General features: G+C 37.3%; 1 protein-coding gene across 5 annotated transcripts; it reads right to left on the bottom strand.

Annotated features, from left to right (window-relative positions):
- Positions 1–36,320: 36,320 nt before the first annotated feature.
- LOC104111483 (acyl-CoA-binding domain-containing protein 4-like) lies at positions 36,321–60,823 on the bottom strand. Of its 5 annotated transcripts, XM_009621187.4 has the most exons (19): positions 60,521–60,662; positions 57,268–57,399; positions 56,894–56,964; positions 55,022–55,085; positions 54,858–54,929; positions 54,555–54,749; positions 54,402–54,479; positions 53,937–54,038; positions 53,663–53,732; positions 51,042–51,103; positions 45,797–45,936; positions 45,316–45,442; positions 45,107–45,221; positions 41,751–41,839; positions 40,781–40,864; positions 40,435–40,629; positions 38,320–38,475; positions 37,605–37,664; positions 36,321–36,849 (listed from the first exon to the last, which is right to left on the bottom strand). In XM_009621187.4, exons 4-19 carry the CDS (start codon positions 55,064–55,066, stop codon positions 36,667–36,669), a joined length of 1,773 nt encoding a protein of 590 aa, XP_009619482.1. In that variant the 5' UTR covers positions 55,067–55,085; positions 56,894–56,964; positions 57,268–57,399; positions 60,521–60,662; the 3' UTR covers positions 36,321–36,666. The 5 variants fall into 5 exon arrangements, with proteins under 5 accessions (XP_009619482.1, XP_009619479.1, XP_009619483.1 ...); XM_009621184.4 differs by lacking the exon at positions 57,268–57,399 and having other exon boundaries at positions 60,521–60,822; XM_009621185.4 differs by lacking the exons at positions 36,321–36,849; positions 57,268–57,399 and adding an exon at positions 36,910–37,097 and having other exon boundaries at positions 60,521–60,822.
- Positions 60,824–72,089: the final 11,266 nt, after the last annotated feature.

Genomic DNA, 72,089 nt, shown 5'->3' with positions numbered 1-72,089 from the left:
CAGTTCTGTCCTAGGGAGTCTACAAGCCGTATCTAGTAGAGTCTTGTTTATGGGCGTTTCGTGCACCACACTTATAAGTAGGAGGCTACAGAGCATTTAGGACTGTCACTCTTTCTTTTTACTCTAGATCGTATGGTAGAGCTCAGTTGTAAGAACTCAATTTCCTAAACTCTATCGTATTCATAATATGACGATGCCTACATCCACAAAGACAGTGGGTAAGAAATTGAATGTAGCTGTGGAAGAATTGAGTCAGAGGAACTCGATTTCGTCATTCTTATGATGGATAAATGTGAGGTCTTCAGCAGAACATGTGTGTACTAAGACGTGTAAGCTTCTTGATAAGGAACCTTAAGGAAAGAATATATATCTACCCCTATGGTGAAAGGCAATGAGAGATTCAGAAGATAAATACAAATTTCAACAAGTAAAAGAAGCAAGATGAAAAAGGGTACGAGGTACCCAGCTAATGAAGATTATCAGTATTTACAATTCAGGCAGAGGAATATAAGCCTTTTGAGTTACCTTCAACAATAACAGAGGTATGTACAATTGACCACACCCATCTCATTTATGCCCCATGGGGGCTAACAAAAGTAGTATAAGAGAAGGCATGATATTAGGATCTAATTGGGGTTAGGGTAACCTAAAATGGTGGATGTATTGTTAGCGTTAGCTGACATTTCTGAAGGATATTGCAAATATGCTAATATATATCCTTGTGATATACACAGATGGTGCACTCTAAAATAGTACAGCTAAATATGAGTACTACAAAGATAGGCCCTGGAAGCCATAAAGAGATAAATATTATCTTAGTGTGGCTCCCGTACCTAGTAGAGAGAGAATATTAGGCAACCCGAAGAGCCAGTATATGGAGCAAGGGGAGCTAAAAGCAAAATAATATCTTGTTCGAGTTTCCAGAATAAAGTGATAGACATAAATGTTAGCGGAAAATAAGAAGAGAGTAAATAAAGCATTATGAGTAAGATGTGATACATGGATGACAACGGTAGATCAAAAAGATGACAGTATTACAGAGTCTATAGTCAAGTGAAGGAAAAGGCGAGAGATGACAGGCCTTGAGACAACAAAAGAGTATAGGCCATAAAGTCATATCCTCATTTTGAGAAATAAGTTCGTGACTCCAATGCGACTACCGAAAAGAAAAGTTAGACCCCAAAATAATAGAAATCAGTATGGATTAGTGAACAAGATAAACTAAACATGAATTAGGGACTGAGTGATTTGATAATGGTCAACATCGTGAGAATTTCAGATTTCATCCCGGGGATAATAGAATGGACAACAGAAGAATATTCATGAGAAATTTAGAGAATGGTAATTTAGGAAGACGCTTCCCTAAAGCAAGCAATGGGAGCAAAGTTAAGCTTAAGGGACTGTATGTGCCAGTTATACTAAGTGTCACCCTCACAAGTAAGCAATTTTGTTATCCTTGGTACATAAGGATTGCTGCAAGGCGAGTAAGGGTCATCGATGATATGAAAAGAAGCCAAAGATGAAGAGATAAAACATCTATAGGTAGATTCTCGTGGCTCCAACTCTTAGTACTCCCCTAAAGGGGGGAATATGGAGTGTTGTGGCATTAAGTCATAATTAAGTGGTTCTAGTGACTGTGGAATGGTAAAGGAAGAATGCGATAAAAAAATGAAAAAAGAATGAGCTTGCACTTATCTAATTCCTATAGATATGCTATGATTCCAGAACATTATGCAAGCACGATGTCAAGGAGAGGAAGTAAGAGTTTCTACCCGAGATGTTATTGATAAATAAGGAGCCAGTGCAAGACATAAGTTAAGACAAAGGAAATAACCCAAGAAAGATTACGCGGAATATTGATATGAGAATGGGCCAACGAGTAGTTAGTAGTTGATTCAAGAAGAGCCTAGTTATGGCTAGACAAGAGGATACAAACAAATCAGCAGATCGTGTAAGATACATGTAGTGAACCCCAACATGGGGAATTCAATCTCGCAGATATGATACTGCATTACTTGAGAAATATTCAGACAGGAGTTGGGGTAGTTAAAAGTACCGTATGAGTGTTACGGAAAAGAAAAAAAAAGAGTGCCACTAGGAAGACAATCAAAATACTAGTTCAGAAGCAACCCTACAAGCATAAGGGCATGGAGGTAAGTAACTACGAATAATTATAAGCAAGGAAGGACATCAAAAGGTCCGTAATAAGCTCACAAGAGTCAGAGAGTCCTCCCTAAGTACTACAATGAAAGACTAGCTGAGGAAGTAAGGGAGAAGGCTTCAACCTAAGCTCAGTGACCCAAAGAGGGAATGGTCTTATAATAACAGTCTTACAACAACATCGTATGCACTCCATAAGAAAGTGGCACCTACCGTGGCTAATGAACGGGAAGTAAAATCAAAAGTAGGATTCGAGATCATATGAGTTGCACGAAAATCCCGACATGCGTAGGAACTAAGATAAGCTAACAACAAGGAAGCAGAAAGACCAGGAAAAGTAATAGCTTACGTTTAAAGAACGCTTAGATGGAACGAAAGGAATTATTCGATCAATGATCCAGAGTTAGTTACATTATGAACGCACTTAAGATTTTGGAGTATTATCCATGCAACATATATGTTGACAATCATACAGCCGTAGAAGACTCCGGTATAAGTTTAAAAAAAAGAGTTTAGTCCAAGTCACAAACAAAGGATTGAATTACTAGAACATTGTATCATGGATATTCCATAGTGTCCATGAAGGGCTAAAGTAATTACTAATACCATGAGCTTCAGAACGGAAGATAGCTTAAGCCTACAAAAAGGTTGATCAGAGGGAAGAGGAAACTAAAGAGTTATGTCAACTAAGTAAATTAGGAGTCTGATTATTGGACCCAGAAAATTATAGACATCATAATTGGGAACATTACAGGATCACTCTTGATATCAGAGGTGCAAGGCAGATAGTACAACAGCCATATTCTATAATGGCTCTATGATAAAGCCAGTTAAAAGAGTACCGGCCTCATAAGAAGTCAGTATGAAGCTCTCACCGGATTGTGTATGCACCAAAGGTGCAAGTACTATAATAGAGCTTCAAGTTGTGGATATGAATTATACCTATGTGGAAGGGAGGTCATGAAAGAGGTAGAAGATATGATGCGAGATTTTAAGGTAAGTAAGGTAAAGGTGAACAACATACGAGATACTCAAACGCAGAAGGTTGTGAACAGTTCATACTTCAGATGGAAGGCTAAAAGCACGGGGATTCAGCATCCAAGAATGATAGCGGTGTCGTTAGTGGCATATCTTCCAGTCTATGGTTTCTAGGTATCGAGAGGCCTAGTCAAGAGAGTAAAGAAGAGTTAGAGATGATGTGATGTCATGCTTGATGTTAAAAAATAATATAAGGAAGTCTATGGTGCAAGCAAGTTGAAGGAAGGTTGCAAGTAGTATAAATGGATATGTATAGGTCGCAAGCTAAAGTATGGTAAACCGACAAGGATTTAGGATGACATGAGTAAGGATAAGGAAAGACAAGTGAGAAGGTGACGAGAATGGGTAAGTCGTCGGGATTAAGCTCATGAAAACAAGAGAACTAATGGTTTCTCTAAGTTATAGAAAGTTCAGTATAGCCTGAATTAACTTAAGGAATCTAAGACTAATAGCATCTAGAGTGGAATGAGGGTGTGATTGTGATAGGTAAAGGATGACGTTTGGGCCTTCCACTGAGTAATGACTTGAAGAGGATTTCATTAATTGTACGGGATTAAAATACCCATGTAAGGTGAGTCATATTGGGATGCTATGAAATACGGTTATAGAAGTATAGTATTGCCCCTAGGTTGATCAGTCTAATTACTCTAGATGTCCCCGATGAGATGTGAGCCCTAGCGGCAGTGTTACAAAAGAGGTCAAGTTATCAGTGATAGATTATGGATCAACGTTAAGGTGAATCAAAAATGGATGGATAAAAGTTACAACAGTATGAGATGAGATCAGGCTGCCATTCTTAAGATGAACAGTAATGAGGAAGCATTAAAGGACTTAGATTTATACATATATGATAAGCAGCGAGAGAGTAACCTGGAGTTTGGTAGTAGACCTCAATAATGATAAATTGAAGTAAGAGTTATGGTATAGTATGACCTACATAGATGCAGTAAAGTAATACGAATGGATAACTGGGTCTATCAAATAAGATATAACAATATTCGTAAGTTCAACAAAGTACCGAACGAAGAATTTCAGTATACCTATAGATGCCCAGAGGGACATCTTGTCTAGCTCTGTATATGTTTACAAAGTGAGGCCAAGAGATTGGCTAAAAATTGGAGTAAAAAGCTGGGGGGAAGAGTCGCATATGCGCCCATACAAGGAAAAAGTGGTACAAGCTGCATGATAGAAGGTAGCAACAGTTACGAGATTGGAAGGATTCCGACCACAAGTCGTGGTGTGAGAAAGAGGCCTAAAGGAGGGAATACCTTGGCCTTTGGATTTATTCATAGAACAGTTGCCTAGATGGCAAGAAGAGTACTAAAGTATTCACAAGAACCATAAGTTATGAAAATAATAAGTGCATCAGTCAACATTCGAGAACGAATGTTCCAAAGGGGGGAATGATGTTACACCCCATGTTTTCGTAGGTGAAAGTACGCCATAAGTAAATTGATGAAAGCTCAGAAATGAGATTATTTTGAAGTTACAAGTATTATACTATTTCAAACAAGTGATAAGTAAATTCGTGAAGGTGAGAGGGTAAGCGAATCGAAAACAATGAGTTTCATTGAAGGTTGTCATTTTGAGATAAAATACGGTCTGAGCTATAATACCCGATATTTATGGACTAGTGACATACAAGGTACCATATGACCATGATAGTAAGATGTATAAAGTGTGTTAAAAGTAAGTAGTATTTTAAGTAAGTTAAGATAATTCTTAATTATGTAGGGTATTGGTTAATGGGAAATTAACAAGTTATTAAGAAATGGGTGGATAACTTATTATAATCTTTTGGATAACCTTGAAAACGTGACAGCAAAATGTGGAAATTAAGATGACTCTTAAAAGTCTTGTAAGATGTCATATTTTGGACAATTAAAGTGGCTTAGTCACCACTTGAAGTGGGCCCACACCCATTCAAACACACTTAAGAGATGTCTGACCAATTTACTTCATTTGGACTCTTAGATTTTCAAGAGATTCAAGTAAATAGTTCTTTCCATTAAGAACTCACGTTAGACCATATTGAAGGAAATCATAACATTTTCCTACTCCAATACTAAATAACACATGATGAAGCACTTAGTAGGCATTGGATTTATTTTACAGTTGTGAGGTTTTGCAATTATAAGGGAATACGGTGCAATCTTTCTCAAAAGAATCGGTTCAGGTATGTTAAGGCTATCCCTTCTTTCTTTTTGGAATGATTTATACGACACAAAAGAAATGAGCAAATGCACAACTTCCATAAATTACTCTATTCGTAGAAATGCTAGAGATGCATATATTCTTGTTTTCCCATAAGTCTTATTATTATATCTTCTGTTCATGGGTCTCAGAAAAATACATATTTGATAAAGTTTATCCGAAAGGTATATTGAATTTATGACAATCCAAGAAATCTTATTAACAAAATTCTTATGAATTTCATGCATTTATACATGTACATTGACCCATGCCCAGATGGAGTTATATATGCGTATAGATGTATATATATGTATGTGGGATATGGGAAAAGGTTATGGCGTTATATACGCACCGCCACCTGATCAGCTGGTATACGTTAATGATTTTGCCCGCCGAGATGATATAATGGGATGCCCTCAGAGGCTTGATGATGTTATGAACACATGTACCTATGCACGACATGACATTCATATGCATATGCATGAAACTATAAGTATTTCATGATTTACAGAGTTATCTAGACTTACGGGTTAAGTCATTTACTCTATGTTTCTTCCATGTCTTTTATACACTTATTTATGTATCTTATATACTCGGTACATAATCGTACTGACGTCCTTTTGTTGGGGATGCTACATTCATGCCTGCATGTATAGACAATCAATTTGGTGAACCTTCATACTAGACGAGGTTAGCATTCAGTGGAGTGTAGCCGAGACTATGAGTCATCGTGTTAGAATTTTGCTACAGACTAATGGGTAGGCCGGTACCCTTTCCCATTTGATGTCTCTTACTGGTACCTTGTCCCATTTGATGTCTCTTAGAGGCTTTCTAGACAGAGGTTCATTTTGTACAGTATGTCAGAGGCCTTGACGACCCATATGTATTCATGTTTTAAGAAAGATGGTTCACTTATACAGTGCTTTCCCACTTATAGTTATACATTACGAGTTATGGTCGTTTGGCCCATTTGCAAATGATAGTACGATAAGAGAGATATGTAACGTTGGTACTCAGTTGAGTAAGGCACCGGGTGCTCGTAGCGGCCCATCGGTTTGGGTCGTGACATCTCTACAAGCCTCTAAGAGTAGATCAATACCATAAAGGTCGGGACAGGGCTCCGGCATACTAATGAATACACATCCAAATCACACTGACCAAATAAGCAACTCCAGAGCAAATGGAGAGCACCAACACCTTCCACTGAGCTGATAGCCTACTTGGAGGACTCTCAACCTGTTTATCAAGACCTTCGGGCATGAAAGGCAGTGTCCCCGGGCAAAAGGGACGTCAGTACAAATAATGTACCGAGTATGTAAGGAATGAAAATCAGTAAATAATAGACATGAGAGAAACATGGAGTTAAAAGACTCAAATGTATGTCTGAATAGCTCTGTGAATCATTTAATATTATAATGTCATGCATATGCGTATAAATGGCATGCCATGCATGGGTATATGCGTTCATAACATCATCAAGCCTCTGAGGGTATCCCATCATATCATCTCGGCCACTGTGGGCAAAGTCATCAGCGTATACCAGCTGATCAGGTGGTGGTGCGTATATAACGCCATAACCTTTTTTCATATATATATATATATATATATATATATATATATATATATATATATATATATATATATAAACGTATATAACGCCATCTGGTCATGGGTCAATGTACATGAATAAATGAATGCAATGCATGAGAAGTACGTCAATAAAATCTCTCGGAATGTCATAAGACCATTATGCCTTTGATTAATATCATGAAATAAACTTTATCAACTTATGTATTTTTTGAGACCCATGAACAGATGATAGAACAATAAGACACATGGGGAATCAAGAACATAGGCATCTCTAGTACTTTTATGAATAGAGTCATTTATGAAAGTTGTGCATTTGCTCGTTTCGTTTGTATTGTATGGATCATGCCAAAAAGAAAGAAGGGATAGCCTTAACATACCTGAGCCAATTCTCTTGACAATCCCTCTAATACACGTCAATTGCGACAACACGTAACGGCGGATCGAAGTAGGAAAAAATCCGTATGATATTCTTGAGAAAGATTGCAACGTACTCCCTTAGAATCGCAAAATCCCGTTGCTATTATGCTAAGAAGTCTCTTATGAATTCTTGTTGAAGTAACTCACGTTACTATCATATATGTTCTTTGATGAAATCTTGCTGAAGATCGTTACTTAGAGATGGGATTTAAGCATCTCTATTCTATATATTAAAGAAGCCTTTTGTGAATTTGAGAGTCTTTTATGGCTTAGCCAAGAGTCCCTCTAAAGGTGCTACCTAACAATGTAAGTAAAGAGTCACTAATTAGCTTTTGAATCTCATTTCCCTTGCTGCCACGTTGGAACCTTAAGCTTATCCAATAATCTTCATTAATTATCCATCAATCTCTTGGTTCACTTGTTAATTTTCCATTAACCAATAATTAATCAATTACCCACATAATTAAGAACTATCTCAAATTACTTAAAATACTACTCACTTTTAACATACCTTATACACCTCACTATCATGGTCATGTGGTACCTTGTATGGCACAAGTCTATAAATACCGGGTATTATAGCTTAGGCCGTATTTTATCCCAAAATGTCAAACTTCGACGAAACTCACCTTCGCGAATTTACTTATCACTTGTTTGAAATAGCGTAATACTTATAATCCCAAAATAATCTCCTTCCCGAACTTACGTTGATTAACTTACGACGAAACTTTACCGTACGAAAATGCGAAATGTAACATCTCATTTCCGAGCTTATATCAATTTACTTATGGCGTACTTCCACGTACAAAAACATGGGGTATAACACAATTGTGGTCGTGTTTAGACCCTGACATGGATTATATAGTCTTGTTACTAATTTAAAATTCATTATGCTTTGTTATTCATATTGTGAAAACAGTTAATGGCTTAATAATTGGATCTTGTGATGTCGATTGAGTGTTGGATTGCCTAGCGAGCCGGTTAGGCTCCATCACGACCTTTGATGGGATTTTGGGTCATGACACCTAAGGGGCTCAGGTGAGTGTCGGGGTGGTTTTGGACTATTTCGGTTTATCTTCCATTGCTTGTTTTTGCTGGTGTCAATTATGTATCACATTCGCGAGATAGGTGTTTCATTTGCTAAGAGGAAAGTGAGCTGGAGGACTTTGCTCATCGTGTTTGCCTTAGTTGGATCACGTTTGTGGTGCGTCTGGGCATGGAAATCATCGCATTCGCGTAGAGGGATGGGCGCTGGGAGCTTTATTCTTCGCGTTCGCGGGGAAGGTCCGCATTTACCTAGTGCTTGGAAACATTATCAATGCGTTCGGAACTGAAGCTTGGCATTCGCGAAGAGGGGCAGTATGGAAAGTCGCATTTGTGCTTCAAGATCGTGGGGGGGGGGGGCTATTGCGATCGTGAAAGGTATCCCTAGGCAGACTTATTTAAGTGCTTATTTCGAGATTTTGACTCATTCTGTCATATTTTGAACCCTAGACTTGGAGAGAGGCGATTTTGCTTAGGGGATTTTCATTCAAGACTTTGGGGTAAGTGATTTGTACTCATTTATGGTATTATTTCAAGAATCTATATAAATTAATAACACCCAAAACATGGAATTTTGTGATGAAATTTGGGGGTTTTGCCTACACTTTAAAAGAGTATATTTTGGGGATTTTTAGGTACCGATTTGGACTCGATTTTGGTATCTAATCACATATTTGGACTCAGTAGGTTATGGGTCATTAAGATTTGGTATTGGTTCCGAATTTCGGGCACGCAAGCCCGGGTTGACTTTTGTTGACTTTTTGGAATATATCAAAGATCGAAGCTTTATTGATTGGTATTGTTTCCTATATCATTGTTTGACTTTCTTGGTTAATGATTGACTTGGATTTGTGTGATTGGAGGGCTAGAGCAAGTATTTTACACAATTTCAGGTTGGAGGCTAGCCCAGATAAGGTAAGTATCTTGTCTAATCTTCGAATAACCTTAGGACATAACCTTATTTGTCGAATTGAAATGTGTGAGAAGTGACGTATATGTGAGGTGATGATCGTATATGTGGGTTCTTTGTATGATTTATGACCAAAGTAGCCTTTAGGATATATAATGCCTTGTTTTGGATACTGAAGTGTAACACCCCATACTTTCATGCTATAATGCATCTTAAGTGAATCAATGTAAGCCGGAGAGCTTAAGGACCTTTACAAAGATAATGATGGGTTGAAACAAGTGTTAAGGAAGTATCCTGAGGGTTGGAAGTTAAACGAATCAAAGATGTTATAACTCGTACTTTCAGGGTAAACTAGGAGTGCTTAATATCTTAAGGAGGTCATTTTTTAAGGTAATTGAATCATATAATATTCGTATTTTTAGTTTTTAAGTCAAACAAGTTGTAAAACAAAACACGGCAAAAGTCGTCACACGTTACATTTATAATTTGACCTAAATTTGAGTCTAATGTCATTGAGCTTTTCTCTAAATATACTTTGAGTTACGGGGTGATACACCCATAAAATTGAAGATCTACTAGTCTACTTTTCAATGTATTAAACCGTTCGTCGATACAACGTCGGAATAGAGATATATTTGCATTTTTGTGAGATTATGCAAGCAGCTTCCTTGGGACCCACAAAGTCGGTGGAAGCTTACCTTGTTATATAAAGTGATAGCTTTCATCTCTAAATCTCATTTTTGACCAAATCAGACCTCCAAGCACCTCTAAACTCTCTCTAAGTATATCCTAAAGATTCATACACAAATCCAAGGCCATACCACCTAAGTTCTTCATTAAAAGTGTTGTAGAAGTGGTGGAGATCACTTATATGATGTTGCTGATGTGTTGTGAGTTTTTTCAAGTTTAAGGAGAGTTGTTCTTGGAGTTTTTCTTGCTGTTTAAAGGTAATCTCTTCTTCTATTACATGAATTCGATCATATCTAAGACCTAGCTAAGTTGTTTGAAGCTAGAAGTTATGAGTTGACGGTCAAAAGATGTATAGAAGTTGTGATACCATATTGGACTGTTTTGAGGTGTTTTTATGATGTTGTTGTGGCTGGAGTTTTGAGAGATCATATATATATATATATATATATATATATATATATATATATATATATATATATATATAGTGTGTGTGTGTGTGTGTGTGTGTGTGTGTGTGTGTGTGTTAATATGTAACTTAAAGAGAAGAAGAAGTGTATATTAGTGTTTTGTTTCTAGTTAAGGACCGAGATTGTCGCTCGATGTATCGTAAGCTAGCTATTCCTAAGCTAGCTATTCTTAAGCTTAACGTTGGCCCTATTGTTGATGTTGTGACCTTGAGGGAGGTGAAAGAAACGGGGGAGATGCTGTCCGATTTGCCGTAAAACAAGCTTGTGGTGTGGTAGTTAGTTGATGTGTTACTATTGTTGATAGTAGTGTTATTTTCATTGGTGTAGAGTATATTGAAGAGGAGACTTTCCCACCATCTTCATCGAAGGATCGACTTAAAGGTATGTAAGTCTTTCCCTTTCTTTTTCCAGCATGATTTCGTAGTGACGTCACCCTTATAAGAGGTTCAAGGGGACGAGTCCTAGCGTAGTTTTATGTTGACGGGTTAAGAACCTCTAATAGTTCATGTAACACCCCGAAATATTTTGAAGTTCTTAAGTGTAGAATCACTCTGCGGACCGCATAATGGCCGCAGAGTGAGGCAGTTAATTGTGCCAATTGGAAGCAATTATGCGGTCGACTATGCGACCGCATAACTGTTATGCGGTGCATTATGCGACCGCATAACAGTTATGCGAACCGCATAGTGACCGCATACACAGACAATTCTTTTGGCTATTTTGTAACCCACTATGCAACCGATATGCGGTCCGCATATCGGTTATGCAATTGCATACCTTGTTCCGGAGCTCCATTTTTGGGTTTTTAAAACCAGACCCTATTTCGTTAAATACACTATTTGGGTCATTTTTGAGCTATTATCTGACATTTTAGATGAGAGAGGGTGCCCTAGAGTGAGAAGGTGTTCTCCAATATTTGTCCTTCAATTCTTGCCCAAGTTTTGGAAGATTAAGAAGGGAAAACTCACTAGGTCTTCATCCTAGAGGTAAGAATCTACACTCTAACCCTCACTTTCGAATTTTGTGTAGAATTGTATAATTAGCAAGATAATATTTGGACAGTAGGGTTGTTTATTTACATGCATGTGATATCAAGGGGTGTAGGAAGATTGTTGAACTAGGCATGGTAAATATTGGGTTGTGGGATGATGGAATTCTCCATAAAAGGGGCCTTGAAACCTTAATGCACACCTAGTGTTTGATAAAATGCTCAAATGAACTAGAACCATAATCTTCTTCCTAATTTTGGTTCAATTTATTATATTTCTAAAATAGATTGAAGTTGCAAAGAATTCCGGAACATTTAGAGTGTAAGGAAGCTCAAGTGAGGTATGTTGGCTAAACTCTTCTTTAAGAATTGGAATTCCCAATATCCTTGTAAGTTCTGAGATGTTGATTATAAATGGAATATTCCGATATGTTTTGTGGTGAAGATATATGTTCGATTCGTGTTTCAAATGCACTTATCATATTGCATTATAAATTAAGGATGTGTCCCAAACTATGGATTATGTATCCATATGTTATAATTTCTAGTCGTGATTTATGTGAAAGTTATTATGCCAAGTTGTGTAGAGATTATGATTGTGATACACCTCCACCTGCATACATTAGGGTGAGGTGGCATGACCACTTTGTGTGGGAATTATGGTATAGAGATTGTAATTGTGATACACCTCCACCCGCATACATTGGGGTGAGGCGGCATGACCGCTTTGTATGGGGATTATGGTATAGAGATTGTGATTGTGATACACCTCCACCTGCATATATATATATATATATATTAGGGTGAGGCGGCATGACCGCTTTGTGTAGGGATTATGATATTGTGGGACTGCACCTCCACCCGCTTACATTGGGGTGAGGCGATACGACCACTTTGTGTATGGTTTTGGTATTGTTGTGGCACCACCACCCGCATACATTGGGGTGAGGCGGCATAGCCGCTTTGTGTTGGTATTGGTATCGTTGATGCATTTCCACCTGCATACATTAGGGTGAGGCGGCATAGTCGCTTTGCGTAGGTTCTTGGTACTATGGTTATACATCCACCCGCGTACATTGAGGTGAGGCGGCAGGGTCGCTTGATTTGAGTTGTGGTATTGTACGTACACCTCCACCTGCATACATCGGGTGAGGCGGCGGGGCCGCTTTGTGTGAAAATGATTATAGAGGATCTTATCTTAAATCCTATAAATGTTGTTGATAGCTTTTAATAAGCTTGTTGTGGTTGAGACGGTTATCTATATTATTCTATTGCCGCACTGGTTCATCATAATTATCTTGTATTTCTAAATTCTTAAATTGGTGTTTAGTTTTCATACTAGTACTATTCGACGGTACTAACGTCCCTTTTACAGGTGGCGCTGAATCTTTAAATGGATGCATACGGTTCCACAGCAGGAGACATTGATCAGTGATAGCAGTACACCTTCTTCCCAGCTGACTTGGTGAGTCCCACATCATCCCGGGGTCATGTATCTTTTGTTCTTTATGTATTATGGTTGAGGTATAGCCGGGGCCTTATTGCCGGCATTATCATTGTACTCATCTTTATCTATAGAGGCTCCGTAGACATAGTGTGGGTTGTGTATTGGTATTGGGAAAGACAAACTATGCTATGTTATGGTTGTATTACTTGTCCATTTGAGACTTTAAAAATGGTGAAACTTATGGTAAGAAATTGGTAATTGCAGATACGGCCACTTTATTGTTTAATTAAGGAAAACATATATTCTCTTTATTCATGAATGAGTTTGGGTAGAAGAAATCTAACAGGCTTGCTCGGTCGAGTTCACTCGGTTGAGCGCTGGTCGCGCTCCACGGTTTTGGGGCGTGACAGTTCAAAAGTGAATATAGATAAGAAATGAGTTACTCGCAGTTGTAATCCCAAATAATTCCTAGAAATAAGTAGAGACCTCAGGGAACCTATGTTGAGTCTACGGCGAGAAGTATAGCCTTCGTTTAATGGTAAATTATAAATGGCTCACGAGTAGAAATCACGTATAGAACCTATGATCTTATGAAATGGCCAAAGTCATTTTCATTGGTTAGTGAAGGTAGCTACGGAAGATCCCTAATGCTAATAAGAGAGAGATGTAAATTAAGAGATGTGATAAATTTCTTAATAAGAACCTCCGCGTAAATTTAAAGGCTATGAATAAGAAAACTAACGAACGAAGAATAGATCGTATGTAGAAGAACATAAAGTCACATAAGTTTGAAACGCATTGTACTACCTAACTAGAATAATCGTGCGCATGCGGAAATAGTAATGCTACTCCATACATTAAAGGAAGTAGAGATTGAGTTAACGAATGCGATGAGTCGCTTGAAACAATATGAAATATGAGCCCTACGATGTACCAAATGAATTTGTAAAGGTAAGATTATACGAATCTCGAAATCCTTTTACTAGTATGTCACGACGGACGTGTAAATCTGAAAGTAGTTATGAGTTTACTTAAAGCCAATGAGTAGGGATTACGAGTTGTCGAATATGAACTGAGAGTTACCGAAAGTACTAAAAGAAGTTATACGTTATAGACACGAGTACCTAGCTTGTAAGATATTGACTGTTGCATGCCATTGTAATATTATTTATGCATAAGTATGTTCCCTATGGATGGTCTATGAATGAGTAGGGGGATAATGAAGGTTAACCTATGGATGGTCTATGAAACGCATAGGTAAGATAAAGGTTACATATGGACGGTCCCATGTCTACGCATAGTCCGACCCGAATATTTTGATTTGTACGGATGGTCTGCTATGCTATGCGTACGTGCCACCAGATAGTAATGTTGTAGTGTTCCTTACGGACGGTCTACCTTGCTACGCATAAAAGCCACTTTGTGTTCTTATAATAAGTAACAACGACGATGCAACAAAAGATCACTGAGCAACGGTTGATAGAAATAGTTCAGAATCTTATGATAGGTTGAGTTGTTCAATTAGATTGAAGGACCAAGTGGTCCAAGTGATAGCGATCTAGTAAGTCGATCTAGAGTACATGGTAAGCTCACTCTTATTCTTATCATTCAGCAGACTATTTTTGTATTCATTCGTGCTTTTCAGTTTTCAAAATTTATTTATATGTATTGCTTTCTGCCTTACATACTTGGTACATCACATTGTACTAATGTCCCATTATTGGGGCACTGCACTTCATGCTTGCATGTGCAAGTAATCAGTTTGATGAGCCCTCAAAGTAGACAGGATTGATATTCAACCGAAAATCGGTAAGACTCCACCTCTTCCGGAGTATAGCCGTGTCTAGAGGTCATGATATCAGATTTTGTTATAGACTTACAGGTAGGCCGGGGCCCTATCCCCGACGATATTTTGATGTCAGATACTCTTAGAGGCTTTATAGACACAGGTTCAGTATGTACAGTATGTTAGTGGCCTTGTCGGCCCTCATTTATGTTTTCTTTCTGGGTTGTCCGGTATTGATACCCATAGTGGCCTCCTCGGCCCAAACATGTATTGTTGTTTTGAGTATGATGGCTAGGTAATATGACGCTTGGCCGCCTACGATATATTATGAGTTGTGGCCATTTTGGCCATGATAGCTTATAGATGATAGATTTCGGCCATGTTGGCCTATGTATGTTCTGGGTTACGTCCAGCATTCAAGAGTTGCAGAGTGGTTCGCTTGGGTCAGTACGTCACTGGGTGCCAGCCATGTCTCACCTAGGTTGGGGTGTGACATGAAGCTTCCTGCTATCATGCTTTACATGTTAGATGACTCCATAAACTTCTCAAATCACGCTACAGATCATGTGTAGGACTTGATTTCATGTTTGAACATGTTATTTGTTGTTATATGGTATATTCGCCTAACTTGAGCTGTAGTTGTACACTTCGCATATGCCTACACCTTAGTATGCTTTTTCATTAGTCCATGGGTATGTGATTTGATATCCGGTGATTGTATGCATGTATTCTTGTATATGCTTTCTTTGTGAGAGACCGGATTGATGGCACGTGACTTGTCCTTTCGGTCGTTATAATTATGGCACGTGAGTTAGTGTGCGATGATTATGATTATGGTACGTGAGTTGTCCGTGCAATGTGTGGATAAGGATCCATCCCCCTAGGGTCATCCTCTCATGTTTCTCCTTGATGACGTACACGCGGATTATGGAAAATTAATCAATGGTTAGATTTGGTGTATCTTCTCAACATGCAACTCCTTGGATGTATACATGACTTTTACTATCTATCCTCTCTATATGTAAGTTCCAGAATGTATACATGCCTTTTATGCGCATCTTCTCTATATGCCACATGATTTAAGAATTGATTCAAAGTTTATATCTTCTCTATATGTCAATCTGTGCTACTTGACTTGCTTATTCACGCATATCTTCCCTGTATGTAACTGTTGATGGCAATTGATTTTTCATTCATATCTTATCTATATGCAATTATTGACGTGTTATGTGATATCAAATGTGTATTCTCTTTATATGTTGAACTATTAGTTGTTTACAATGCTTGTGCATATCTTCTCTATGTGCACCGATGGCCTTATTTGGACTTCAGATTTAAATTTTGATACTGTTGCTGGGTACATGTATATGTCATTGAGCCGTGCAAGTTATGTAAAGTGAGTATCCTTGACCTGAAACCTCGACACTACTTCTATGAGGTTAGTCAGGATACTTACTGAGTACATGGGGTTGATTGTACTCATACTACACTTCTACACCTTGCGTGCAAGTCTTAGAGCTGAGTTGTTGTGGATGATGAAGGCTAGTATTGAAGATGTACCTGCATTCTAGATATAAGCTACCACTTGTTCTTGGTAGTTTACGATTTGTACTTTTGTTTATGTATATTCAAATAGATGTTGTATTTGTTTTTTGTACCATCTTTGTAAATCTAAATCTTAACAACTCATAACTTGTATTACAGTCCTTGGGGTAATTGTATAGATTTTCACCTTCTTATTTATCGTTATTAATGATCTTTCATTTGAGTGGTATTATTCAATGTTTGGCTTACCCAGCATGTTGGGGTTAGGTGCTATCACGACTAGACGAGATTTTGGGTTGTGAAAAGTTGGTACCAGCGATCTACTTTCATAGGTTTTACGAGTCATGAACAATGTCTAATAGAATCTTGCGGATCAGTATGATGACGTCCATACTTATCTTCGAGAGACTACAGGGCATCTACAAAAATTCATCTTCTTTCTTTCATTATTCTGCGGCATTGATTCAGCTTGAAGCTTAAATCTTAAAATTTTTTATTCACTCGTATGTAATGTTGAGAACTCAATACCAGTTGTGCATCGACAACGTGTGATGTCATGGATGAGGTGCGAGATGTGTTTTTATGTTGTGAAGGTAGGCTAGTCTAGAGGACTTGGGGGCATGTTTTCACGGCCCAAAATCCCACCAAGTTGTGATGGCACATAAATCGCCCCTCTAGCTAACCCAAACCGTATAAGTTACATTTATAATGAGAAATCATCAATAGTATTAATAAAGCAGCAAAAGAAACCAATACAACTACCCCAAGGACCGGTAGTACAAGCCACGAGCTACTATGATTTAGATTTGCAAAAACTGATGTAAGGAATAAACGTAATATATGTTTGAAGTTTACGTAAACATAAATGAAATCCTAAACTACCATGAACAATATGTAGCTTGTATCTAGAACATTGGTACGTCTCCAATGCAAGGCTTCATCTTCCACAACTACTCAGTTCCAAAATCTGCACGCAAGGTGTAGAAGTGTAGCAAGAGTACAACAGATCCCATGTACTCAGTAAGTATCTTGACTAACCTCAGAGAAGTAGTGACGAGATTTTTAAGTCAAAAGATACTCACTTTGCAGAACTTGTGCAGCTCAATAACATATATAATAAAGAAAAAATATTCTAGAAAGAAGATTACAGAATAAAGAATATCAACAGTAAAGGTGCACAACTAGGATAAGGTAATAAATAAACTCTACCACATAGACATGTTCAATAAATACAACATGTACGAACCCCGCTCACAAAGAGCTATGCACCATATAATATGTGTGCCCAATACCCATACATAACTGTAAATTTGTGCCCAACACGATCTGATTTTCGTATCAAATGCCAAATAACACGTTCAAGAGAACCTTTCAAGAATCAAATATATCAATGCATGATGACAACTTCCTTATCACATCAATCCGATATGCTACCAATAACTCAACAAAATATGAGATAATAACTCCATGTAGGTAAATCCATCTTGACAACCAAATTATCAAATAATAATGGAGGCATAAATTAGCATGTTAGATGCAACGCAGCAAAATATATAAAAATGCATGACACACATAAATAAGTCACATGCACATTCAAGAATGTCACTCTCGTACCACCACATAAACATAAACAATAAATCGCCCCCAGCCCATCACATAACATCCCCACAATGCCTCCTTTATTTCGCCTCATGTGCACCAAAACAATAGAATGCCCTTCTTATTTTTCCACATGCACATATAATCACCCTTATTTCGCCATGTGGGAAACCCATGAAAACGCCACCCTTATTTCGCCCTACATGCACAACAATAGACACAATCGCACGGCAAAGACCTTGTGCTGACACCCACTAATAAATCCGCTCAACATGTCCACATGTGCAATAATATCATCAAAATTGCACGGCAAAGACCTCATGTCACAATCACAACAATGCAAAATAACAAATTATCATCGAGAGGCATATCCTCATAACTCATCAATAAAGTGCACAAGGACATGATAACAACAAAAATGCGGATGGGGTTCAACATATAAAACATGACTACGGCTAAATCAATTATAGCAACCAAGTTCAATTAGTCATACAAAGGATCGCATATGTGTCACAGAGTGCACACGTCCCAATCAAGGCACAACACAAGAACAAGTATGGTTGTGTGTGTTCATAACATACGTGTATCTACCTCCGAGGCTAGTTTAGCATAAATCTCAAGATTTGCTCATCATGCTCAAAATAAAGTACCAATAGTCTTAACATTTCTCTAGCATGGTATATTATGCTCACATAGTCAATTAATTGAATAATACATAGAATCAAGTAGAACACATAACCAAACAAGGCATAGAGAAATCTAGAATCTACCCCGAGCATGAATACTTATGGCACATGTATATATGTTCGTCACCTCATATATACATCATCCCCGCATGTAGCAATTAATATCAATTATTAGGAAAATTAACTCAACCAAAGTTAGGGAAGACACTTACCTCAAACAAGCCAAATCAATACTCTAAAAATGCCTTCCCGCACGAATCGACCTCTGAACGGCTTAAATCTAGAAAAACATTACTCAATAACATCAAATAATGCCATAGAAATCAAACCCAAACGATATAGGTCGAGCCTTTAATCAAATACTCAAAGTCAACCAAGGGCCTTCACCCCGGAACCCGAAAAAACTCACAAATCCCGAACACACATTCGAATACGAGTCCAAACATACAAATTTCATCCAAAACCACTCCAAATCGGGGCTCAAATCTCTATTTTTCACTTTAGAAAAGTTTTGCAAAAAAGCTCCCAATTTTTCCTTTTAGATTCACTAATAAAATGTCAAAATCAAAGATATAATCATGCATAATAATCAAATCTGAATCAAGAAACTTACCCGATCCAAGTGGGTGAAAATTGTCTCAATCCGAGTTCTCAATCTCAAAATATAATAAAATAAGCTCAAAGTCCCGAAAATGACAACTTATAGCTCTGCCCAGCTGTACACTACACGAACGAGACATCAGTCCCACTTTCGTGAAGAACAAGTGACCCACCACTAAAAACCCTCATCATAACGCTACAAGCACCGCGAGAACGCAAAGATAAACTGACCTCCAAACTCCGCGAACGCGAGAGGCCAAGCGCAAACACGAAAGGCAACTGAAGCCTTCTCCAATACTTCACGAATGTGAAGCAACCTATGCGAACGCGATAGCCAACATCCACAATGCTCTGCGAATGCAAGATCTTAACTGCAAATGCGAAGAACAAATTACCAGCAACCTAGAACACTCTAAGAGAACGCGATGCAGTGACCGCGAACGTGAATCACATCAGTACAATACCAGAAATCAGCAATGCAACACAACCAAAAATGGTCCAAAACCACAAGTCCCGAAATGCGACACGAACCTACTCGAGGCCTCTAATCACAAAAAAATAATATCAAACCCATGAATTGCCGATCGAGATCAATCTCTTAAGTTCATAAACTTCAAACTTCAACCCAAGCGTCCCAATCCTACCAAATCTACTTTGAATGAAACCAAAATTTACAAATAATATGTAAATGACAAAATGGACGTATTCCAAGTCCCGGAATAACAATCTGAACCTGATAGCAACAAAGTCAACTCACGGTCAAACTTATGAAATTTCTAAACCTTCAAATTTTCAACTTTGGCTAAAGAGAGCCAAATCAACCTAGGAACCTTTAAATCCAAATCGGTATATATGCCTAAGTCCAAAATCACTATACAAACCAATTGGAACTATCAAAACATGAATTCGAGGTTGTTTACTCACAAGTCAAACCTTGGTCAACTCTTCCAACTTCAAGCTTCTAAATTGAGAATTACTTTTCCTAATCAATCCTGAACTTCCCGAAAATCAAAACCAACCATGCACACAAGTTGTAATACATTATATGAAGCTACTCAAGACATCAAACTGCCAAAGCGAATGCCGATTCTCAAAACAACCGGGCTCGATAGTTTCAATTGTGTCAGTACGTGACTTTGGGCTCTTATGTAACACCCCAGAAAATTTCGAAGTACTTAAGTGTAAAGCCCGGTAAAGTTTGCAAAGGAAATAATGTTTCATGGACACAGAGTGAGGCAGTTAATTGGGCCAACTGGAAGCAATTATGCGGTCGACTATGCGACAGCATAACTGTAATGCGGTACATTATGCGACCGCATAACGGTTATGCGGACCGCATAGTGACCGCATACACATACAGTTCTTTTAGCCATTTTGTAACCAATTATGCGACCGATATGCGGTCCACATATCGGTTATGCGATCGCATACCTTGTTCCGGAGCTCCATTTTTGGGTTTTTAAAACCCGGCCCTATTTCATTAAATACACTCTTTGGGTTATTTTTGAGCTATTATCTGACATTTTAGAGTGAGAGAGGGTGCCCTAGAGTGAGAAGGTGTTCTCCAATATTTGTCCTTCAATTCTTGCCCAAGTTTTGGAAGATTAAGAAGGTAAGCTCACTAGGTCTTCATCCTAGAGGTAAGATTCTACACCTTGACCCTCAATTTCGAATTTTGTGTAGAAATGGATAATAAGCAAGATAATTTCTGGGCAAGAGGATTGGTTACCTTATATGCATGTGTTATCAAAGTATGTAGGAAGATTGTTGAGCTAAAAATGGTAAAGATTGGGTTGTGGGATGATGGAATCCTCCATAAAAAGGGCCTTGAAATCTTAATGCACACCTAGTATTTGATAAAATGTTTAAATGAGCTAGAACCATAATCATCTTCCAAATTTTGATTCAATTTGTTATATTTCTACAATAGATTGAAGTTGCAAAGAATTCTGGAACATTTAGAGTGTAAGGAAGCTCAAGTGAGGTATGTTGGCTAAACTCTTCTCTTAGAATTGAATCCCACGATATTCATGTAAATTATGTAAGTCCCGAGTGATTCATTATGAGACTGGCCATTCCGAATAAGATTGGGTTAAAAGATATATATTCAACAAGCATTCTAAATGCTTTATTCATGTTATGTTACCAATTAAGGATGTGTTAAAATACGGGTTGTGCATTAATAATGTTTCGACTTTAAGTCAAGTTCAAATGAAGGCTATTATGCCAAATTTTATAAAATATTTCTATGTGCCTTAGACTCTAAATTGCTCACATGTGTACTACACACCTTGATTTGAGTTGTATTTGTTGTTGATGATGATGATGATATTTGAAATTAATAAGGTGAGCATGAAATACTGAATATGGCCAACGTGCCAAGAATGACGTTATAATTATGGCCATTAGTGCCAATGAAATGAAAAGATATGAAAGTAATATGAAATGCGATGATTGATATAAAAAGGTTGATGTCTCAAATAAGACAGCCTAGTCGGTCGGGTCGTGATCGGACACCATGCCGCACACATGATGGTGATTGTGCTGGAAATTGTAATTGAAATTGTGATTATGGTTGATGTCCCTAATGGATAGCCTAGCCGATCAGGTCGTGATCGGACTCCATGTTAAAGATGGTGGTATTGATATTGAGAGAAATTGTGGTTGATGTCTCTACTGAGATAGCCTAGCCGATCGGGTCGTGATCGGACTCAGTGCTAAGAGTACGATGGTACTGGTTTTGTGAATAATGGTATTGTGAATAGTGGTACCCGATTTCGAGACGTGGGCCCAGGGAGGCTTTTTGGGGCGATTTTCTAATTTCTTGATTTAGCTTTGATTTCATTGATTAGATTAGTTTCTTATAGTTGTATTTATGGTATGTAATTGATTCTTGCTAGATTTGGGCCATTCGGAGTCGGATATTTATGGAAAAGGCATTGTTACCGATTGATTGAGCTTGGTTCGAGTTAAGTGGCTTGCCTAACCTATGTGGGAAAAATCCCCTTAGGATTTGGTACTGTTGTGATATGTGAGCACCGTGTACGTGAGGTGACGAGTACGTACACGGGCTATTTGTTGTAAAACCCGATTTATTTTACTGAGTAGCAACCTGTTTTTCCTTTAATTTGAGTTATACCGTTTAAATGAGCATTAATCTGTTTTCCTTCCTAATTGAGCTATTTCAATATCGCATGTCTACGTGTTTTAACTGCTTATTTAAACTCTGTGAAGCATGCCTAGTTGATTTCCTGCTTTTTCTTGTGTTTTTATCAGTATAACTGTAGAAATCTTGATGTTAACTGTTGTATTTATCGGTTGGAGCTGTGTTTTTACTTTTGAGACTACGAGGCAGTTCCTCGAGAGTTCTCCCTACACATTTACTTTTGAGACTACGAGGCGGTTCCTCGGGAGTTCTCCCTACATGTTTACTTTTTGGACTACGAGGCGGTACCTCGGTAGATCCCCCTGCACATTTACTTTTGAGACTACAAGGCGGTACCTCGGGAGATCTCCTCATATATTTACTTTTGGGACTACGAGACAGTATCTTGGGAGATCCTCTGTTGAGTATTTATTTCCTTTTGACTACGAGACGGTATCTCAGGAGCACCCCTGTTGTTATCACATTGTGCTGTGTTATTATTTCTCTGTGAATTCTTTCTATTAAATTTCCCGTTTTACTTTATTTTATTATATCATCTGTATAATTATCATATCCCCAGTAGGGCCCGGACCTGACCTCGTCACTACTCTACCGAGGTTAGGCTTGGCACTTACTGGGTACCGTTATGGTGTACCTATGCTACTCTTCTGCACATATTTTGTGTGCAGATCCAGGTATTTCTTATCAGCCCCACTATTAGCTGAGAGTGCTTGCTGCTGTACGGAGACTTCAAAGTACATCTGCCACATCCGCAGACCTCGGAGTCCCCCTCTATTTTCTCCTATGTCATTTACCTTCCGCATTTCTTTTATTAGACTCTGGTGTATAGAGATTCTAGTTTCCTTCTGTAGCTTGTGACTTATGATGTTTCGGGTTTTAGGAATACTGTATATTATTAGAGTGTTGGTTATTGTATATGCCAAGCGACATTGTTACCAGTTATTAGTTATCTGTTGCAGTTAGTTGTTAAGTTTTACTTCCATTTTGTTATTTTTGCATTTTGTTAGGCTTACCTAGTCGTAGAGACTAGGTGCCGTCACGACATCTTACGGAGGGAGAATTGGGTCGTGACAAGTTGGTATCAGAGCTCTAGGTTCATAGGTGTCGTGAGTCACAAGCCGATTTATTAGAGTCTCGCGGATCGGTACGGAGACGTTTGTACTTATCTTCGGGAGGCTATGTAACTGTTAGGAAAAATTTTACTTCTTTGATTCCTTGTCGTGCGAAATTTGTTGACATCAAAAATTCTAAACTTTTGTATTCTATTCTCTCACAGATGGTGAGGACACATACAGGCAGATCTGATGACCAGGCACCCGCGCACCCTGCTAGAGTCGCGAGAGGCCGGGGCCTGGGGTAAAGGCCGAGGACGTCCACACGGTGCAGCCAGAGCACCTGTACGAGCTGCTACAGAGGAGCCCCCAGTAACTCCAGCTGGAGGGCAGGCACCTGAGGTACCTGTTGCTGCACCAGCCCTCCAAGAGACTCTAGCCCAGTTTCTGAGCATGTTCAGCACCTTAGCTCAGGCTGGATTGATTCCACTTGCTCCTGCCACATCTCAGGCCGGGGGAGGAGCACAGACTCCCGTCATCGGTACCCCCAGAGCAGCGAGTTCAGGTAGACCAGGATCCAGAGATCATACCAGAGCAGCCGGTAGCTCCAGTTCAACCCGAGGTTAGGGCAGCAGTTTCTGAGGTGGAGCAGCTCAGACTTGAGAGGTACAAGAAGTACCACCCTCCTACCATCAGTGGATTGGCGTCAGAGGATGCCTAGGGTTTTCTGAATGAGTGTCACCGTATTCTCCGTACTATGGGCGTAGCAGAGTCGAGTGGGGTTTCTTTTACTCCATTCCAGCTTAGAGGAGCAGCCTATCAGTGGTGGCGTGCTTATGAGTTGAGTAGTCTGGCTGAGGCAACTTCACTTACATGGACTCAGTTCTCGGACATGTTCTTAAGGGAGTATGTTCCCAGAGTCTCAGAGACGCATGATGCGTGCAGTTTGAGCAGTTGTGCCAGAGTGTTATGACTGTGTCAGAGTATGCAGTTCGCTTCAGTGATTTAGCACGACATGCACCGGCCTTGGTTGCCACAGTTCGAGAGAGGGTTCGTCAGTTTATTGAGGGACTCCACCCTAGTATCAGGATTAGTATGGTCAGGGAGCTGGAGGTGATAAAAATTTTCCACTTAATTGTGATGAGATGATTTATAGAAAAGGACGATGTCGATCCATATGACATTGTGGTGAGATGGCCTAGCCGATCGGATCGTGATCGGACACCATGCCGCACAAATGGTGGTGATTGTGCTGGAAATTGTAATTGAAATTGTGATTATGGTTGATGGCTCTAATAAGATGGCCTAGCCGATTGGGTTGTGATTGGAATCCGTGCTAAAAGTATGGTGGTATTGGTATTGAGACTGATTGTGGTTGATGTCTCCATGCTAAAAGTATGGTGGTATTGGTATTGTTAATATTGATATTGTGACCATTGGTATTGTGAACATTGGTATTGTGAACATTGGACAACAGGTTGTGAGTATTGCTAGGATATTGGAGGGCATGCTCGCTCGGGATAGAGAGGAGAGGGAGGCCAAGTAGTCTCGAGAGTCTGGCACTTATAGTGGTACTCGTGCCCCAGCTGTAGTTCGCCATGGTAGGGGCTATGGGAGTCGCCCCGTTCATTCAGCTCTTCAAGCCGCCAGTGGTATTTCGGCCCCTTTTAGGCCGCAGGAGCCTTATTATGCACCGCCAGTATCTAGTGTGCCTCTTGCACGGGGTGCTTTTAGCGGTCAGTCTAGCAGACCTGGCCCGATCCAATCACAGCGGCCACGCTCTCCGAGAGCTTGTTTTGAGTGTGGCGACACCCGCCATATGGTGAGGGATTGCCCCAGACTTAGGAGGGGTGTACCTCCACAGACTTCTCAGGCACAACGTGCACCACCGGGTCCTCAGGCTATGATTCCAGCACTAGCTACCACCCCACCTGCTCTGTCAGCTCAAGGTGGAGATCGGGGAGGTCGAGGCTGCCCTAGGGGGGAGGCCAGGCCAGATATTATGCTCTTCTGGCTTGTACATAGGTAGTGGCCTCTGAATCTGTCATTACAAGTATTGTTTTGGTCTGTCATAGAGATGCGTCTATTTGATCCAGGCTCTACATATTCCTATGTGTCCTCTTATTTTGCCCCGTACTTGGGCGTATCTCGGGATTCCTTGAGTTCCCCTATTTATGTGTCTACTCCTGTGGGAGATTCTCTTGTTGTAGACCGCATGCATCGATCGTGTTTGATTGCTCTTAGTGGTTTTGAGACCAGAGCCAATTTATTATTGCTCAGTATGGTAGACTTTGATGTTATCTTGGGCATGGACTAGTTATCGCCCCATTATTTTATTCTTGATTGTCACGCTAAGACCGTAATGCTGGCTATGCTAGGATTACCGCAATTAGAGTTGAGAGGTACCTTAGAGTATACTCCCAGTAGAGTTATTTCATTTCTTGAAGCTCAACGAATGGTTGAGAGAGGGTGTGACGTGTATCTAGCTTATGTGAGAGATGTCAGTATTGATGCCCTTACAGTTGAGTATGTACATTGACCCATGACCAGATGGCATTATATACACGTATATTATATGTATATGGGATATGAGGAAAGGTTATTGCATTATATATGCACCACCACCCGATCAGCTGATATACGTTGATGATTTCGCCCACAGAGGCCGAGGTGATATAATGGGATGCCCTTAAAGGCTTGATGATGTTAGGTACGCATGTACCTATGCATGATGTGACATTTATACGCATATACATGACATTATAAATGTTTCATGATTCACAGATCTATTCAGACTTACAGGTTGAGTTTTTTACTTCATGTTTCTTTCATGTCTTTTATATACTGTTTTCATGCCTTACATACTCGGTACTTTATTTGTACTGACATCCCTTTTGACTGGGGACACTGCGTTTCATACCCGCAGGTCCCGATAGATAGGTTGAGAGTCCTCCTAGTAGGCTATCAACACATCGAAAGGTGTTGGTGCACTCCACTTGCTCCAGAGTTACCTATTTGGTCAGTATGATTTGGACATGTATTGATTGGTATGGTGGGGCCTTGTCCCGACCTTTATGACGCTTATGTACTCTTAGAGGCTTGTATACATATGTCATGTATATGGATACTTGTATGGCCTTGTCGACCTATGTTTTGAGTGTACAAATGATCATGTCGGCCTTATAGACCCGTATGTCACATGTATAAGTTTGTATTCCATGTTGGGTCGTCCTATGTCGAGTATCTCATTATGTTTTATTCTGGTTATATCATGACGGCCCTTTTGTCCCATTTACCCATGATGGTATGATAATAAAGATACGTTACGTTGGTGCTCGGTTGGGTAAGGCACCGGGTGCCCGTCGTGGCCCATCGGTTTTGGTCGTGACAAAAGTGGTATCAGAGCAGTTTTGTCCTAGAGAGTCTACCAGTCATGTCTAGTAGAGTCTTGTTTATGGGTGTGTTGTGCACCAAAATGAATGTAATGCATAATAAAGTAAGTTAATAAGATCTCTCGGATAAACTTTATCAACTTACGTATTTTTCTAAGACCCATGAACAGATAATATAATAATAGAACACATGTGGAATCAAGAGCATAGGCACTCCTAGTACTTCTATGAATAGAGTCATTTATGAAAGTTGTGTATTTACTTATTTCGTTTGTATTATATGGATCATGCCAAAAGGGAAGAAGGGCCAAGTCATCAATGCAACTCAACAACAAGCTTATGACAACTAGCGCGCCATCCCTATAATAAAGAAATAAATGTACAACTTAGATGGTGCTAGTATATCACGTATCTCAAATGATAACTCGATTCTAAATATAACAGGCAGCATTTCCCCTGATTTTATTGCTCCCTCAAGCCTACTATAGGCGAAATACAAACACCATACAATCATCAACTCAAAAACAACCCAACTACAATTCGGGACCTTCAATATAACAAAATCCCCAAATATACCATAACACACCTAATCAACAAGTTATCAATTAATCTGAAATTGTAACGACGAGCGACCAGCCCACTACCCTACCACATGTGGCATATCTCCACACCCTTTATCCTTCCAAACTCCATAAATCATCAGCACAAGAGGTCAACATGAGTGGACTACAAAACAGTCCACTAAAAGTGGAATAAATCGAACTCATAGCTTCTGATCACCGTCCCGTGAGTTCTAACTATTAGGAAAATTTATCAACCTTCCTTCATTTTATTGGAGAGCTTGATAGTGTTTTGGGGTAAGTTTTCTCTGAATATTTAAGAGATATATACGGTAAAAGATCACTTATAAGCCCACCGCCTCAATTCTCCAAGCAGGTGGGTAAGCTGCCTGCTTGGCAGCTTGAGCGGGCAACTTCGGACGGTTGTATCTCTCTACTCCTTTATCGTATTGACAAACGGTTTGCAGAGTTGGAAAATATACACATGGGGATTTAATTAAATATAAATATCTCCCTGTAAATCTCAATATATTGGGAGAAAACGGCCTCGCAATCTAGCCTATAAACCTGCCAGTTTCTCCGAAGTGCGGCGATGTGACTTGGCGACCCTACTTTAAAAATTCATATTTCTCTATCCCTGATGTAGTATGAATAAATGGTTTAGACCATTGGAAAGTAGGTTCCAAGACCTTCATTTTGGTATGACATATATCCCAAAATGACATCATAAAGCTTACGAATTTAATTTCTCAAAACAGCTCGTTACAAGGCAAATCTTTACTCGATTCTTTCGTAAGTTAAATCCGATTTCTCCCAAACTTTATATTTTATATCAAAACATCATATATAGTCATATTATGACTTTAAACTCATTTAAATCATGATTAACAAGTCTCGTATTCATTATACGTCACTTTGGGATGCACAGAATGTAATAATTATCTCATTTGTTTTTGTTTCCAAGTCTCATTCATCTTAACTTACTTAAGACTTCGATAAACCTTCCTTATCCTTGTAGGAGAATTTCATATTGTTTTGAGCTTACATTAGATAATCTTATAATAATAGTGACGTTTGAAGTTCGGGGTGTAACAACGTTCCCTCCTTAGAAAGATTCGTCCCCGAATGTTAACTCTTAAAGGCTTGCGAAAACGGGGCGTAACAATTATTATCGTTACTGTAGATTGAAGTGTGACGAGACCATTTCAATATGGTTATTGGACAGATTGTGATAAGGTATGTTAAGGCTAAACCTTTACTTCATTTTATTGGACGAGACCATTTCAACATGGTTATTGGACAGATTGTGATAAGGTATGTTAAGGCTAAACCTTTTCTTCATTTTGGCATGATCTCGTAACTACATGCGTTTGATAACGAGACATAAAGAGAAGTTCGTACTCCTGAATTTATGTACTTATCCTAATCTCATAAGTTACAGTATTCTCCCTTATTGGGAATTTATATTTAGTTAAGTATTGTCTTCTTCCGGTCAAGAGAGCAGAGGGTCTATATATATATATATTAAAGTAATTTCACCACCATCGAGCTATAATCGGTGTGCAGGCCCATATTGGGCAACCTATGATCAGATGGTAAGTTATATACCGAGCCTATTGTGGCTGAGCGCCTATGAGCGAGCCCAGAATGATCAAGATACAGAGCCTAGTATGGTCGAGCGCCTATTAACGAGCCTACTACCATAGAGAAGTTACACGTACCGAGCCTTATAGGGTCGGACAACTATTTTACTTACTATATTGAGAGAGTTGAGTCAGTATCGGCAGGTAAGCATATCTTTAAATTATCTTTGATTCTCAGTTACTTTCAGTTATTATATTATCAGTTCAGTTTTAGCTTTTAGTTATTTTGTTACCTTGCATACTCGATACATTATTTTGTACTATGTCCCTTTTGCTGGGGACACTGTATTTCATGCTTGCAGATCCTGATAGAAAGCTAGATCGACCTTCCCAGTAGACAAAGTCAAACACCAACTTGGTTGGTAAACTCCACTTCCTCGGAATTACCAGGTCTAGACCTTGGAGTCCATTTTATATATACAGGTTTGATGGGTAGGTCAAAGCCCTGTCCCGACCATGATACAATTCAGTTATCTCTAGAGGATTGTAGACGAGTCTTGTATATTTTGTATAACAGTAGATGTTCATGGCAGCCTCGTCGGCCTGCACGGTTATATATATGAGCTTTTTGGTATGTTTACCTCTGAGATTAAAGAGACGTTATTTTCAAATAATCAGAATATGGCTCTGTCGGTCTTGATTGGTATAGTCAGCTTGCAGGTAGGCCTCGTCGGCCTAAGTTGAGGGTTACCCCTCCAGAGTTCATAGTTACAGAGTGGTACGCTCGGCCCGAGTATGGCACCGGCTGCCGGTCATGCCTCTCCAGGTTTGGGACATGACAAACTTGGTATCAGAGCAGTTCTATCCTAGGGAGTCTACAAGACGTGTCTAGTAGAGCCTAATTTATAGATGTGTTATGCACCACATTATATAAAAAGGAAGCTACAAAGCATTTAGGAGTCTATTACCCTTCTTTCAAATCCAAATCATGCTATAGAGTGGAGTCATAAGAGTTTGAGTCAGGACTTATGTTTGCTAATAATACACAGATGTTTGCAATTAGCAAGATTACAGCTAGCCAGAGGGCTAATACAGCAACAAATAAGGTCTCAAATAGAAATAGAGCTCTTGACGATGTGGCCCTGTTTGAGGCCCTATCAGATCGTGCATACCAGATGTGCAATTTCAAACTTAAGACCCTAAGATGGGAATATCAAACACACCCCGTGAATAGAAGGTGATGAGCGTATCAGAAGGTAAAAGAATAAGTTTCAACAGGTAACAAAAGCAAAGCGAAGGAGGGTACGAGGTTCCAAGTTAGTGAAGATTATCAGTATTTATAATGCAGGTAGAGAAATATAGGCATTATGAGTTACCTTCAACAGTAATAGAGGTATTTACAATTGGCCACACTCATCTCAATTATGCCCTATGGGAGCTAACATATATAGTTTACGAGAAGGATGGGATATCAGGATCCAGCTGGGGTTAGAGTAACCCAAAATGGTGGATGGGTTGTGAGCGTTAGATGATATTTTCAAAAGATATTGCAAATGTGGTAATAGTTCTCCTTGTGACATACCCAGATGGTGCACTCTAGAATAGTACAGTCGAATATGAATACTAGAATGTTCAAAAATTTCAGAAGATAGGCACTGGAAGCCTAGAAGGGATAACTATTTACCTTAGTATGACTCCTACCCCTGGTAAAAAGATAATGTTAGGCGACCTGAAGAGCCATGAGATGGATCAAGGGGAGCTAAAAGCAAAAGAATATTTTGTTGAAGTTTTCACAATAAGGTAATAGACAAAAATATTAGTAGGAGAATAAGAAGAGAGTAATTGAAGCATTGTGAGTAACATGTGATAAATGGGTGATAACGATAAATCAAAATATGACAGGATGACGGAGTCTATAGTCAAGTGAAGGAAAAGACAAGAGGAGACATGCCTTGAGATAATAAAAGAGTATAAGCCATAAAGTCATATCCTCATTTTGAAAAAGGAGTTAGTGACTCCAACGTGATTACCAGACGGAAAAGTTAGATACCCAAAGTAATAGAAATCAGTATGGGCTAGTGAACAAGATAAACTGAACATGAATTAGGGACCAGAAGATGTGATAATAGTTGACATCAAGAGAATTTTAGAGATCTCATTCCGGCAATAATAGAATGGACAACAGAAGAAAAACCTTTAAAGGTCATTCAGGAAGACGCTTCCCTAAAGCAAGCACTACGAGCAGAGTTAAGCTTAAGGGACTAAGTGAGCCAGTTACACTAGGTGTCACCTTCGTGTGTAAGAAATTCAGTTATCCTTGGTACATAAGGTTTATCGCAAGGCGAGTAAGAGTCATTGAAGATGTGAAAAGACGTCGAAGATGAAGAGGTAAAACATCTATAGGTAAATCTTCATATCATTAAATATTAGTACTCCACAAAAGAGGGGAAGATGGTGTGATATGGTATTAAGTCGGAGTTATGTGGTTCAGGTAACTATGGAATTGTAAAGGAAGAATGCGGTAAAAAGGCGAAAGGAATGAGATTGGATTTATTCAGATCCTACAGATATGTTACGACTCCAAAACATTATGCAGGCACGACACGGGGGAGAGGCAGTAAGGGTTCCCGGCCAGGATGTTATTGATAAATAAGAGTGAATGGACACTTGATACATAATGAGTCAGTGCGAGTGGTAAGTTAAGACAAAGGACATAACCCAATAGAGATTACGCGGAATATAGATATGAGAATGGACCAACGAGTAGTTAATAGTTGATTCAGGAAGAGCCTAGTTATGGTAGCCAAGAGGATATAGATAAACCAGCAGATCGTGCAAGGTAAAAGTAGTGAACCCCAACCTAGGGAATTCAGTTCGCAGTTATGACATCGTAATCCTTGGAAAATATTTAGATAGGATTTGGGGTAGTTAAAGGTACCATATAAGTGTTACACAAATAAAAGAGAGTGCCACTAGGGAGACAATCAAAATTTCAGTTCGGAAGCTACCCTAAGGATAATTATAGGCGAGTAAGAACATCAAAACTTCCGTTGGATATATAATGTAATAAGCTCGCAGTTTTACAAGAGTTAGAGGGTCTTCCCTAAGTACTACAACAAAAGACTAGGTGAGGAAATAAGGAAGAAGGCTTCAACCTAAGCATAGTAATAAGAAGAAGAAATGATCTTGTAACAATGTTCTCACAACAACATTTTATGCACTCCAAAGGAAAGTGGCACCTATTACGAGAAGTAAAAATCAAAAGTAATATTCGAGATCATAGGAGTTGCACAAAATTCCAATATATGTGGGCACTAAGATAAGCCAAGTATTCATGCAGCAAGTGGCAGAACGACCAGGAAAAGTAACTGCTTATGTTTAAAGACAACTGAGAAGGCACGAAAGGAAATCTATGAACTCAGAGGAGTTTGAGACTAGGAGAATTTAGAAGAGATGAAATGTTGCCCTGGTAGATGAAATGAATCCGAGGGTAATTTTGGTATTTTGATATTGTTTTGAGTGATTCGAAGGTTCGATTAAGTTCGCATGGGGTTATATGACTTGTTAGTATATTTGGTTATAGTCCTGAGGGCCTCAGGGTGGTTTTGGGTGGTTAACGGAAGGTTTGGAACTTGGAAAATGCAGTTGAACTGCTGCTGCTGGTGTTTTCTGCACCTGCGGAGAGAGAGACGCAGGCGCACGACCGCAGAAGTACATGGGAGTTCGCAGATGCGGGAAGTATTGAGTTGGACTGGAACAGCAAGTACGAGAAGGGGGTCGCATCTGTGAGCCTGCAGATGCGGAAGTGAGGAGTTGGTCGATTTTCGCAGAAGCGGAGGGAGAGGCGCAGGTGCGGTATTTGGCCGCAGATGCAGAACCTGGGATTTTAAGTGAGTTCCGCACCTGCGATGGAAATTTCGCAGGTGCGGCATCGCAGAAGCGGAAAAAGGGACCGCAGGTGCAGTTTCACTAGGCAAAAAGTATAAATAGAGGACTTCGAGATTTTTTCCTCATTTCCACCATATTTAACTCGGACTTTGGAGCTTTTGAGGTGATTTTTGAAGGGGATTCAAGGAAATTCACTGAGGTAAGTCCCTTGAGCCTAAGTACCCTTAGCTATGGTGTTTTCCCGTTGATTTCGCATCTAATTAGTGGGGTTTTGAAGTGAAAATTGGGGGTTAGGGCTTGGAATTTTGGAGAGTATAATTTGGGGATTTGAGAGACCAAACGATGTCAAATTTTGATAAATTTTGTATGGTTAGACTCGTAAGTGAATGGGCTTTCGGGTTTTGTAATTTTTGTCGGGTTAGAGGAGATGGATCCGGGGGCCGGTTTGAGCCGATTTCAGATTTTGGGCTATATTTTAGTAGTTTTCTTGTGGAATTAATCCATTTAGCCTTTATTGATTGTGTTGTATTACTTGTGGCTAGATTCGGGATGTTTGGAGGCCGATTTAAGAGGCAAAGGCATCGCAGAGTAGGATTTTGCTCGAATTAAGGTAAGTAACAGTCTTAAATCTGATTTTGAGGGTATGAAACCCCGAGAATTGGTATAATGTGATAATTGGAGGTGACGCACATGCTAGATGACAGGCGTGCGAGCATGCACCATGAGGGATTATGACTTGGTCCGTCCCGTGAGACTATAAAGTCGAATATCCATTGTTATTGCTTGTTTTTCCTTGTCTTTGAGCAATTGACTGCCTTTCATGTTAGAAACCATGCTTCAGCCATATGATATCACTATTGGGAGCCGCAGCGGTCGTATACTTGTTGAATTGACTGCTAATTGATGTCTTGTACTCAGTCACAGTTTTATTGTGTGGAATATCTTTGTTTCCTCTCATTTCTTGTTGATACTTGTTGTATTCCCTGTTTGGGCTGGTTATTATGATATTCTGTGAGGCCGAGGGGCTGGAGAGGTTAGTGACTGAGATAGGGCCTGAGTGCCGGGTTGAGAGCTATATGAGATATATTGAATCGGGCTGCACGCCGCAGCAATATTGGATCGGGTTGCACGCTGCAACAAGCCTTCGGGCCATATATCGGATCGGGTTGCACGCCGCAACAATATATGGATAGGGCTGCACGCCACAACAGTATTGGGTCGGGCTGCACGCCGCAGCAATATATAGCGCTTGGGCTGTCGGAGCCCCTCCGGAGTCTGTACACCCCCAGTGAGCGCAGGTACCTTTGATTGTGAGTATTGAGGGTGAGAGCCGAGTGATTGAGCTGTTGAGATAGATGAGTGGCAGTAGCCCTGTGAGGTTGTACTTACTCTTATTTTGTTGTTGCACTTCGTTGCTAATTATTGTTGTTGTGAACTTTTCTGGAGGGCTTATATTGTTATTTCTGAACTCGAAATGTTTTGATTTAAAACACCGAATAGAAAGCATGCCTACTTTTCTTGCCGAAATTACTGAAATGAACTGCATTTGTGTAGCTCGTCACTGCTTCTCAGTTCCTTGTTTAATTTTGTTACTTACTGAGTTGGAAGTACTCATGTTACTCACTGCACCTTGTGTGCAGATTCAGGTGTGACTGGACGTGGAGGTCATTGAGTTCGTGCGCAGTTGATCTTCCGGAGATTTACGAGGTAACTGCCGGCGTTCCCAGACCTAGTGTTCCCTCCTTATTATCTTTCTTTCTCTGTATTGATATCTAGACGCAGACTATTGTAGATATTGTCTTTCAGATTGAGAGTCTAGTTGCTCATGACTTTAGTGACACCCCGATGTCGGGCTATTTTTCCGCACTTATATTTTATTTGGATTTTACCCCGTATTTATGAGAAACTCCAGTTATTTTAAATGTCTTAAATCATTTCTGTTAATTTCTGAAAGTGTTTTGGAAAGGTCGGCTTGCCTAGTACCACGATAGGCGCCATCACGACGGGTTAGGTTTTTGGGTCGTGACATTACCCCTCCAGAGTTCACAGTTACAAAGTGGTACGCTCGGGCCGAGTATGGCATCGGGTGCCGATCACGCCTCCCCAGGTTTGGGACGTGACATCCTTATATGGATTAGAGCAATCATGGCGTATATGATTTATTTTTGTGTGTTAGTGCAATTGGTGCACTAATGTATTTTGCTAGAATTATGAGTATTACAATATGCTAGCGAGATATAATTTTACTACAATGTGGAGATATTGGAATACGATTAGTATTATATTGCAAAAGGAACCCTTGATATAGATTTGTTTATTCTAACAAATATTGTCAAGATTTTGTTGGTTATGCAAATGCCTTTTATGCAAATGGTGGCATTTCTTGAAGTTCGTTCTTCAAACAATTTATTTGCACGCGAGGGTACTGCTCTATTATGATACTCTATAAAGGCTATCAATTATTGATTCAAGTCATGCCAAGGTATTAGCAACTTATAAAGCAAGCGACTCAACAAACAACAAATATGTGATTTTTTTAAAGAGAAGATTTCAATAATATTGAAGACGATGTTGCTTGCACAGCTCAACTGAAAGAAAGATATATTGAAGGAGACAGAATAAAGTACATTTCATCAAAGTTTCTTTACAGAGATGATCTTCAACAGAATGATGAAATAGATGTTTAATAAATTCAATCAAGTGATAATTTGGCGGAATAATTCACTTAGGATTGTCGATCTCAACATTAGAGAAGTTGTTATACAAGCTTGGAATTCATCGTCTCCGAGAAATAAAGTGACGTTTTCATCGCGGGGGGGGGGGGGGGGGCGCAAATACACATTATACTCTTTTTTCCTTAGCTAAGGTTTTATGCCACTGGGTTTTGCTGGCAATGTTTTTAATGAGGCAGCAAAAAATGTGTATTACAAGATATGTATACTATTTTTCCTTCACTGAGATTTTTTTTCCCACTGAATTTGTTTTTAGTAATGTTTTAACGAGGAACATTATTTGTGGACATTCAATGGGGAGTGTTATGAAATACATATTTATATGGATGTCAACTAATCAAATATAACTCCCACTACTCTTCTCCATTATGTAGATAACCCCTATTACTTCTCACCATTGTAGTTGTAACTCTCACACCTCCATAACCTTCCTATGATCTTCCATGATCTGAAATGTTTAATACCATGTTTAAAGTAGCCTTATTGTAAGCCTCTACGTAACCCTATAAATAGAGGTATTGGGAATCATGTACTATACACTTGAAAACACTTAATGAAATAAGAACGTTATCTCTTTCCTTTGTACATCCTTTATCTATTTTCTTATTTTATAGTATTACTTTGAGCTAAGTTTCTTAACATAATTCTCTTACTTCGTAAATTGTAATATTTAATTATTAACGCTTGAGCGCTCATAATATAATAACATTAAAATAAGAAAATATCCAAAGAGAAAGTTTACGTGTATCCTATTCTGCCTTGACTCGGCTTGTATAATGTATAAATATGGTCACAACACAATGTCAATTACATTAAAGAGGTTAGGCATTACAGTCAAACGGTATTCGAACCAGCAGTAAAAAAACTTCCTATACTTTCGCATCCAAAACTTCTATCTTCTGGAAGTGGAGGTTCTGTCGAAACTCTCAGTAGAAAATTAACCGGCACTAACTGTTCTTGGTAATTATACAACAAAAATCCCACCAGCCATCACACACAACTATATCCCTCTCCACCTAAAAGTATTCTGACTCTGTATCTTATTCTATCTGTGAAAGAACAGCTTATAATAACAATTTGATTAAAAGAATAACCGATAAACATCAGTGTGAGTTGTGCATCGAAGTTTTCTATCATGCATCATCTCGTTGACTAGGAGGAGGAGGAGCAAGCCATCCCCACACTCCACCAGACCTCTGCCTTTGTTTTGCGCTCAAGGCTTGCTCAGAAGCAGCCTTCTGTCGTCTCAGGAGCTCAACTTCTTTTTGTAATGTTTCCATTCTTTGTAGCTTTTGTCTTAGCTCCGCAACATCAACCTGTCAAATGAGGTTATAATTAACGTACTACCTTCTTCCACTTCAGCAAATTAAGATAAATCAGGCCTTTGTCTTGAAAACTTTGCTCTTCTCAGTGCATTGTAGCTATAGTTCGATAATAGCGAGTAGTCTCTGAGTTCAACTTTTAAAAGATCTTTGTATGTGTATGTTTGCAAGTGCATGTGGGCAGAGATAAGTAAGAAGGGTATATTGGAACCCGCAACTTCTGCCGTGTCTCAGCTCCTGATCTGTCCAATATATTGTAGAGAGTCTCTCATCGTCACTCATTGTTGCCAACATGTCATGCAAATAATGAACCACAAACAGAAACTAAATGTGCAAATAAGCTGACGGACATAATGACAACATAAACCAAAATACTTGGTCATTCTGATAAAATCTGCTGCTATTTGATGGGCTGGGAACCAGTCCAAAAAAATAACTAACACATACATGATTAATCCTTTTTTTTATGTTGTGAAAACACATACATGTTTAATCAAAAAAAGAAGCTGGGTTTAAATAGAAATGAGGGACGGGGTGAAGTCTAGAACTGAAATTAAACCAACAAGATGTTACCAATAAAAGCATGTGAATCATTAAAGTCAAAATGATAACCACAAGTGGCAGGAACCATCCTAAATCCTAATTGGTTGCAGGTTCAAAGCATTTCCCCTTTCCACCAACTCCTCCAACCAGAAAATGGTTTTCAAAGGAAAGAAAAGGGAAAAAAGAAACAAAAAATAGTCTCATACCTCAAGTTTGAAACACCTCGACTGTTCAGCAGCAAGTTGACCTCGTACAGATTGGAGTTCCTGCATATGCAATAGAGAAATACAAAGTTAGATGTGAAGCACAGCTGTCAGAGACCTGGATCTTGCCTGGTGACAGCCTTATCTTTTGGAAATTACTTAAAGATCTCAAATACATATGTGCAAAATTCCAAAAGATATTTCTTTTTCTCTTACTACATATTTTCACGTTATCTAAACTTGCACTTAGGTGAGCATGAGCACCAAGACCAAAAATGCTGGAAAATTAGCTCAGATCTTGTTTCAGAATAAAATTGAAAATTAGTTTATGTAGATAAATGAATGCAGTAAAGAATAGGAAAGACCCCATATGGAATATGATAGTATGCCCTGCAGAGAGCATTTGAACATCAAAGTATCCAAACAATAAAATCTGTTTGAAGAGAATAATAACATTAACAGTATCCAAAGGGAGCAACAAATGACAAAGTGGCCACTTAACGACAAAGCATTATCAAATCCGAAAGATACCAAAAGCATTTTAGCTATTTACCGGAGATGGAAGATAAAACAGACCAGTAGTTTAAACAAAACAATGAAACACAGAACATAGGCTACAGTTCAACTCAATTTTAAAAAGAAGCAAAAATGGGGGGAAAATAAAAAATAGCATGCACTTTGCTTTCACTTTTGGTATACCTATCAATTTGAGAGTTACCTTGTAAAGGTCACTGTTGTGAGTCTCGGCATATATCAAGTCTTGCTTCAGCTGGAGAGTCTGCAACTTCTCTTTGCTGAGAGATGACTCTACTTCTTCCTTCACAGCTTTGAGAGCTGCTAAAAGACATTCACTAGTTTCTTCAACTTTATTCACCTGCATGATGAAACCATGAGGCCCAAGGGAACAACAAGGAAAAAGACAAACAGAAGGATAACAGAAGTACGGTGAAAGAGAACACGTCATGACTCATGATACTGCATAGAAATATGACAATGTAGTGGTTTGTCAGTTTAATCATGTTCAAGTAACGGCAAATTATTGAACCCTTCAACAGCATAAAGCAATACGAAAGCAGGCTAAGCTTGCGGAGACAACAGCGATAAAAGTTTTGCACTGGCATTTTGGCTTACCTGGCTTTTACATTTAATGAACAGCAAATCTTGCATTCTTACAAATATCCCAGTTAACACCACACATCTACATTTTATGTTACTCAAGTAGTATATACATTTAGTGACAGTGACCTGCTATTTGAGATATCAGAAACCAATTGCTCCACTCAACTAAAATTTTATACATTTAGGTCTATAAGCAGACATTTAGCCAAATTTGAATTTTAGAACTGCTTCTGATGGTATAAGACCTAGTGTGATTGAAGCGCTAGAGAGAAAAGAAGAGGGAAGTACCGTTAATCATTTCTGGAAAGCTAGGACAAGTTGGAAGATTGAAGGAAGGCCAACAAGAAAATGGCATATTCTTAAATCATAAATCCTCTGTTTCACTTCAAATCTATAACTGGGGGGGGGGGGGGGGTGGGAGTTTATACACATAAGGATTATTTTTTTTTTGATACCCGTGGTGTATGGGCCGCTACCGCGCACCTCGACTAATTACACAGGACACCTGCTATCTCCCACCTCCAACAGGTACCAGTTAACTATGTCCACCAAGGCTTGGATAGTGAGTTACACACGTCTGGAAAGAGACATATTTCAAACTACTGGATCCTAACATTTGTTTTCCTTTTTGGGATGCAAGAGAAGATATTTGAAATTTTTAACATCAACAAAAAGTGAGAAAATAGGAAAAACTACAATAGGAGGACCAGACATACTTTACAAAAGCACTAATATGGCCCGCAAATGTAATTGCTAATTGAATATAGTATATGGCATGCAAAACCTTCAAGCATGTTTGTTATTTGGTTTTAATTTGCTTAGGCGATATTAACACATATACCTACACAGGTATAATTACATTCACTAACTTTGATGCTTGTTTCGTGTGGCAGTCTCAGGAACTCATCTTTGTTTCTATGCCATGTATGTGCCATGTGAAATGTGTGCGCTAAAGTTATACTCGTAGCATTCTAATCAGTTTAAAGTGGTTAAAATTGACTATGTGTAATCTTTCAAGGACAATAAATTAGAGTTGATTATATAAAAAAGACTAAATTCTTTTCATTGGATGACATCTGCACTTAAATGACTCTGCCAGTATGAACATCCATGAATACTCTTGTTAGATATAAAGATATATGAACAAGGAATTAAGAAATCAAACTCACCCATGTGCAATTAATGCTGTGGATTCAATCCACCCAATAAATGCACCTCACAATAGTTAAGGAGGAGCCATAATAATACATATGTAGCACACAATCATTTATTGCTTTCACCAGTTTTAGTTTTTATACAAGATATGCTGAACCTATACATAGGTGGTGTTTCGTAACAAGCAATCATCAATTTCAATGAATTCAAAGAGCCTTTGTTGTCTTGTTTGAACTACATTTTTATTCTCACGAGCTTTTTTATCTCTTTCTTAGTCTATTATCAACTACTCGAAATATACAAGGAATTGTAGAAACAAGACATACCTAGTTGGTTGAGGCATATTCTTACAGAGAAGAGAACAAAATGTGAACTTCAAATGCAGCTTTATAGATGAACCTATTTTTTTCCAGTGTAGATAGATTAACATTCTAGTTATCTTAAAGGAAGTTGATAGCACAATTAAACTGAGATCTCAGTGCACAAGAAAAGCAAGCAAAATTCACATCATATAACCAGTCATAAATACAAGATAATGAATTTTAAAGCATCAGAATACCGTTGGCTCGGACTCAATGTTGTCCATCACAATTTCCCTTATTTTGCCTTCTTGGCCCATTCCATACTCTGATTCCATATCTCTTGTGGCATTAGTGGCATTAGTCGCATTGTGCACTGCTGAAACACTATCTGCAGGAGTCTCAATCACTTTTGATTGCAAGGTTGACTTGTGGCTTGGTTTTAGTACGCTGACCTTAAAACAATGATGAAAGACACCATAGAGAAATTTAATTAGGAGAAGCATAGCAAGGATCAAGAAACCAACCAACAATTCACTAGCCCCAGTGGAAGGGCTGACCAAACTCGCAAAGAGAATAAATATGATTTAGCTGTGCTGGAATTACCTCATTATTGTATCGCCCATTGTATCCTCCAAATGAAACTACGATATCTTCACCATTATATGAACATAAGACCAAGCACAAGCCCTGTAGGACAAGAAATTTTCTTAAGTTACAAGCTAAAACACTTGGATATTTAGAGAAAAAGACAAAATATCAATCTCTTAAGCATAATTTGACATTCGGAGAAAGAAAAACGCAAAATATCAATCTCTAAGAATAGTTAAGAACCCAACGTACTATTATCTATTTGAAAAATAATTTCATGCAAACGCAAGTTCATCAAACACATTTAGGTCCCAGAGTGGCCCGGGCAATAAGGAACAATACAATAGTCTTGGCATAGTAGAGAAGGAAGAGTTCCCAAATTCTTCAACATCATTTCATTGTTGTTTACTTGTTAAATGAGGAACAATAAGTTAAAACTTTTGACAACCAAAACAATTGCAGTATCAAAATTCAAATCATTTCTAACTTAGGCGTAACCTGAGATGGTAACATATTCATATCTGTCTGCATCGCAATTTAGTGGTAACTAAAGATATTGCGACAGCACGGACAATCTAGATTTTGTCAAGCTTATTTCCGTAGAAGTTTAATCAGGGATGAGCGTGATCAGAACTTGAATAGCTCAAGGATACTGATGGATGCTCTTCTTCATTTTCGTCTGCTGTATTATGTCACATTGATGACATATCACAGATTCTGTAGAGTGTCGAGCACACCTCAAGAATTCAATCGTAGGACCACATTGGACGGCCAGAATAATGGTAATATGGAAACAACAGAAGCAACATGTGGCATTAGTTCAGACAACTCAAATTTGAGCCATCCAACTAAAAATTATCTTCTAGTTGGAAAACAGAACAAGCAAAAGCTTTGTATCCAATCCAGATACTTAAAAGGGAAAAAAAAGGAAAAGAAAACAGGTAGGTTGCTTGAAAAAAGAAGACACCGCCAGGAACAGGAATACCTCAGTGGCAAGAGCAACATGTCCTTGAACAGTTGTTACAACTGACCAAGCCAAAGTAGACATGTTGAGCACAACAGTTTCAGAGACCCCTGCAACAATTGTAAGATAATAAGAACAGCATAAAGTTGTAAGGGAGAACTGAAACAATAAAAAATAAATAAAAAAAGCATTAACACAAGAATGATGGCAATGGTCCACAACTAAAATCATATTGAAGCAAATATAAGTGATCCACAAATATCATAATTTTTTGTCCAACTCCGGATCATAGTTCTGATTGATGAGTCGCGAACCAGTGTTAACGAGAGGTTGGAGGTGTGGAGACAGGCCCTTCAGTCTAAGGGTTTCAAGCTGAGCAGGACGAAGACGGAATGCATGGAATGTAAGTTCAGCATTGAGCCGAGGGAAGTGGGCGTGGAAGTGAGGCTTGAATCACAGGTCATACCAAGTAGTGGCAATTTCAAATACCTTGGGTCGGTTATTCATGAGGGAGGGGAGATCGACGAGGATGTCACACACCGTATTGGGGTAGGGTGGATGAAGTGGAGGTTAGCATCTGGAGTCTTGTGTGATAAGAGAGTGCCACCGATACTCAAAGGTAAGTTTTACAAAGCGGTGGTTAGACCGGCCATGATGTATGGAGTTGAGTGTTGGCCTGTTAAGAACTCACATATCCAAATGATGAAAGTAACAGAAATGAGGATGTTGAGGTGGATGTGCGGACACACTAGGATGGATAAGATCAGGAATGAAGATATTCGGGAGAAGGTGGGTGTGGCTCCCATTGATGACAAGATGCGGGAAGCGAGGCTCAGATGGTTCGGACACGTATAAAGGAGAAGCCCAGATGCTCCTGTAAGGAGGTGTGAGCGGCTGTCCTTGGAAGGCACGAGAAGAGGTAGAGGACGACCTAAGAAGTATTGGGGAGAGGTGATCAGGCAGTACATGGCGAGGCTTCAGATTTCCGAGGAAATGACTCTTGATAGGAAGGTGTGGAGGTCGAGTATTAGGATTGTAGGTTAGGAGGTAGTTGAGTCTACCTTACTTCGTACCTTTGTGAGGCTAGTATGGTAGGGTTTTTGCCGATGTCAGCTAGTGGCAATGTTGCGTCTTACTACTCTTTTGTTTTCCATAGTGTCGCGTCTATGTACTCTCTATCACGTTTGCTTTGCATCTACTTTCTCATTTACATGAAGTTATTTTTCCTATGGTTTCTATTGGTGATACTGATATTGTCTCTTTTCGTCTTCTTGAGCCGAGAGTCTTTCGGAAACAGTCTCTGTACTCCCTCGGGGTAGGGGTAAGGTATGCGTACACACTACCCTCCCCAGACCCCACTAGTGGGATTTCACTGGGTCGTTGTTGTTGTCCGGATTACTGCTTTCACTTTCTAGAAAATTTAGAATCTGCAGTGCGCTCCCCCCCTCCCCCCACATTAGAAACAGAGTGACCTCAGATTTCTATTGTACTTTTTTGCACCGGCTATTCAGATAATTCTTCACAGAAAACCAATCATGCCAAGCACAACCTGCTTATGCATAAACCAAGAGAAACCCACAAGTCCCCTGAACTTGTTAACTCTCAGGGGTAATTTGGTAGGGCGTATATGAATAGTACTGAATAAGGTGTATTAGTAATATTATGATTATTAATGCTAGAATTAGTTATGCTATTAGTTATGCTGGGATTATTTCTTATCGACTGTTTGGTTTGGTGTATTAACATACATTGCATAATTTTTTAAAAGAAATTGTTTGTATACAAAAATACCCTCCACATCTTAGCTTTGTATGTGAAATTTGAAAAGGCAGTTATGTCTTTATACATGCTTATTCATGTACTGAAAACCATGGTATTGCTAATGCAATGGATTGCTATGTATAAGAATAGTACTATATAGGGTGTATAACTAATACAAGTATTAGTTATACATAGGTTAGAATCACTACCAAATAAGGGATTAATAATACCAAAGCTAATACATGTATTATATTCCCTAATACATCCTACCAAACGACCCCTCATAGTATTACAATGCTCTAGTTGTGTACTAGATTAGAAACAGTTGACCTGATATTTCTTCTGTACTTTCACTCATTCATCTGGACCGGCTATTCAGATGATTCATCACAGAAAAGAATCATGCTAAGCACAACCTGCTTTTTTTGGTGAAGTGGTTCACACCATTGAATACCTTATCGGAGCTCCTGGGTCAAGTCTCATTAAACCCATCAACAATTGAGGCAATTCACACAATTCAAAATGTGAAAGAACACGAGCTTACAACACAGCAATGTATCATCATAAACCCTTTAGAAAGACCCTTGCACAACCAATATGTAAAATGTTGTAGATCTCTAACACATCTTCTACAAGATATTTTCTAACTTGAGAACTACCTTATCAAAAGAGGTTGTACATTAACATAACCACTTTCAACCTTTCAATTTTTGGGGAAAGATGTGGATAACAAGTTGAGAGATAAATAAACACTATTTTACAATGAAAAGTTAACCAACCATTCGAACTACCGAAAGGCCTTTCCCAACAATTCAGGGGCACATAGGGACACTTCTCATGCACCAAAAACATTGACTCCAAGATTCTAGGAAGTAACAAGATGATTAAAAATAATCCATCTAGCCAAAAGAATTTTAACTAATCCCTCTGCTTCATTTTATATGACAGTATTGCACGAAGTTTAAGTAAGAAATAAATACTTTTGACAACAACTTGTGGTCTTAAACATGTCATGACATTGCTAATGACTTTAAGAGCATGTCATTAAGGGTAAAAATAGAAGTTAAAAGTTAAAAGAGTTTCCACGTACAAAAATGTAGCATTCTTTTCGGAACCAATCAATAGGAAAGAGTATCAGATCAAATGGAATAGAGGGAATAATTGAAAGCTACTTCCTCTGTCCTAATTTAAGTGCCATACTTTTTATTTTAGTCTGTCCCAGAAAGAATGTCATACTTATTTAAAAGTAATTTAACTTTAAATTTATCATTTTACCCTTAATGAAATGATTTATAGCCACACAAATGTCTATAACTTGTTTTAAGACCACAAGTTTTAAAAGTCTTCTTTTTTCTTAAACTCCGTCCCAGTCAAACACCGCTACATAAATTGGGACAGAAGGAGTACCATTTTACTCACATGATCTGTTATGAACTAGAAATTCTTCCAGCTCAGACAACAAGATCGTCATCATATCTTATTCAAATTTTATATATTTAAAATTGTAGATTCTGCCAAGAACCCTCGACGAAGGAAAAAGGCACTAAAAATCCTAGCATAAACAACGGTTGGAACTATTATGAACGCCGTGGCTATTCTTAAAGAACAAAGCATACCGCTCTTGTTGTTGCCTCCCCCAACAATAAACCAATTCTCTCCAACAGTTACACCAGCATGGCCGGCACGTGGACTTGGTATTTCACCCTGTTGAGTAGGCCTTGACCACTCCATCTGTAAAAGTTAAATTAAATAAGAGTTACCAATAACAAATAATATTCTAATTTGAGCAGCTCTCTATCTTTTGGAACCGAAAATATTATCTCACAGTTTGCAGATCAAGAACATGCAGATCATTGAAGCAAGCAGTGTGCGAGCCCCCACCAAAAACTAGAAGGTAGCGCTCTGCATGTATCGTGGCAGCATGATCTGACCTTGGAGAAGGAGGAATTCCCCTAAGAAAATAATAAGGTCAAGGAAAGTGGATACTACCAACTTATAAGAGTAAGACTGCTTAAGCATAAGCACCAGTACAGGTATATTGCAAATGATCACGGTTTTTTAACGAAAGATAAAAGATACATGGGCAAAATCTTTGTAAACTTTCACACTATTAGCATCAGTAAATTTTTGAAAATGTATACAGGCAATAAGACATGCAAGCTAACTAGATGAGGATTTCTTTTGCCAAAACTGAAAACTACTATAGTAGACAGAGATGGTAACTGACTTCTATGTCCTTCAAAAAGACAAGCAAGAAAATCTGAAGGGAAAATAACGTGCTTAAAGACTTCCTGGAAGCATCTTACAGCGTGTCCACTTCATCCCAGGCCATGGTTTCTAAGTTTAGAATGTGTAGATCATTCAAGAGAGATCGACCTGCATCTTGTCCACCAAATATTACTAAGCTTGTTCCTACAAGCGTTACTGAATGACCTCCACGGGAAACCTGTAAAAGCAAACGCAGAAGCTAATCAACTCATCAAACAAGAATAATTAGTTTGTTTCGTTCGTCTAGACTAATAGCCTATTTGGCCAAGCTTCTAAAATCAGCTTATTTTGAAAAGTATTTTTTTCCTAAAAGTGCTTTTCAGAAAAGAACTTTTGGTGAAAAGCAGTTTATGTTTGGCTAATCAATTTGAAAAGTACTTTTGAACAGCAATTAGTGTTTGGCCAAGCTTTTGAAAATTGCTTCTAAGAGGGTGTTTGGCTAAGCTTATAAGCTGGTCAAACCAACTTATAAGCACTTTTCAGCTTATCTATGCGTTTGGCAAAGTTAAAAGTGCTTATAAGCCAAGTGCTTATAAGCCAAAAATAAGCCAAAAGCCATAAATTGGTCACCCCCAACTTATGATTTTTTAGCTTATAAGCACTTTAAGTTTCACCAAGATTTTTACTATTTTATCCCTAAAATATTCCTTTTTAAAACAAAACTCATGTATCCCTACATCAAATCTTATTTTACTATATTTTGAATTACAAATCTTATTGCAAGATTATAGGAACCCTAGCCTACATATTTAAACATCTTTTCAGTTCAAACTATGTTCTATACTTCTAATATATCTCTTGTTCATAGTTTTATTTATACGGGTTAATTGGAATTGAAAGTAAAGAGACTTGATGCTCCAATGACGTTTCCTTGGTGATTATGTATTCAAGTAGGTCAGTGTCCTATTACAGATAAATCAAAAGTTGGAAAACTGTGCCATTCTATAGTTTATTTAGTTATATAAAGTTGCAAAAAGTAGCCACGCTTAGCTGGCAACTCATATGGAAAAGGAAGTGAAGAAATCTTTGAAATTACAAGTGAATGAACATGACTAGTGGGAATATATAGAAATTGGACTCTCTGATTCACTTTCTGAATTAGATCGTTTTATGAGAACAGTGGTCAAAGCAAAATCTAGCTAGCTAGATCGTATAGATATTGCTAAGCTTAATTGAGGCTTTAACGGTCTCCTGAGGAATCACTCCAGAAATATAACAAATTTTCTATCAATAATCTTAATCTTCTGAGATATGACTATGAGGAGGAACTTGTCATATAAACAGAATTTACATCAGACATGTCATATAGAGAGCTCCTTGTCATGCAAAAAATTCAAGATAAGGTTCCGAAAAAGAAAAGTCCAAAAAAAAAAAGACTGTTACTTTCTAGTAAGGTTATCTTTTTGCTAATTCTCATACCTCTCATGCATATCTGTATTTCGTTCCTTTTTGCTGTCATATTTGCATCTTTTTGAATTTGTGTTGTAGTGATCTTTCTATTGGTATTTGTCATCTAATTTTCAATTCGGATAAACTAAATGTTGTATTCTCTTCAGATTGTTTACATTCAATTATGGTAGATAATACTTTGGGACGAAATAATGCTAAGTGGGATGAATATGCACACATTAAATTCATTGAATTATGTGAGCAAGAAGTTAGAAAAGGAAATAGGCCAAATACTTACTTGTCGAAAGATGGATGGAAGAATATGGTAAATGAGTTTAATAAGAAGGCGGGTTTACAATATACTAGAAAACAAATGAAAAACCATTGGGATCACATGAAATCCGAGTGGACTCATTTTAAAGAGTTGATGAGAGGTGAGACAGGTTTAGGATGGGATCCCACAAGAAAAACAATTATTGCAGATGATGATTGGTGGGAGCAAACAATAAAGGTACATTGCTTGTGTTTTTCTATAATTATTTCATAACTCTTTTAATTCTTAATATCCTTTGTTTACTTAAAGCAATTTTAAATTTTTTTATAGGAGAATTCTAAATACAAAAAATTTAGAAACAAAGACCTCTCTCTGATATGGTTTCGTTATGATGCTCTATTTACTGATATTATTGCCACTGGAGAGAGAGCACGTGCAGCGAATCAAGAACAAGAGTCTGAAGTTAGGTTAGAACAAGATGATGATGGAACAAATGATGTTTATGATAATGACGTAGAACAATATAATCATGAAAGAAGTGATGAAAGTTACGACTTGCGGAATATAGATTCAATTACATTTCCTGATCCATCACTTAGAAAGCGAAAGTCAATAGATGGCAGTGGCAGTAGTAGTCAAATGAAAAAGCGCAAGACAAAAAATAATTCATATATCGCTAAAAGAGGAGATACACTCCTTAATTGAGTTTATATCTAACAAAAGCACATCTCGTGCAGCATCAGAACCAACCATTGAGAAGTGCATGGATATTTTAGAAAATATTCCTGGTATTCTTGCAGGGAGTGATATTTTTAACTGTGCTGTGAACTTGTTGACACAGAAAGAGATGCGACATGCATTTATCAAATTGTCTACTGATGAAGCTAGGAAATCTTGGTTGGAGTATAACCACAGACGATCATTCGTGCCGAACAATCCATATAATACAGTATGAGAAGTTATTGTGATGACTTAGCCATATTACACTAGCATTAGATATTATTTAACCTGCTCTTTAAACTATATGCATGGAAGTTTATAATTTTTTTATTTTTTGTGTCATGTTCAGACATAATGGTGGTATGATTGTTTTTTGTTTAGACATTATATGTCTTTATTTTAATTGATGACTATCTACTTTAGAGTTAGCATTTGTCATTTTTAATTCATAACAGTACATTTTTTTATTATAATTGATGACTCTCTACTTTAAAGTTAGCATTTGTTATTTTTAATTCATAACAGTATGTGTATCTATTTTATTTTCAGTTTAATGGCCTGCTGGAATATTGACAAGTTGATATTTAGTCATCCAAGTGACTTGTTAAATGACGAAAATGAAAGAAGAGGAAAGTCAAGAAGGTAAGGAATGGATGGCACTATGTCAAATCGCATGTAAGAGTATATTGATATATTATGAGAAATATATTTGCAAGGAACCATGCCGTAGTCGTACATCTAAACGCACTAGGAATATATTTATCCACGAGATATTACATGGAAATGAGACTCGTTGTTATGAAAATTTTCGACTGAGTAAGTCAGTGTTTCTTGATTTAAGCAAAGATCTAACTGATAAATATGGTCTTAAACCCACACGTGGGATGTCTGTGTATGAGGAGTTAGGGATGTTCTTGATGATTTGTGCACATGGTGCCGGGAATCGGTTGGTACAAGAGATTTTTCAGCACTCAGGAGAAACAATTCATAGGCATTTTCATAGTGTTTTAAAGGCCATTGGTAAGCTTGCAAGAGATATAATTCAACCACATCCAAATTATAATAATGGTGCAGGAGATCACAAGCCATGTAACCAACGATATCTCCCTTTCTTTAAAGTAAGTTACCATTTTTTAATAATTATATTATTGTGTTTTTACATTATAACTCAAAAACTTTTTGCTGTAAATTACATTTAATTTATCCATGTATATATTTTTAGGATTGTATCGGAGCACTTGATGGCACGCATGTAAAAGCAAGATTACCTCAAGGTCAAGAGATACCATATATCGGGCGCAAAGGTTACCCTACTCAAAATATTCTTATTGTTGTCGACTTTAATATGTGTTTTACATTTGCATGGGCTGGGTGGGAAGGAGCGGCTCATGATAATCGTATATTTGGTGAGGCTCTTCGTAGACCCGAACTAAACTTTTCATATCCATCTGGGGACAAATATTATCTTGTTAACGCAGGATATTCACATATGAAGGGATATATGGCACCAAACAAAAGAGATAATGTGAGATACCACCTCGCAGAATTTCGTCGAGGTGCGACACGGCAATTGCGATCCCCAAATGGACATAAAGAAATGTTCAATTATTTGCATTCTTCTTGTAGAAATATTGTAGAGCGAACATTTGGGGTATGGAAAGCAAGGTGGTCTATTTTGAGAGATATGCCTTTCTATCATATTGACACTCAAAGAGATATTGTACTGGCTACAATGGCAATTCACAATTACATTAGAAAGAAATGTAAAGTGGACAATGCATTCCAAGAAGCTGAGAATGAGAGATATGTGCCACTTGTTGATCCTGATGTTGAAAGATCTGCACGCATCAATGTTGCAAATATAGAAAATGTGGAAAATGAAGGAGATAATAATTTTTTGGACGGCAATTCGTGATCTAATTGCCCAAGATATTTACGATAGTTGAATGTTTTAGTTTAATTTGGCACAAATAGTACGCATTAAGTGTTTGTTTTTTCTCTTCAAATATTTTGTCCTATTTAGGTTTATTTGTTTACTGAAATTTTTTTGTCAATTTATTAATTATTCTTATAAAACTTATGATTATATGCTTATCATAAAAATTATCTTATCTAATCACAGTTATATTTAAAATAAAATGACAAATAGAATATTTTGTATTTGAATCGATCTCGAATCTAAAATTTTGAAGAAATTACACCCTTATAAGTGTAAACAGTTCTAAGGTTATTTAAGTCATTTTAACAGAAAAAGAGCTTATCAGCACTTTTTTATCAAACACTACAGCAGCTTATTATCAATTTCAGCACTTGTATCCAAACACGTAACTGCTTATTTATTAAATCAGTTTCAGCACTTAAAAGTGCTTTTCAGCACCTAATGTTTATCGGCTACTTCAAATCAGCTAATCCAAACGGGCTCAAGTGTAAGTGTATTTATCTCAAAAGTGCTTTTCAAAAAAGTGCTTTTGGGGAGAAGCTATTTTTTTCTGCTTCTCAAAAACTACTTCTGCTTCTACTCAAAAGCACTTTTTTTCTTCCTAGAAGCTTGGACAAACACCTCAACTTTGGAAAAAAAGCACCTTTTGGCCTTGGAGAAGCTTGCCAAACAGGCTATAAGACACGAAACAGATAGATAGAAAGGAACCACTCACATGTTAATTTTAAGTTTCGCCCAATAGGAAAAAAAAGAAGGAAACAAAGAACAAAAGACTGATATTACAGGGTGTTCAGTAATGCTGAAAACTTTTTGATCCTTAAAAATGAAAGAAAAAGGAAGAAAACAACATTTAAGTCAGGAAACATCCAACCCCAGAAATCATCAAATCAGAAGCAGGGACGCCAAGAATATTTGAAGCCACTAAAAAGGTAAAACAGCACTATGGGATAAACAAATATACCGGTGTCTTTCCATATGTCTTCAAGGTCGACCAAGTACGCATTTGCAGATCAAACACCATCACTGGCAAACGAATGGCACATAGCATTAAGCAGCAAAAAAAATCAAGTAAATAAGGTTCTATGTAATGACTCGAATCCATTTTGTTATGAAGATACTTTTTAAGTTAGCTGACCAAAAACATCATAGTAAAATCATTCTAAGCATCTATATATCAGAAAAATCTGGCACACCAAAGTATTCAAGATGTTAATAGAAAAGACTGCTAGAATAATTCACATCAGAAAATTTAAACTCTATTTATTACGAAATGCATTTCTTATTTCTACATAACTGATTTACCGCCACCTCCAGAGAGAGAGAGAGTATCTCAGATATCCAACAAAACTTCGGAGGTACTTTAGGTGGATGAGAAAAGGTTTAAACAGGTCCTCAAAAGAAATTTTATCTCATGGGCCTAGTGCCTAGAGACCTATATTAAAAAAAGAAAAGCTCAATAAATTACTTCATTACAGTAATTCAAGTTGTCCCTAATATCACTCCGGAAGAACGTCATCCACACAAGCCACGATGAATCGTTGTCAACTGACACAGTATGTGTAAACCGAAATATAAGACTCAATTTAATGACAATGATATTGCCCCATAAAAGATCAGAATAAGATAAAATATGAATATAACGCTGCATTATGGGTCATTGAGCTACTTGAGCAAGCACACTGGCTGATGTACAGGTTCCGCTCAACAAGGTAAGATGACATCTAAGACATGGAATGGTTCTTCAACGGTCTTCATGGAATGTACATGATACCAGAATATCTTGTCATATTTCATATGTGCGCGTGTGATCAGTTACTACAATAATCGTACGACCCTCTAAAAGATCAGAATAAGATGAAGTACGACAATAACCATGCACAACCAGAAATTGAACTACTTGAACATGAAAAATGGGCATAGCACTAGTTCTAGTTCAAGGCTTGCTTGGGTCACCTTAAGTAAGCTATGTGAGACAAAGTATCCACCATGACGTTGAAGGCTCGCCTGCGCCTTTAAGCCCTGAAGTTAGGTGCAAAACAGGTTGGTAATTTGTCTCACTTAGGCAAAGCTTTAAGTGTAGATACAAATGTGCTAAGGCATATGCCTCATTACCCATGAGCTATGTCTGGAAGAGGATGACACTAAACAATAATGTCTCACTTTATTGTAGTGTCTGATTCCTTCTTCCTTTTTATGATAATTTGTAGTTTTTTCCATTCCTTTGTTCATACAAGTATTATTTTCTTAAGTGTATATTTAACTTTATCAGTGTAAATTTGTAGTTATCATTCTTGAATTCTTTCAATATATATGGGTTTTGCTAACCTACTACATGAAGGTAGCAGGTTAGCATTGTACCCATTTTTATTTCACGAAAATGCCCCTTACCACCTAATTAAAACTAGAGACCTTAAAGGACTTTTCAATCTTTTACCTGAATTCCCAAATTTCCCATCTTCCATTGGCTCTCGTTTTCTGCAGAAAATTTGTGCTTGAAGCACTCTGCATTCTCTCTTGGAATCTTCTCTCCATTTTCAATCTCAGCCTTCCATCTCCAGGCATACTTCTCAATTTCTAAAATTCAAAGTTCTTTTTAGGATCTTTTCTCAATGACACCTTGACCAATACAAACTTAGTGTTCATCTTCTGGTTACATTCAATTTTTCGTTTTTGATATAATAAATTATTCCATAAACTGTTTCAAACAGAAAAGAATATAAAATCTTGATGTCGCACCACGTAGATTCAAAAAGATTAGAATATGGCATCGAAAATGCCTTTGGTTTCCTCTGCTATTTTGATTATTGTATTGAAAAACTTTTACTTTTGATGGTTTTCAAAAGATGGAAATACAGGTTCTTAACAGTATCTTCATGGATTCCGTAACAGGGTTTTAAGAAACTTTTCTCGACATCAGAATTTGGGGGAGAGCCTCTAGAGCAAAACAGTGGAGGAAATGGATTTAAGTAAAAGACTGAAAAGCACTTAAAAGTCTCTATTAGTGGCAAGGGGCATTTTGGTGAAAACGTTGGTATAATGCTAACCTACTACCTTCATGTAGTAGGTTAGCAAAACCCTACATATATATAGAGAGAGAGAAAGAAAGAATTTTTTTGTTCGTTGTTTGTGTCTTTATTCGTTAAAGCTCGTGCTTTATTTTCTCTTTGTGCCTAAAGCCCAATAAAACAAGGTCAGAAGTTCTCTAGGTCATGGAATAGTGCTTTGCAGATATTCATGGAACATAAATGAGACCAGAGCATCTTGTGGATCTTCATACGTGCATGTATGTTACCCCGTCCCTTGCAATATGCACGACTGGATAATATTGTAGTCATAGGCCCAAAGCTAGTCAACGCATTCTATTGAGCCAAAAGGACATCTTCAAATGGCTCAAAAGTAAACCCCAAATCTCCTAATGATTATCATGAAGCCAAGAAGAGTAATTTCATCTCTTCTTTTCTTCTGGGAAAAGAAACTTCCATTTTCAGGTGTACTGGCTTGGAGAAACTACACTTGTATCATCTCTAGGCTGCTCTTATACAAAGAAAAAATTGGAATCAAATTTCAGTGACAAGAACAAACCTTGCACATTTTCAGAAGGATTTCTCATATGTCCACCAATTGATATGAGCTTAGTTCCTTCCCATGGTACCTACACACACACACACACACACAGAGAGAGAGAGAGAGAGAGAGAGAGAGAGAGAGAGAGAGAGAGAGAGCAGTAGATAACTAATATGAGCAAAGAGAAACCTCAATGCTTATGTGAGTTGAATCCCCATGTAAATACCAGGCAGAAGTTGGTGTAAATACCACAATAATTTAATAACTACAAAAACCATATATCAATACTAACCAGGGAGTGACCAGCCAAAGGAGCTACTGGTGCAGGGGAAGCCTCACCACCAGCTGTGTTAACTTCAACTCTAGACCATGTCCAACTCTTCAAGTCCAAAGCCTGCATTGACCCCCAATCCATAAAAGTTGAATGTCCAGCAACCAAAGGAAGAGAAAAACTACAATGGAAGAATACCTACTCTTTAGGATTGGGAAAAAGAAAATCTAATGAGACAAAAACATGAAAAAGTTGAAAAGAATGAGACTAAGAATGAAAAAATCTGTAGTAATTAGTGTTAACCAGCTTCCAAGGACAAGCATGGTAAAGAATCATCAGAGTTAAAAATCTTATGATTTGTAAAAGACAGCAACAATTTTATATATATATATATATATATATATATATATATATATATATATATATATATATATTTGCTGATCTTCTATAGATATCAATCACAGCTTGCTTAGATAGTTTCCATACCTGGAGATCGCTAAGGTAACGCCCATTGTAGTTGCCCCCAAATATATACATCTTATCATCAATAACAGCAGCTCCATGCTGTGAAAGAAGATGGAGATTGGTTGAGACTATGAGTAAAAGCAACAACAAAAAAAAGAGATGCAAAACAAATACCTCATATCGAGCTTTCGGTCGTGGACTAGATACTGTAGGTGAAACCCATTGATCATATACACTAACTGCACCAAAACTTTCTGATACAACATCTTTATCCCGAGCATCTGACAAGTTCCCATTTTCAGTAGGAATAGTTTTTGTCTCAGGAAAAGCATTTCCATTTTCAATAATTGGCTCAGCTTTTGGATTATGCTGAACGAAAGGAGATAATGGGGAGTTAAAGGAAAAGATAAAAGCTCAGATTAGGGAAAAAGAAAAAGAAAAGAATTTAAGAAGCATACAAAGGAAAGGGAAACTCACATTCATATCTCCGTCAATTACAGGCTCTGATACAAAATTTGAGGCCCTGGAATACCAACCTGGATCTTCTTCCTATTCATGTTCCATAATAAATAAAAGCTGTTTAACTTTTTCATTCATACCGCCAAAATTATCAAGATAAGTAGGGTTAGCTCTGCACAGACCTCTAATATTTTGACGAAGAGACGCATTGCCTCAGTGGAAGCCATGTTACCAAGTCCATTCCAGCTACAAAAATAGGACCACCTTTTAGAATACAAATTCAGCCCGCAATAATGCATATGGAATATTTACAGCTGTGAGTAGGAATTGTTTTTGGCTGTGGCACTGGGATGTCCTGTTTTCTTTTCTTCTCTTCTTTTTCTTCTTCTTATCTTTTTATTGGTGGCTCTGGGATACCTGTTTAATAATGAATTCCCTTTTGGGATAGGACTGACTATCATGATGAATCTTGATTATTTAATATTCCAATTTCATAATCCCATTAATCAATCTTTCCCCTGCTTGTTATCTCGTCTCTAAATTTGACATATAGGCAACCAGTGTTATCAAAGGCGAGAAGCGCAAAAAATCTCTAAGGTTTGTTGGGAATTTAAGCGCAAAGTGCAAATAAAGCGTGGGCTTTAATGAAGAAAGGTGCAAATAGAGAAAAACAACAAATATGTATGTGTAGTCCAAGACTAATATATATATAAGCATGAATGCCGAATACATTGACAAAGAAATTGAAGAGAATTTACGATAAAGTGAAATATCAATTGTGTAGTGTCGCCTCTTCAGGATTACACTTATTGACAAGGAAAAGTATGCCTTAGAGCCTTGATGACAACACTGAAGTGCCCGTCAAGCGAGACGAAGCACTCAATATGTTTTGAGCCTCACTTTAGGGCTTAAGCACGCCTTTGATAACACTGTAGGCAACCTGTTCAACACCAAACAGCTCAATAAATTAATTTCAATTATATTACTTATCATCAGTTCTTTTCTGTTTGAGAAGCCAATTGACACAATATGCCATTAGTTATGACTCCACAATTGTTCAATGCGAATGAGACTGCAAACATTTTCCTATTACAATGACCAAGGTTCTTCTCGCCTATGGCACCACTACTTGCCTTAAACAGCTGACTTGTAGTGATCTTCCCATCCCTGGCTGATGTTAACTGTTATAACACTCCTTCGATTATAAACTAATGAAATTGTTAGCCTGTAGCAGTGACTCTACTTAAAGCTCTGCTGCTGGAGAGCTTCTGATGTCGCAGCACAAATGAGAGAAGGGAAAAGAAAGGGGGGAAATGAGAATGGGAAGAAACAAAGTAAGAAAGAAAGAAGATTTGAGAGAGAACAAAGAGAAAGAGCCAATGAGATAAAGAAAAGCAAGGAAGAGAGGGAGAGAAAGAAAGAGGAGAAATAGAGAATGGAAGAGAGGAGAGGCCGAGAGGGGGAAAGAAGAAGAATGGAGGAGGACGAAGGGGCCTGTAATACCAAATGAATTAATTAACTACTTATGGAAAAACGTCTAAAACTACGTATTTATGAATAGGACTCTTGTGTGTTCTTTTGAGAAACTTATAAGAGGAAAAAAACTAGTATCTAGTTTCTCAACATAATACACAACACTCCTATTCATAAATAAGTAGCTCTAAACGGTTTCCTTTTAAATTTTTAATAAGTATCTCTACGCAGTTAGTATTCTTAGAACAATTAAGAGACTATTCTAACTTAAAGATAAAGACTACTGCAAACTACTAGATAGACATTATCAGTTACTAATAGACAATTTTATTTTCAACTAACCAGAGTAGAAATAAATAAAATTCAATGTTATTTTAGGTGATATCTTGTTTTTAAGCAACATCAACTTCAGTTAGGCAATGAAATGTACGTTTAAACTAATTATATACAGACATAAGAAATTTAGCACAAATATGTTTATCATGTAATGAAAAAGGTAAAAGAATAACCTCCTCAAATAAAGTAGATGATGCAAATCAAGATTAGATAATATCCAAATGACAGAGCTCATTAAAAGAAACCTGGTCCATTTGCTTTGTTCTACTGGACTCCAACTTCTAGGCTTAGGAATCTTACAAGGTCCTACAATTGCCTGCACCAATTAGACACAACAAGAATATCAATCCTGCCAGATCCTTTGGAATTCAGCAAACAATTATAGACTGCATAAACAAGAGAAAAAAATCATTTTTCTTTTGATAAGGTAAATAATTTTATTAACGTTGGGAGAGAAAAACTCCCGTATACGAGAGGTATACCAAAAAGTAGAGAAATTACAAAAAACAATCAAAGACAAAAGGCTACTCCTTAAATGTACAAAATCATATTCAATCTCCTCAAACACTCTCCTATTTCTCTCATTCCATATGACCCACATAAGAGCTAGTAAAGTAACCTCTCAAGCCCTTTGTCTTCTTCTCCTTCGTCAACCCGTCCAGCTATGCAACACATCTTTTGACAGTGCTTGCATCAGCCACTTATAGCAAACCACCAATTCAAGATCACCCTCCACCGACCTGACGCCACCCTACAAATTACAATGACCAAAAGATGATCAACTTCTTCACCCGAACATTTGCACATATAGCACCAACTAAAATAAGTAATATTTCTCTTGCTCGGATTGTCATCCGTCAGAATCGCTCACCTCGCTGCCAACCATGCAAAAAAATATACTTTCTTGGGCACCCTTAGCAATTAAATCGATAAATGTGGAAAATTTGTCTCCTCCCTCACCATGAAACTCTGTAAAAAGATTTGACTATAAGAAAAATCATAGTCTATTCTCTATCCTCCATTTTCTAAGACTTAGTAGTCTTAAGCCTTACACTCAATAGCACAACTGAAGAGATTGAACCACGCTAAAACTTACCTTTTTTTGGCTAATGAAAGAAACTTAAATTATAAACAGGAACTAAAAACTTCTGTTTCTTAAAAATGATAAACAAATTACAACATATGCCATCAACCCTCTAACACCACCTCCCCCACACCCCCTCTCCAAAAAAAAGGAAAACAAATCATAGTGCATTTGGTTCGACAAATGATGGAATTTCAAGTTGTTTCTTATCAATTCAACTTGCATGTGTTAAGCATATAGCTCATCAAGATACTACCTTGGGCCTAATTCAACCTCAAAAGTTAGTTCATGAGGTGAGTACTGCCCAACACCGTACAAGGAGACAACAACTCATTCTCTATATTAATGTGGGGCACTTAACATCCCCTCTACCCTCCCCCAGCATATCAGGCCGGGACATCTGGAGTGTGGACAACATATCATGGGGGTCCAATATTGAGTAGACCAAGAATACACGAGTCTAGCTTTGATACCATGTTGAATTGAGTAACCATCTCCTCTAAAAGCTTAAATTGTTAGAAGAAGCACATTTTTATTCACTTAATTACGTCCTAAACAACTTGTCTTAAACTACTCTATGGATCCGTTTGCACGAAATTTGATCTTATAGACCCATGGACAACCTATTGCCTTCTTAACTTTTGGTAATGGCAATAGCTCCATGTGCGATTTGTCTCTAAATTTTTTGTTTGTATAGCTTGCATCTACCTTTCATCTTTCATAGCTTCAAAGTAATTCCTAGGCACAACTGAAAATGGTACACAAGAATGCCTTGTGTGCTGAAGAGAAACGTTCATAACTGAAGTTGTGGGTTTGAGAATGGGCTTTACCTAAAGAAGCTATACACTAGTGTTTCGAAGATGATTTTTTTTTTTGGATAAGTAATCAAAGATTTTATAAATACTTTGATAGGATCTATGATGAAGAAGAGATAAAGGAAAGAAATTTTACTGGTTAAGTAACGTGCAAGAATCTTGAACACTGCATTAACCAATAATTATGTCAGTATGGAGTGGACAAACCTCCAGATACAAAGATAATGATAATTTATCCTACTAGAATTCTTATAGAGAGAAACAGATATTTAAACTAATAGATAAAGACAAACTCCTAAGACATAGATAAACAATTACTCTTGTAATAACTGCTGCAATAACTACTGAAATAACTGTTGTCCTTAAACTTTATCTTGTTTGAAACCAAGAAACTGACATAAGCTATATTTGTCAATTGACAAATTACTTCCACATGTTTTTCTTGATTTACTTCTAAAGTAAGTCCGTAAAGGAGCAGTTATATCATACTTGCTCTAAGCCAGTGCCAGAAGACATAATTACAGAAAAGTGCAGTTCCTCTTGTATCTGGAAATCCAACTTCATCATGTACAATAAGCAGGTTGCACCAAAATGCTAGCAAGCAAATACACCATTGTTCAAGGCTATCTATGTTTCTCCTGTTGCCTTCAAAAATTCTGCTATTTCTTTCAAGCCAAATAGTCCACCAACTGGCTTGAGGAATGGTATTCCAGGTCTTTTGTGATTTCTTGCGCAATCCCTTTTTTTCCAGCATTGCAGTAGCTCAAAAATGAATTTTGGCATGGTCCAAGACATGCCAAGTATTGCCAAAAACATGTTCCACATCTGAGTAGTAACTCTACAATGCAAGAAGAGGTGGCCAATAAGTCCGACAAGCTTCTCTAGCCACGATCCAAGAGAAGCAAGAGACTTTCAAAGGAGCCTTGCTAAACCAAAAAAATTTCCAAGGCCAATAATCCCCGTTGTTGCTTAATTCCAGCAAATCAACTTTTGACTGTAAAGAGATCTTTGGAATGTCCCTCACATTGACAGAATCTATTTTATTGTGGTCCAACACTATGGTGTAGCTGAAGCAAAAGACATTAACTTTCCACTTCTCAAACATTTAAGTTCCTTCAAGGAAAGAGATTCCAACCTTGCGTTGAATAAAATTCAGCAATTACCCTATTGTGAGGCAAAGAATACTGTAGATATCAGAGAATTGATCTTTAAGAGGAGTGTCGCCCATCCATGCATCTTCCCAGAACCTTATTTGCCTTCCATTTTGAAGAATCAAGCCCATATTTGCCTCAAGCATAACAGTTGATATTCCTTTTTGTTAGGTTGATTCATATAGGAGTAAGTCACACAAGCTATGTTTATGCCCGTACTAGAGAACAAAAGGCTGACATAGTCACAAAAGGCGTTAAGTCAAAAAGTAGTGCTGGGCATATATAATGCATTTGCTCCAACTGGAGGGGGACGTATTAGCATATTCGGTTAGTTATAACAGAAAATTGGTTTGTATTTTAATTGTATTTATAATCTTACATAGATATGAAGACATTGCCAAGATAGGTCTGTTTAGATTTAAACTTCAGCTTGGTTTACTCCTTGTTGATCACGTGCATATGTACGGGAGTGCATAAACAGTACTCTAAGAATTATGTAAACTATTTCGTTGGACCGGAATACATTCACCAGTGGTTCTCTTCTGAAAGCTGCGAATTTACATATAATAAGAAATAGCAAATGATTTCATCAAACAAAATATTTCCTATCATAACAATACAGGGAAATGAAAGTCCAGATCTACGAGAATTTCAACTGGAATAATATGCCAAAGGCGCCTTCTAGATTAAGTACTCCTATTAACTATCCATCCTCTGCCGTAACTCAACATAAGGAAGAATCAGATCAAGCCATTTAACCAACAAAATTAACAATTTAATAAATTAAAAAAAGCGGCAAGAAGGAAAGAAGGAAAAAGGGACCTGCTGGTAAAGGCCAAAGAGGAGCAAAGCGATGTCGTTGGAGAACTTAGAGCTAGAAGAGTCGGAGGGAGATCCATCAAAACCTGCATACGCAGCAGCAGCATGAAATCGTTCCGGGTAAGCGAGGCCAGCGCTTCCCCTCGCCATCGCCATTCACCTCTGAATCTGATTGCCGATTCCTTTTCGCTCCTCGGATCGAAATAAGTTGTCAAGAATGAGTACTAATATCTGTTTGCTATATGTACATTGGGGTGATTTGAATTGAAGTTGGGGAGAATGAACACTCTCTCTCTATATATATATATATATATATATGGCATGTACAATTGCTTGAATGTTGTACAATGTGCATCGGGGTTATACCCTACCTTGACGGTTGGGAATTTAGGCCTCATCTATATCTACTAGATGAAGTTTGCCCGTGCTAACATTTCAAAATTTGTGTCTAATATTTAGTTGCAAATGTGATTAAACCCTAAATAGGTTTAGAAGTTTGAACAATCATAATTTTACTAACACAAAAGCACAGTCCATTCTTATTAAATAGTGACAAATGTTAAAGACTGCGCGCCTACTACTCGTAACATACATATTCAGAATCTGCGCATTCAGAAATAATAAATCTCACTCCCTCAATGATATTAAATTCGCAAAGATAAACTATACAAAATAATAGATCAAAGACACTACTTATTCATGACTTAGTTTTTGAAACATCTTCTGCTAGTAAGTAGCTACTCTAACTGCATGACTGAGTTACCATTGATAAGTCAAGATAAATAGGCGATTCAATTCATTCATACATCTTTGTCCATATTATAAGCTTTGATTCTTACTTGGTCTTAGTAAGTGTCTTTACTTGCTTCAACTGGTTGGGCAGGGTAAGAATGTCACAACTTAAGGAAATCTATGAATTTGTAGTATGATAAAAATATCAGAAGTCTCATGTAAAAGTAAGTAACTTCTTTATCAGTCGTTTAATTCAAAGAAGAAATGCACCAATCATCCGTCAATGAAAGGGTATCTTAGAGATATAATATAGTCTCTGAATAAATGAAATTTCGATGACATCCAAGATACTGAACACACACATTTATAATTATAACAAAACATATCATTGAACATAACACATCAAGGTTGTCATTGGAATCAAACTAATTTGCTTAAATCAGGAGAAACAATTAAATAAATAGCTTGCACAAAAAGAAAAATGAAGACAACATAAAGTACAAAGTACCTCTTTCTGCAGGCATGTTAGAACCAATTGAAGCATGTGCATAACTACAACATAAAGACAATGAAATAAATAAACTAAAACACATACGCAATCCAAAATCGGCTATTTCATGGAAGTGCTTGAAGTGATTTAAGCCTTACCATCATAATAATATATTACATAAATTTATAGAGAACGGTATGCTGAGGGATTAAACAAAAAGAGGTACCAAGATGAATAGTTCATATTTGTTACCATTCGAAGTGAAGGAGGAGGAACTTTAACTCTTTGGCAACTATGGTAAGTAAATTTTGCTCTGAGTTTTGCTCGGTAGTTATAATCAGCAAACAAAGAAAAATAGAAGAAGTCGAAAGTAGTCATCACAGAAGCATGTTCATAATACATACTTCATATATGTTAAAAGATAGCACATATGTGAATGCATGTACTCATCCCATTTATAAATATACATGAATCATATAATCCTTTTGCATTTCATTTACTGAACTAAAAGTATAGCAAACCAAACTATCAAGAACTACAAGTGGACAGGTGAATTAATCCCTACCAAATATGCAAAGACGGTATATCAATCCACTACTTGTACTTTCACGCAAAACATCGGAATGAAATACAAATTTAAAAGCAAATTCCAAGCAAAACTATATTTAAAAAAAACTGTTAGGTGAAGTGCAATGAGAATGAATGAAAGAAGATAGCATACGTTGATTTCATATCGAGCTACTTGGAACTCTATTTTAGGGCATCAATGGATAATACCGCCAACGTTGATGTTCCTAAAATGAAACTGCACTCCAATCATGTGACTTTTACCCTTGAACTATTCAAAATATGTCACTTTTATCCTCCGTTAAATTTTAGTAGCAATTATACCCATGCCGTCTAATTTTTGGCCACATATACCTTTACTACTAACGACCCTCCACATCAGATGCCACACATATTTAACTATAACATAATTAATGACGTGGCTATCCAACATGAAAAAAGCTCTCCCTTGATCAACGGTCTTCTTCTACCTTTTAAAAAACCTTAATTCATATCTTCAAGACCCATTCCATAAAAAACATCATCAAAATTGGACAAATATTGCAGTTAAATTACTTCATAGCTAGACCAAAACTGCAGCAAATACTGAACACAAAACTGCAAAAGAAAAAAAAATGCAGCAAAACTGCAATTAGACCAAAACTGAACTGTAGCAAAAACTTGAGAAAAGAGTGGAGCTTTAATATCTTTTGAGACATGTATTCTTTTGAACTGAAAACTTGTGCCTTGCTATAAATCGAGGGAAGTAATTAAGCTCTGCAAAAAAATTTAATTTCTATGCTCGAGTATATTGAATATCGTCAAGCCTTCTATGTTAACTTAATTAAATATTTAAACTCTTTCAATCAAACGTCTAACCACCCGCGCAATTCATTCTAGTATTACATATTTGTCTTTTGCTGACTTTCAAATAGAACAGTATAACTTTTTTAGAAATTTACGGTACAAAATGATGGACTTGAGGAGCATACATTTCAAGAGATACATGTTCCAAAAAGAATATGGTACTTAGTTTAGTAGTTACTTCACATAAATGAACAAACAATAACGGCAAAGATAACCAAATAGATAGCTAAGAACTACAAATCAACCACCATAAGTCATGCTGCAAAATTTGGCATAGGATATCTAATGGTGCGGGAGCCTTATTCTGGAAGCTTCAAGAACTAATTTGTAAAAGATCTATGCATATATATTATTATAATAAATACCGGTGGCAATATGGTGAGCTTCTCATTCAAATGGAAACAGAGGATAATATTGCTTTGGCATGCTTACTTGTTGATATTAAGAAAGTGTTGAAGCAGAGTAGCAACCTGCTTATAAATTTAGTGACTTGGTATCTAAGCCCATATAAAAATTAATGAAGAAGAAACCTAAAGTGGTTAGTCAATGACGCCTTATTAGTTATCATTCCATGGATAAAAAAAAAAGCACTTTTACTATACTGATACTAACTTTATAGTTTTAGTTCTTTGCTAGAAAAGGACCTCTTCATCTGAGGTAGGCTCATGGCTCATGAAATCTATGATAGGTTCTCCAAGTTTATAAATACTTTAATTTGCTGGGGCGATATAGATCACTAAGAAGACATCTTCTAGCATGGTGCATATTAAGACTTTATGAGCAAAGGATATTTATTATAGTCCTAGATCAAGCAATTATAATATACACATACATGACTTATGCAGAAGTACTTTTTTCTATCAAAGAGATCCACTCAAGAGGTTGGTAATTTCTTCACATACACCAAAATATGAATGTGTATTTGAAGGGAAGAATATTTTTATGTTACTTGCTATTGTTAACATGATCTTAATAAGCATGGTACATATGCATCGTTGATAAACCTTGTAAAGTTCAAAACTTTATTTTTTCGTCAAGCTATTATAGACCCTCTAGCTTCTCAGCAGGAAACTGGAAGAAACATTCCATTAATTTTTAAAATTATTCATTCAAGCATTAAATATCGATATATTTTTATCTATCCTTAAAGATTACAACAATAAGAACTACTCCTCAATTCCAAATAAGAAATAAAAAAATAATTAATAATAAGAATATTTTACTTTATCTTGACCAAAAAAAGTCACTTTATGAAGATCTAATTGCTCACCTTGTGGTAAAAAATATCCAATTATGTCATGCAAACCAGTGTTTTTAAGAGCGAGAAGTGCAAAAAAGCAACAAGGGCTCGCCTCGATTCAAAAGCGAAGTGCACGCTTTATTAAAGTGAAGCGCAATTCTTAAAAAACATAATGTAAACCTTGCAAAGACACAATATAAAATTATAAATAATCAAAAAGTTCAATTTAAAAACTTAAAAGTAGGTACTAGGTACCACCAAATCCTCCACAAACCATAGGACAAGCAAAAATCAAAGCTACTAAATTACTAGAATCAACCTCTTATTCTTCTACTCTTCTTGTTCTTCTTCAAGATTGTCAAAATCTTGAATTCCTCTATTATTTTCATATTGCTCGTCATCTTCCTCCTCCTCCTCCTCTTCTTCTTCATGATCACTTTCATCTTCATCAATTAGGGATAGGGATCGACTTGTAGTAGCCACACTTTTTCCCTTCCTAATCGAGCTTGAACTTGAAGTATTCCCCCTTAAACCATAAGGATTCTTCCCAACTCCACTAGCAACCGCAACATCACCCCAAGTGAAATTAGAGTTGCCTTCAAATACTTCTTCATCTTCACAATTTTCGGGGACTCCGGTTAGCCACTCATTAGCCTCATCAATATTGTCCAAAATAATTGGATCAATTAGATTGTGGTGGTTGTAGCGACGCCTCAATGCTCTATTTTATGAACACTAGATTATGGAGGCGCTTCAAGGTTAGTCGATTCCTCTTCTTTGTATGAATATGCAAACAAGATGTGTCAACTAATTAGTAGGAGTTGGGACAATTGAGATATAATTTACTTTATCTCAAAATACGAAATAATTCTTTTTATTTCTTACGTGTTCAAAAACGCTCCAGTTCCTTTCACATCCGGATGAGCTACAAGTTAAACTTAGAACTCTGATGGCGAAAGTCTGTAAATCCGGAGTCTCTACACCATATTGGTCCCACCACTCAACTATAGAAGTGAAAAAAAATATTCAAGAGTTAATAAGTATAAAAAATACATTAAAGTTAGTGCTATAAAATATAGAAGCACTTGGTCACCTGGCGACTTCATCTTTCTTTATTTAATAGCAAGTCGGAGCTTAAAAAGTCCCTCAGCTGCCTTGTAAATAGCAAGCTGATCTACTATCTTTTCTTGCAAGTCTTCATCTGGGGTCAACTTGATAACAACCTCATGGAATCCTGTCCATACTTCTCTAGCCAATGAATTATTCTCATGCTGATCATAAAAGAGTAACGGGTTCAGAATAAGTCCAGCTGCATACAAAGGTCTATGAAGTTGCTCACTCCATCTTGCATCAATGATCTGAAAGACCTTTGCATATTTCTGCTCATCAGTGAATGATGCTTGAATAGCCTCCTTGGCCCGATCCATAGCTTCATAGAGGTAGCCCATTGGTGGTTTTTGCTCCCCATCCACCAAACGGAGTACTTTAACTAAAGGGCCACCAATTTTAAGAGCATGAAGGACATTATTCCAAAAAGAATAAGAAAGAATAATGCGTGCAACATCTTTCCCCGCACTTTCCTTTGCAAATTTACTCTTGCTCCATTCCTCTGAAGTGAACAACTTTCTCAAATTGGATTTTTTGCAAGTGGATACTATGTAAAGTCAAGAAAGCAGTGGCGAACCTTGTCTTACCCGATTTCACCAAATTTTTTTGTCTGGTGAATCTTCTCATCATATTCAATAACAAGGGCCGCTGAGAAATATAAGAATGTACCCTAACGCCCTGGTCAAAAACTGTAGAGAAGGGTTTTTCCTTGAAAATGTCCCCGAAGATTAAGTTGATACAATGAGCCGCACATGGAGTCCAATAGACATTCTTGTACGCTCCTTCCACTATGCCACCCGCTTTCACATTTTCACTCGCATTATCAGTGACCACTTGAACAACTTTGCTTGGGCCAATCTTTTCAATGGTGTTCTGAAACAAGGTGAACATTTTGATATGGTCAGTGGATGAGTCGCTAACATTAATGGACTCAAGAAACAAACTTCCCTTGGGAGAATTCACCAACACATTAATAATCATTTTCCCAGTTCTTGCCGTCCACTTATCCATCATAATGGAGCAGCCATACTTGTTCCACGCAACTTTATGTTCCTCCACAATTTTATTAGTCGCCTCCACTTCCTTATTTAGATAAGGACCTCTGATTTCATGATAAGTGGGAGGCTTCATTCCAGGTCCGTATTGACCAACAGCCTCAATAAAGTCTCCAAAAGTGTCAGTATAGTTGACACAATTGAAGGGGAGCCCAGCATCATAGACCCATCGTGCAAAAGCTCTAACTGCACGATCCCTCAAAATGTCCTTAGTAATTTTTTGTACATCTTTTTCACCGCTTTTTCCTTCCGGCTTCTTTAGGAAATAGCAATCTATAGGACCTTTAGTCCTACTCGTACCCGTCGATCTATGGCTTGAAGAGATTGCATCTCTTCCCCATTTTGTTGGAAGTGACAATTCTTCAATATCATCATCACCATCATCATCAAGATTGGTCACCAATGGTTGATGACTCATTTGATTTTTTTGCTCCTTCTTCTTCTCAACAAAATTCTTTATTTCATCCTTCACCTCCGGTGGGCATTTCGGACAACTTGTGACGTTTCTATCGCCACCAATAAGATGGAATTTAAAGCGATAAATTCCACCCGTTGTAATCTTGTTACAAAACTTGCATATAATATTTGTATTCTTCTCATTAACTCTATCGCCATATCGCCAAGCCGGGTCTTTATCTTTCGATCTTTGAGACATTTTGAAATCCCTATTAAGATATAAGAAAATACATAATCAAATAAACTGAAAATACATATAATATATATAATAATTAATTTTATAAATCGAAATACACATTAAAAAAATCAAATAAACTAAAATATAACATATATAATTTTCTAAAATGAAATACATATAAAATTAATCAAATAAACTGAAAACATAACATATATATAATAATTAATTTTATATACTGAAAAATACATTAAAATAATCAAATAAACTGAAAAATATAACATATATAAATAATAATTAATTTTATATACTGAAATATACATTAAAAAAATCAAATAAACTAAAATATAACATATATATATAATAATTAATTTTCTAAAATGAAATACATATAAAATTAATCAAATAAACTGAAAATATAACATATATAATAATTAATTTTATATACTGAAATATACATTAAAAAATCAAATAAACTGAAAAATATAACATATATAAATAATAATTAATTTTATATACTGAAATATACATTAAAAAAATCAAATAAACTGAAAATACTGAAATATACATTAAAAAATCAAATAAACTAAAATATAACATATATATATAATAATTAATTTTCTAAAATGAAATACATATAAAATTAATCAAATAAACTGAAAATATAACATATATAATAATTAATTTTATATACTGAAATATACATTAAAAAATTAAATAAACTGAAAAATATAACATATATAAATAATAATTAATTTTATATACTGAAATATACATTAAAAAAATCAAATAAACTAAAATATAACATATATATATATATATATATATATATATATATATATATATAATAATTTATTTTCTAAAATGAAATACATATAAAATTAATCAAATAAACTGAAAATATAACATATATAAATAATAATTAATATTATATACTGAAATATACATTAAAAAAAATCAAATAAACTGAAAAATATAACATATATAAATAATAATTAATTTTATATGCTGAAATATACATTAAAAAAATCAAATAAATTGAAAAATATAATATATATAAATAATAATTAATTTTATAAACTAAAATATATATTAAAAGTAATAAATAAGAAGAATAAAAGGGGGGGAAAAAATAAAAAACAAAATCTGGACGGGTTAGAGATAAAAGAAAGAAGAAGACGCTGAAGTCTGAACAGTGCAAACTGGACTGTCAGAGATAAACGAAGAAGAAGAAGGAAGAAAGAAGGAAAAAGAAAGAAAAAAAAGCAGAATCTGACGGGAACAAGAAGAAGAAAGAAAGAAGAAAGAAATAAAAGAGAAGAAGAAAATTACCTGGACTGGTCAGCACTGTCGATAAAGTTGAACCCTAGGCTTTGGTCGACATCGATCGAAGAAGAGAGAAGAAGAAATGGCCAATTTTTGTCGATTTAGGGTCTGTTTTGTATAATAAAAAAACAGACCCAAAGTTTTTTTTTTAAAAAGGGCCCTATGCGCTTTTTTAACAGAAGCGATCGCTTCATCGCTTCGTCGATTCCTCCATTGAAGCGTGCGCTTCCCTCGGTCGAGTCGCCTCAGGCAGCTAGAAGCGACACTGGGTCGCTTCGTGCTTAAAGCGACGAAGCGATCGCTTTTCTAAACACTGATGCAAATGATCAAATATTCGCAATTTTGCCAAAACATCGGATCACATGAACTATCTTAGCTTGCACTCGTTCTTTTCAAGTCGACCACTGTTAAATTCAAGAACATTTTAACCTTAACAATATTGGTAATTAAAGATCCGAAGTATAATAACGACTAAAATTTTGGGGGAAGGGGAAAGAAGATATATAGGGGAATAAATAAAAAAGGACGTGTGCTTGTTGCTTCTAAAACCAGTATATGATAAAAAAAAAAAAGTTTTACAGTTATAGCAAAATACTCATCATTGACAACTGAGTAACTCTAATACAACAACATTTATACCCCATTTTGAAAAATGCACGGGTCTGTAATTACGATACGGATCTAATGCTTCAATCAAAAAAGAAATCGGAGCTCGTTTGTTCAATATGATATCATTTATGCTTGAAGAAACGACATCGAAACATAAGAAAAACGAGCGCAACGCAGCCCAAACCTATCCGAAACTCACCCGAGCTCCTCGGGACCTCAGCCAATAATTCCAACAAGTCATATATCACTACCCGAACTCAGTCGAACCTTCGGAACACCCCAAAACAACACCAAAACACCAAATCAACCTCGGATTCAAGACTAAGAACTTCTAAACTTCCAACTTTCGCCAATTCAAGCCTAATTCTACCACGGACATTCAAATTATATTCCGGACATACTCATAAGTCTAAAATCACCCAACGAAGTTAATCGAATCATAAAAATCCACATCCGAATTTGTTTACTCATAAGTCAACTTCCGATTGACTTTTCTAACTTAACTTTCTAACTAAGAGACTAAATGTTCATTTCACTCCAAAACTACTCCGGACCCAAACCTACCAACTCGATACAACTCAACACCGCTGAACAACACATAAAGAAGCATGAATGGGGAAACATGGCTATAACTCTCGGAACGACTGACCGAGTCGTTACAATAAAGGAGTTGGGTTATTGACAATATTTTTGGAAAATAGAAATTAGAGAGAAAAGGAGGAGGGGTTCTAGGGTTTTGCCGGCTGTTTATAGTTGCCCGTCTCGCCTCTGGTCTTATCGACCTTATAATAAAGCAGATATGTAGGTTTTAATATTTGCAAATAGTGCAGATTTTTAAATACGAATTCAGTGATAATTTCGTAATTAATCTGACAAATCTGGCAACCTAATGCTTAGTAAAATGACCATAAAATCCTCATACGATATCCAAATTCGACGATTCTTTTTGCTACGGGTCTGTAATTACGATACGGATCTAATACTTCAATCAAAAAAGAAATCGGAGCTCATTTTTTCAATATGATATCATTTATGCTTGAAGAAACGACATCGAAACATAAGAAAAACGAGCGCAACGCAGCCCAAACCTATCCGAAACTTACCCGAGCTCCTCGGGACCTCAGCCAATAATTCCAACAAGTCATATATCACTACCCGAACTTAGTCGAACCTTCGGAACACCCCAAAACAATACCAAAACACCAAATCAACCTCGGATTCAAGACTAAGAACTTCTAAACTTCCAACTTTCGCCAATTCAAGCCTAATTCTACCACGGACCTTCAAATTATATTCCGGACACACTCATAAGTCTAAAATCACCCAACGAAGCTAATCGAATCATAAAAATCCACATCCGAATTTGTTTACTCATAAGTCAACTTCCGGTTGACTTTTCTAACTTAACTTTCTAACTAAGAGACTAAATGTTCATTTCACTCCAAAACTACTCCGGACCCAAACCTACCAACTCGATACAACTCAACACCGCTGAACAACACATAAAGAAGTAGGAATGGGGAAACAGGGCTATAACTTTCGGAACGACTGACCGGGTCGTTACAATAAAGGAGTTGGGTTATTGACAATATTTTCGAAAAATAGAAATTAGAGAGAAAAGGAGGAGGGGTTCTAGGGTTTTGCCGGCTGTTTATAGTTGCCCGTCTCGCCTCTGGTCTTATTGACCTTATAATGAAGGAGATATGTAGGTTTTAATATTTGCAAATAGTGCAGATTTTTAAATACGAATTCAGTGGCAATTTCGTAATTAATCTGAAAAATCTGGCAACCTAATTCTTAGTAAAATGACCATAAAATCCTCATACGATATCCAAATTCGACGATTCTTTTTGCTACGGGTCCGTAATTACGATACGGATCTAATACTTCAATCAAAAAATAAATCGGAGCTCATTTGTTCAATATGATATCATTTATGCTTGAAGAAACGACATCGAAACATAAGAAAAACGAGCGCAATGCAGCCCAAACCTATCCGAAACTCACCCGAGCTCCTCGGGACCTCAGCCAATAATTCCAACAAGTCATATATCACTACCCGAACTTAGTCGAACCTTCGGAACACCCCAAAACAACACCAAAACACCAAATCAACCTCGGATTCAAGACTAAGAACTTCTAAACTTCCAACTTTCGCCAATTCAAGCCTAATTCTACCACGGACCTTCAAATTATATTCCGGACACACTCATAAGTCTAAAATCACCCAACGAAGCTAATCGAATCATAAAAATCCACATCCGAATTTGTTTACTCATAAGTCAACTTCCGGTTGACTTTTCTAACTTAACTTTCTAACTAAGAGACTAAATGTTCATTTCACTCCAAAACTACTCCGGACCCAAACCTACCAACTCGATACGACTCAACACCGCTGAACAACACATAAAGAAGTAGGAATGGGGAAATAGGGCTATAACTCTCGGAACGACTGACCGGGTCGTTACAATAAAGGAGTTTGGTTATTGACAATATTTTCGAAAAATAGAAATTAGAGAGAAAAGGAGGAGGGGTTCTAGGGTTTTGCCGGCTGTTTATAGTTGCCCGTCTCGCCTCTGGTCTTATTGACCTTATAATGAAGGAGATATGTAGGTTTTAATATTTGCAAATAGTGCAGATTTTTAAATACGAATTTAGTGGCAATTTCGTAATTAATCTGAAAAATCTGACAACCTAATTCTTAGTAAAATGACCATAAAATCCTCATACGATATCCAAATTCGACGATTCTTTTTGCTACGGGTCCGTAATTACGATACGGATCTAATACTTCATTCAAAAAAGAAATAGAAGCTCATTCGTTCAATATGATATCATTTATGCTTCAAGAAACAACATCGAAACATAAGAAAAACGAGCGCAACGCAGCCCAAACCTATCTGAAACTCACCCGAGCTCCTCGGGACCTCAGCCAATAATTCCAACAAGTCATATATCACTACCCGAAC

This window comes from Nicotiana tomentosiformis, chromosome 10, assembly GCF_000390325.3.
Source record: "Nicotiana tomentosiformis chromosome 10, ASM39032v3, whole genome shotgun sequence".
In the NCBI taxonomy this organism is placed as follows: domain Eukaryota; kingdom Viridiplantae; phylum Streptophyta; class Magnoliopsida; order Solanales; family Solanaceae; genus Nicotiana; species Nicotiana tomentosiformis.
The sequence above is the reverse complement of the archived record's forward strand: the minus strand, read 5'-3'. Positions and strand labels throughout refer to the sequence as shown.

Coding starts and splice junctions, on each gene's coding strand:
- LOC104111483 (XM_009621184.4), bottom strand. CDS start 60,673: ATGGCGATGGCGAGGGGAAGCGCTGGCCTCGCTTACCCGGAACGATTT. Junction 51,104..53,662: donor TCCTTCTGAAAATGTGCAAG/GTTTGTTCTTGT, acceptor TTCGTTTGCCAG/TGATGGTGTTTGATCTGCAA. Junction 40,865..41,750: donor ATGTTGCTCTTGCCACTGAG/GTATTCCTGTTC, acceptor CTTGTCCTACAG/GGCTTGTGCTTGGTCTTATG.